Source organism: Salmo salar, chromosome 04, assembly GCF_965601325.2.
Source record: "Salmo salar chromosome 04, fSalSal1, whole genome shotgun sequence".
Taxonomy (NCBI): Eukaryota; Metazoa; Chordata; class Actinopteri; order Salmoniformes; family Salmonidae; genus Salmo; species Salmo salar.
Genome location: NC_138294.1, coordinates 24,622,796 through 24,694,148, shown reverse-complemented (window position 1 = coordinate 24,694,148; position 71,353 = coordinate 24,622,796). Strand labels below are relative to the sequence as shown.

General features: G+C 43.8%; 4 protein-coding genes and 2 long non-coding RNA genes across 10 annotated transcripts; 5 read left to right on the top strand and 1 right to left on the bottom strand.

Annotated features, from left to right (window-relative positions):
* The first annotated feature begins 777 nt into the window (after positions 1 to 777).
* LOC145878538 (uncharacterized) lies at positions 778 to 3,665 on the top strand. Its single transcript, XR_014391969.1, has 3 exons — positions 778 to 929; positions 2,160 to 2,287; positions 3,477 to 3,665. It is a non-coding gene; the product is annotated as an uncharacterized LOC145878538 (long non-coding RNA).
* A 462-nt stretch (positions 3,666 to 4,127) lies between these two features.
* LOC106602488 (uncharacterized) lies at positions 4,128 to 6,026 on the bottom strand. Its single transcript, XR_001328228.2, has 2 exons — positions 5,740 to 6,026; positions 4,128 to 5,475 (listed from the first exon to the last, which is right to left on the bottom strand). It is a non-coding gene; the product is annotated as an uncharacterized LOC106602488 (long non-coding RNA).
* LOC106602446 (uncharacterized) lies at positions 5,805 to 23,153 on the top strand. Of its 3 annotated transcripts, XR_014391967.1 has the most exons (7): positions 5,805 to 6,054; positions 14,130 to 14,260; positions 14,461 to 14,628; positions 17,692 to 17,834; positions 18,133 to 18,244; positions 18,453 to 18,574; positions 20,033 to 23,153. XR_014391967.1 is itself a non-coding variant. In XM_014195101.3 (3 exons), the coding sequence occupies exons 1-3, from the start codon at positions 5,805 to 5,807 to the stop codon at positions 15,550 to 15,552; spliced, it is 1,473 nt and encodes a 490-aa protein (XP_014050576.1). In that variant the 3' UTR covers positions 15,553 to 16,054. The 3 variants fall into 3 exon arrangements, 1 of the variants encoding a protein (XP_014050576.1); XR_014391966.1 differs by lacking the exon at positions 20,033 to 23,153 and having other exon boundaries at positions 18,453 to 19,803; XM_014195101.3 differs by lacking the exons at positions 17,692 to 17,834; positions 18,133 to 18,244; positions 18,453 to 18,574; positions 20,033 to 23,153 and having other exon boundaries at positions 14,461 to 16,054.
* Positions 23,154 to 40,506: 17,353 nt separating this feature from the next.
* Positions 40,507 to 43,457, top strand: LOC123742523 (uncharacterized). Its single transcript, XM_045717569.2, has 3 exons — positions 40,507 to 41,239; positions 41,561 to 41,691; positions 41,881 to 43,457. The coding sequence occupies exons 1-3, from the start codon at positions 40,966 to 40,968 to the stop codon at positions 43,075 to 43,077; spliced, it is 1,602 nt and encodes a 533-aa protein (XP_045573525.1). The 5' UTR covers positions 40,507 to 40,965; the 3' UTR covers positions 43,078 to 43,457.
* A 3,455-nt stretch (positions 43,458 to 46,912) lies between these two features.
* LOC106602470 (uncharacterized) lies at positions 46,913 to 52,927 on the top strand. Of its 2 annotated transcripts, XR_014391968.1 has the most exons (4): positions 46,913 to 49,217; positions 50,695 to 50,825; positions 51,030 to 52,078; positions 52,361 to 52,927. XR_014391968.1 is itself a non-coding variant. In XM_082973869.1 (3 exons), exons 2-3 carry the CDS (start codon positions 50,820 to 50,822, stop codon positions 51,978 to 51,980), a joined length of 957 nt encoding a protein of 318 aa, XP_082829995.1. In that variant the 5' UTR covers positions 47,056 to 49,217; positions 50,695 to 50,819; the 3' UTR covers positions 51,981 to 52,927. The 2 variants fall into 2 exon arrangements, 1 of the variants encoding a protein (XP_082829995.1); XM_082973869.1 differs by having other exon boundaries at positions 47,056 to 49,217; positions 51,030 to 52,927.
* A 1,253-nt stretch (positions 52,928 to 54,180) lies between these two features.
* LOC106602476 (uncharacterized) lies at positions 54,181 to 70,258 on the top strand. Of its 2 annotated transcripts, XM_045717592.2 has the most exons (7): positions 54,181 to 59,274; positions 59,507 to 59,634; positions 59,824 to 59,994; positions 62,545 to 62,706; positions 63,064 to 63,175; positions 67,157 to 67,250; positions 68,813 to 70,258. In XM_045717592.2, the coding sequence occupies exons 1-7, from the start codon at positions 59,265 to 59,267 to the stop codon at positions 68,835 to 68,837; spliced, it is 702 nt and encodes a 233-aa protein (XP_045573548.1). In that variant the 5' UTR covers positions 54,181 to 59,264; the 3' UTR covers positions 68,838 to 70,258. The 2 variants fall into 2 exon arrangements, with proteins under 2 accessions (XP_045573548.1, XP_014050623.2); XM_014195148.3 differs by lacking the exon at positions 68,813 to 70,258 and having other exon boundaries at positions 67,157 to 68,554.
* Positions 70,259 to 71,353: the final 1,095 nt, after the last annotated feature.

Here is a 71,353-nt window from a genome sequence, read left to right as displayed (position 1 = left end):
TCACAGGCTTAAGTAATGAGACAATAATATTCTGGGCATTCCTCGCAAACACCCTTTTTCCAGCATGTGCTATCACAACAGCTGTTCGTCACTTGAATGTCTTTCAGAAAATTCCTTCCTGAATCAGATGATGTGTGAACATATCACAGCATAATTAAACAGCTCAACATCAAATGCCCATCTAACAAGTATTACGTCATTATTGAAGAACCACATTAATGACCGCATCGATTTAGGTTTTAAGTATCAAGTTAAGGTGACACTTTCAGTTAGAAGCATTCGATTTTGGATCACATAACTTTTGGGGGATTTGTGCCCACAAAAACTGTTTTCACCCCATAACATACAGAGACACGAAATGTTACATAGTTACACTGCATTTCTGAGATCTCTAGTCAAAAAATGGTCTGACAGCTAGGTCAAGGATTCTTACAGGGTTAAAGTTTGTCAAATTGAACTGATTAATGCCTAATAAATGATATAATTGCAACACTGCCATAAATATAAGGACAGAAAAGTAATGTTTTATGTCACACGGTTTTGGACAAATCTGTCAAGACACGAACCATGAGAAAGGGTTAAAAGGGTTTTAAATTAGCTTGTAAATGTTATTGAATATACACTATATATACAAAAGTATTTGGACACCGCTTCAAATGAGTGTTTTTGGCTATTTCAGCAACACCCGTTGCTGACAGGTGTATACAATCGAGCACACAGCCATGCAATCTCCATAAAAAAACATTGGCAGTAGAATGGCCTTACTGAAGAGCTAAGTGACTTTCAACGTGGCAATGTCATAGCATGCCACCTTTCCAACAAGTCAATTCATCAAATTTATGCCCTGCTAGAGCTGCCCTGGTCAACTATAAGTGCTGTTATTGTGAAGTAGAAACGTCAAGGAGCAACAACAGCTCTGCTGCGAAGAGGTAGGCCACACAAGCTCACAGAACGTGATCGCCGAGTGCTGAAGCGCGTAGCGTGTAAAAATTGTCTGTTCTCAGTTGCAACACTCACTACAGAGTTCCAAACTCCCTCTGGAAGCAACGTCAGCATAAGAACTTTTCGTGAAATGAGTGGTGTAAAGCTCACCGCCATTGGACTCTGGAGTGATGAATCACGCTTCACCCTCTGGCAGTCCGACAGACGAATCTCGGTTTGGCGAAGACCAGAAGAACGCTACCTGCCCCAATGCATAGTGCCAAATATAAAGTTAGGTGGAGCAGGAATAATGGTCTGGGGGTGTTTTTCATGGTTCGGGCTAGGCCCCTTAGTTCCAGTGAAGGGAACTGTGTCGCACTGCTTTGCTTTGTCGCAGTTGTAAATGAGAACTTGTCCTCAACTGGCCTACTTGGTTAAATAAAGGTAAAATAAATAAAAGGGAAATCTTAACGCTACAGCATACAATGACATTCTAGACGATTCTGTGCTTCCAACTTTGTGGCAACAGTTTGGGGAAGGCCTTTTCCTGTTTTAGCACGACAATGCCCCCGTGCACAAAGCGAGGTCCATACAGAAATGGTTTGTTGAAATTGGTGAGGAAGAAATTGACTGGCCTGCACAGAGCCCTGACCTCAACCCCATCGAACACCTTTGGGATGAATTGGAACGCTGACTGCGAGCCAAGCCTAATCGCCCAACATCAGTGCCCGACCTCACTAATGCTCTTGTGGCTGAATGGAAGCAAGTCCCCGCAACAATGTTCCAACTTCTAGTGGAAAGCCTTCCCAAAAGAGTGGAGGCTGTTATAGCAGCAAAAGGGGGACCAACTCCATATTAATGCCCATGATTTTGGAATAAGATGTTCGAGGAGCAGGTGTCCACATATACTTTTAGTCATGTCGTGTATCTATGTCCCCCCCCCCCCTTATATCTTCATGTAACACAAAATAAAATGGCAGATTATTATAAATGACAAGAGCTGGTACCCTAGTTTGTAGAAAGACCCACATACAGAACATAATAGATATACTTCAATGGGAATAGTGATGCACCTGGCTATCTATTTTTATTCATTCATAAAATGTAATCAATACAACTTATGTTTACATACAAAAACACATTATATTGTATGAACTTCACCAGGTAATTCACTCAAACTCCATATGTAGAGTTCTCTACCATGTTCGTGAAGTATATTTTGTAACCTCTTCCTGCAGATGGTTGGCTGGAGGCTAACAAAAGAGACTGGGAGGCCATCTTGGATTCCCAGACCCAGATGGGTGCAGCCAAGGGCCCGGGGGACAACATCACTGAGCATGCCAGGACCAGAGGCGAAATAGTGGAGGTCAGTGGATGGGACAGCGTCCTCAACTTTGGGCTGGGGAACAACACAGTTAACCACAACCAGAAACAGACTGTCAAACACAAAACAACAACCAAACTTAGTCTCCATGACAACAGACTGGCTGAGACCAGAGTGGGGTGTAGATTTGGTCTGCAGGGATGGGGATGTGTCGGTTCGCGGCAGGAGAGAATAGACACAGAATCGGCCATCAATGCTCCGTCCTGCTCCAATAGTTGTGATTCAGAGAGGCTGACAGCTCCTCAAGTTAACCCCCTAACAGGTGCTGCCTTCAGCCTGCCTTCTATAGGATCTATCAACTGGAACATGGACCCTGCGACAACACTTCCTGGCCTTCGTCCTCCGCACACTCTCCTAATGTTAAACCAGACCTCAGACAATGCCAGTGCCTAAACACTAAATTGCTACACAAGCCCATTGACAAATTATATTAGTAGTAACGCTATCAGTAGATCCGGTGGCAAAGAGAAGCGCTTCCCGTGTTCATTCTGTGGGAAAGCCTTCAGTTTCCCCAAACAGGTGAAGATCCACCAGAGGATGCACACTTCGGAGAAACCGTTTGGCTGCCATCTGTGCCGGGCCAGTTTTTCAGACTCGTCCAACCTGAAGAGGCACCAGAGGGTCCACACAGGAGAGAAGAGGTTCTCCCACCAGCACGAGCTGAAGAGGCACCTGATGGTCCACACAGGAGAGAGGCCTGTGTGTCCGCACTGCGGGAAGAGATTCTCAGAGAGGAGCTACCTTAGGATACACCAGCCGAAAATGCACATGGCCTGCGTATAGAGTATAGTAACATGTCATGTAGTACTAGTAATGTAAGTGTAGTGTAACGTATGGTGACATGTAATGTAGTATCAGCTAGTTTGTAGTTAATTCTGTTATTTTTGGTTGTATTAGGGAACTGGATGAGGTGAACTGAGGAAAGAATGAGTATGATGAGGCAGAGTAGATGATATGGTGATGGTTGGTGTGATGGTGTCTGTAAAAATGATTTACTGATGAAAAGTGACAACCTTGTCCTGTTTGATGCTAGTGTTTTAAAATGAGGCAATGATATTGCCTTAATTCATGTTCATGTTTTTTATTTTTTGGTTACTTTTACCCCTTTTTCTCCACAATTTCATGGCATCCAATTGGTAGTTACAGTCTCATCTCTGCAACTCCCGTACAGACTCGGGAGAGGCGAAGGTCGAGAGCCGTGCGTCCTCTGAAACACAACCCAGCCAAGTCGCACTGCTTCTTGACACAATGCCCACTTACCCCGGAAGTTAGTCGCACCAATGTGTCGGAGGAAACACTGTACACCTGGCGACCACGTCAGCGTGCACTGTGGCGCCCGGTCCGCCACAGAAGTTGCTAGAGCGCGATGGGACAAGGACATCCCTGCCGGCCTAACCCGGACGACGCTGGGCCAATTGTGCGCTGCCCCATGGGTCTCCCGGTTGCAGCCGGCTGTGACAGAGCCTAGACTCGAACCCAGAATATCTTATGGCACAGCTAGCACTGAGGCCTAATTCATGTTTATTAATGTAGTGAAGCAGTGTGTAATGTTGAAACTTTTTCAATGTGTTCTAAAATGCATTTTATCAAAGTGAGGGTACCTAAATTTACACAAAGGATAAAGTATTACCATAGGGAGAAAAGTTATTCTGGTCATGTATCATTTTGTGCAATATAAGTACTGTACTTCACAATATTACCATTTTGTTGAAATTAAAATACAAAATTGACTCTGTACTGACTGACTTGGTGGTTTTTATATCATTGCAGGGACTGAGTTTCCCTTCTCAGTCTAACCAAAACATTATACTTAATTCTTGAATCAACATATATGGACAATTTTTATAATAAATTCCAATGGCTCCATATTGTTAGGTACTTGAATCACAGTGTTAGAGATGGGCTTGACTGTGGTTAACATTTTATAATATGTCATGTTTGTGTTTACAGTAGAGTTCCTTATATAAACCTTTATATGCTCTTCTGTACATTTTGTGTTTGCAGTCCATGAGGACCATGGTTACCCCACCAATACAGACAGGGTCAGGATGGGCATTCACCACAAGAGGTACCTAGCCTATAACACAGCACACAATCCCAACAACACCCAAACAATGGCTAGAGGTCAAGGACGGAGCTCAAAGACTCCTGCTTCTACCTCATCTGGTGTCATTGGGTCACAACGTGGGAGGCCAAGCAGTAGGACAGATGCAGACAAGCCCTACTACTGCACCACATGTGGGAAGTGCTTTGCTAGGGCAGACTATTTCAGGGAGCACCAGACCGTTCACACCAAGGAGAGGCCCTTCAAGTGCAAACTGTTACAAGAGCTTCTCCTTCCTGACTAACCTTACCAGACATAGGAGTGTCCACAACCGGGAGAAATCGTAGCAGTGTGGCTTGAGATGCACACAGGGGATGTCTGGGATAGTTCTCATGTGAAGTGTCTTGAGGTAAGAGGGTAATCAATCACATACCTCTCATTAACCCTTTGGTAACTTGTCATTTGAAACAGGCTTGAGTAAATACCTGTTTTTAGAGAGACAGTAAACCTAGGCTAGAACAAGGACAGTTTAATATTTAGCTTACTGGAGGTGATGTAGAGGGAATAAAGTCATATTGTTTTCTACTCAATTCTTGCTAACACTGTTCTTTCTAAACAAGTCTGCTCTCAGCTTTAAAGATACTTTTCATAGGAGATTTGATGTGTAATGTAATAAGCACGACCCTATTTCAAAGAACAGTGCGCATACCTTTTTCATTTAACCACACCCTTTGGTGACTATTTAACAGTCTGATTGCCTGGAGATAGAAGCTGTTTTTCAGTCTCTCGGTCCCAGCTTTGATGCACCTGTACTGTCTCCACCGCTTAGACGGTAGCGGGTGAACAGACCGTGCCTCGGGTGGCTGAGGTCCTTGATGATCTTCTTGGCCTTCCTGTGACACCATGTGCTGTAGATGTCCTGGAGGGCAGGCAGTGTGCACCTGGTGATGCGAGGGGCTAACCGCACCATCCTCTAGAGAGCCCTGTGGTTGCGGACGGTGCAATTGTCATACCAGGCGGAGATACAGGATGCTTTCAATGGTGCATCTTAGGGGCCAGCCTCATGAGATTGAAGAGGTGCAACACCACACTGTGTGTGGATTGACCATTTCAGGTTGTCAGTGATCTGCATGCCGAAGAACAAAGTATTTTTTTTATGGGTCTATTTTTGTATGATGTAGTTCCCCCCCCCTTTCCTAAAATGTTTATTTTTTTCTATGGTTTACCACCCTGTACAGTAGGTGGCGGTATGCACCTCTAACAATTGTTTACAAACCGCCGTAATACCAAAGAAGAGAACAGTGACCGAGAACTTTATCCACGTCAGCGTTTTGTGTTATTATTTAGACGTTTATTAACACCATTTAACTGCACACCGTCACATACTTACCCCATAATTCGCGTTGGAGACAGGACTTGGTTGATATGTTATCTAGGTAACGCTAGCTGCTAACAATGGCTAATTGTATGGTTTTTCACACTCAAATAGCCTCCATCATGGAGGTTCTAGCGAATGCAGCCGTGGCAGAGATCTGTAAACTCGTAGACGACGACTATGCAGTGTTTCGTTTGGAAATAACTCAAAGCCAGAAAGAAAACAGGGGATTGCGGAGGAAACTACAGCTATTGGAACTGAAGGTGGCACGGGAGCGCGTCCTTCCCAGTAGTGTCAAGATCCTCGACCGATACAGAGGAATTGCAAGAGGTACATTTTGCAGGAAGCTGAAGCTGCGGGGCCTGTCGACCCCTTCCCGTCTGCGCATGTGTGACTTCAGATGTGTTAACCAGAATTGGGTCTTGGTCCATTTTTGGATAGTATGCTATAATCCCACTGATTATTTAGCTATTTTGCAAAGACACTATCATATTCTAACCAGATTATTTATGTGCTGTATTTACTATTATTTACTAATTGAAAACAATATGATGCATGGACATGACCAATCGATCTATAAATAGTACATCAATAAGTTATGCTTAGTGTTTCATCCTCGCCAATTCCAGACAGTGAGTACGTTGACATGCACAGTAATAATTCGATATTAAACTGATTATGGCAGTAGGCCGATTATGCAATAATCATGTAAACGCACTCTGTTTATCTTAATCAGTATACAGGGGTGAAAATCTGATATCAACTTTGGAGGGGACAATTACATGAAATTTTCTCAAGAGCAATTCCTGAGGGGGACACCAAAAGTAGTGCTGTAACACATAGCCTGCGTTGTAATATGGTAAATGTACACTGCTCAAAAAAATAAAAGGAACACTAAAATAACACATCCTAGATCTGAATGAATGAAATAATCTTATTAAATACTTTTTCTTTACATAGTTGAATGTGCTGACAACAAAATCACACAAAAATAATCAATGGAAATCCAATTTATCAACCCATGGAGGTCTGGATTTGGAGTCACACTCAAAATTAAAGTGGAAAATCACACTACAGGCTGATCCAACTTTGATGTAATGTCCTTAAAACAAGTCAAAATGAGGCTCAGTAGTGTGTGTGGCCTTCACGTGCCTGTATGACCTCCCTACAACACCTGGGCATGCTCCTGATGAGGTGGCGGATGGTCTCCTGAGGGATCTCCTCCCAGACCTGGACTAAAGCATCCGCCAACTCCTGGACAGTCTGTGGTACAACGTGGCGTTGGTGGATGGAGCGAGACATGATGTCCCAGATGTGCCCAATTGGATTCTGGTCTGGGGAACGGGCGGGCCAGTCCATAGCATCAATGCCTTCCTCTTGCAGGAACTGCTGACACACTCCAGCCACATGAGGTCTAGCATTGTCTTGCATTAGGAGGAACCCAGGGCCAACCGCACCAGCATATGGTCTCACAAGGGGTCTGAGGATCTCATCTCGGTACCTAATGACAGTCAGGCTACCTCTGGCGAGCTCATGGAGGGCTGTGCGGCCCCCCAAAGAAATGCCACCCCACACCATGACTGACCCACCACCAAACCGGTCATGCTGGAGGATGTTGCAGGCAGCAGAACGTTCTCCACGGCGTCTCCAGACTATCACGTCTGTCACATGTGCTCAGTGTGAACCTGCTTTCATCTGTGAAAAGTACAGGGCGCCAGTGGCGAATTTGCAAATCTTGGTGTTCTCTGGCAAATGCCAAACGTCCTGCACGGTGTTGGGCTGTAAGCACAACCCCCACCTGTGGACGTCGGGCCCTCATACCACCCTCATGGAGTAGGTTTCTGACTGTTAGAGCAGACACATGCACATTTGTGGCCTGCTGGAGGTCATTTTGCAGGGCTCTGGCAGTGCTTCTCCTGCTCCTCCTTGCACAAAGGCGGAGGTAGCGGTCCTGCTGCTGGGTTGTTGCCCTCCTACGGCCTCCTCCACGTCTCCTGATGTACTGGCCTGTCTCCTGGTAGCGCCTCCATGCTCTGGACACTACGCTGACAGACACAGCAAACCTTCTTCCCACTGCTCACATTGATGTGCCATCCTGGATGAGCTGCACTACCTGAGCCAGTTATGTGGGTTGTAGACTCCGTCTCATGCTACCACTAGAGTGAAAGCACCGCCAGCATTCAAAAGTGACCAAAACATCAGCCAGGAAGCATAGGAACTGAGAAGTGGTCTGTGGTCCCCACCTGCAGAACCACTCCTTTATTGGGGGTGTCTTGCTAATTGCCTATAATTTCCACCTGTTGTCTATTCCATTTGCACAACAGCATGTGAAATGTATTGTCAATCAGTGTTGCTTCCTAAGTGGACAGTTTGATTTCACAGAAGTGTGATTGACTTGGAGTTACATTGTGTTGTTTAAGTGTTCCCTTTATTTTTTTGAGCAGTATATATTGAGGAACCAAAGAAATAAGGTGTTTGCCGTACTCCTAACTACCGGTACCCAAAACTACACAACTAATCACAGCAATACCATTGCCTTTAACAAATCTTAGTTCAGTCACCAGTTTAAGTTGAGAGTGGGGGTATCCATGGCATTTTCCAATTATGTTCCTATTTTACAAGTCAAAAAAATTGAGAACCTTTCATAATGTTGCCAAACAAAGACTCAACAAACTTACCTGAGACTCCCTGTCTCTGCCAGTCTGTCCCTGCATATCTGTCCCCAACTCTGCTGTCTGTGTGCCATCTGCTCCTGCTCTGCCTAATGACATCATTGTGAAACATTTCCATTAGCATTTCACTTCTTTCTTATGAACATTTTATCAACTAGTCTTTGAGATATTAGGCTACTAGGGTTCTTACTTTGCGTTTCGGAGTACTGAAAAATACTCTGATGTCCGTCTTTTTTATTTTTTTCTGCCATTTTTCTACCTGGCTGGCTACACACACACACACACAGTGTGTAGGTTATTTACAGTAGGAGATGGGCTTCTATCATCTTATCTTCTATCATTCTATATGGGCTTCGATCTAAAAGGTAGCTAAAAATGTGAAACGGATTGCAGTGACAAGAGTTGACAGCTGTATGAGTTCACCATTTACACAACATATGCTGCAACCTTTTGTCATTTTAATTGTTTTTTTTCATATTGGCTGGCTTCCAACAATAGCTGAATTTGCAAAGCTAATGAGCACCAATTCCGTTTCAGTGGTGTTTGCTATAATCTTTGCTACCGGGGTTAAATAAAGGTGAAAAAATAAATAAAAGTTCCCTTGCGACAATTTAGCTTTTGCAACGACACCATTAAATATATTTAAGACAATGGTAGAACAGAGTGTAGTTCTGTTCAGTTTGGACTTCAGTTTATCGCTAACCTTATCACAGGGACTTTGAAGCACTAACTTACATCTGCATGCTGATCTTGGAATAAATTGACGATAGCAAAGATTCCATCTTTGACGACGCCACATAAATGGAATAGGTACTAGCTACCTTAATAGTTAATATTTGCGCGCTAGCTCTGCAAATTCAGCTAGTGTGTGTGTGAACCCTGCCAACATAAAACAAAACATTGCTATGGCGCGATTGACTGGATGAACCTCACGTCAGTTACGTGCTTTGAGTGCCTTTCAGACAGTAGACACGACCCCTCTGTTACCTTGCCAACTAAGGAACTGGCAGTGGTTCAAACCATTGTGAGGCAAAGGGTGGGGGGTCGCAATCTTTTGAAACTTAAAAACGCGCTATTAAGTGATTACAATCAGCACAATTGCTTTCATTGCGTATTATTAATATTATTTAAATTACATAGTTATGTTTACAGGGATATATTGGGGGGGACAAATCATATTTTTCCCAGGATGGGGGGGTCGTGTGTCCCCCGTCCCCCCCGGGATATCCGCCCCTGTCAGTATAATGTCCAAATCTAATCAATCATACGGCAATTAAAATAACCTGGCTTTCTGAGCAATCTTTTAATATTATTAGAGCATATAAACACCTTAATCTGCGTTTCAGCTGTGTATTTGATCTGCCATATGCTAGCACCAGCCGAGAGAGCAAGTGAAGTGAAGCCTGACCCACAGCATCATTGCATCAATTTGCTTTATTCGGCTGTCCAACTTTTTCATTATGCAATCCAACATTTTTTCCTCTGTGTGCAACAAAAGTAAAACATTCACCTTTTTCTACTAGTTCTGTCAAGTCTATGCATACAATATGATGCATATGTTGGAGATATCAAATGTATTTGTCACATACAAATGGTTAGCAGGTCTTAATGCAAGTGTAGCGAAATGCTTGTGCTTCTAGTTCCACCATGCAGTAATATCTAACAAGTAATATAACCTTACAATTTCACAACAACTACCTTATACACACAAGTGTAAAGGAATGAATACGAATATGTACATACAAATATATAAATGAGTGATGGCCGAACGGCGTAGGCAAGATGCAGTAGATGGTATAGAGTACAGTATATGCATATGAGATGAGCAATGTAGGGTATGAGAACATTATATGAAGTGACATTGTTAAAGTGGCTAGTGATATCTTACATCAAGATGGCAAGATACAGTAGATGGTATAGCGTACAGTATATACATAAGAGATGAGTAATGTAGGGTAAGTAAACATTATATAATATAAAGTGGCTAGTGATAAATTGATTACATCAATTTTTCCATTATTAAAGTGGGTGGAGTTGAGTCAGCATGTTGGCAGCAGCCACTCAATGTTAGTGATGGCAGTTTAACAGTCTGATGGCCTTGAGATAGAAGCTGTTTTTCAGTCTCTCGGTCCCCGCTTTGATGCACCTGTACTGACCTCGCCTTCTGGTTGATAGCGGGGTGAACAGGCAGTGGCTCGGGTGGTTGTTGTCCTTGATGATCTTTTTGGCCTTCCTGTGACATCGGGTGGTGTAGGTGTCCTGGAGGGCAGGTAGTTTGCACCCGGTGATGCGTTTTGCAGACCTCACTACCCTCTGGAGAGCCTTCCGGCTATGGGCGGAGCAGCTGCCGTACCAGGCAGTGATACAGTCCGACAGGATGCTCTCGATTGTGCATCTGTAAAAGTTTGTGAGTGTTTTTGGTGACAAGCCCGAATTTCTTCAGCCTCCTGAGGTTGAAGAGGCGCTGCTGCGCCGCCTTCACCACGCTCTCTGTGTGGGTGGACCATTTCAGTTTGTCCGTGATGTGTACGCCGAGGAACTTAAAACTCTCCACCCCCTCCACTACTGTCCCGTCAATGTAGATGGGGGGCTGCTCCCTCTGCTGTTTCCTGAAGTCCACGATCATCTCCTTTGTTTTGTTGACATTGAGTGTGAGGTTGTTTTCCTGACACCACACTCCGAGGGCCCTCACCTCCTCCCTATAGGCCGTCTCGTCGTTGTTGGTAATCAAGCCTACCACTGTAGTGTCGTCTGCACCACACAGAACACTCTGCAACAGCAATGCTGTGAGGCAAACGCTGCGTTCCAATGGGAATGAATGTACTTCTGTTGTCCCAAAACGCAATGACAATGTCAATATTATGTGTAGGCCGGTGACGACAAAATCTACATTTAATCCATTTCAAATTCAGGTTGTAACAACAAAATGTGGAAAAAGTCAAGGGGTGTGAATACTTTGAAGGCAGTGTAACTTGTCTAGTCTTGTTAACTAGGTAGACAGCTTGTTTTACAGTAACAGTCAAAAGTTTGGACACACACTCATTCCTCATTTTCTTTATTTTTACTATTTTCTACATTGTAGAATAATAGTGAAGACATAAATTATGAAATAACACATGGAATCATGTAGTAACCAAAAAAAGTGTTAAACAAATCTAAATATATTTAATATGTGAGAATTCAAAGTAGCCACCCTTTGCCTTAATGACAGTTTTGCATCGTCTTGGCATTTTCTCAACCAGCTTCACCTGGAATGCTTTTCCAACAGTCTTGAAGGAGTTCCTACATATGCTGAGCACTTGTTGGCTGCTTTTCCTTCCTTCTGCAGTCCAACTCATCCCAAACCATCTCAATTGGGTTGAGGTCGGGTGATTGTGGAGGGCAGGTAATCTGATGTAGCACTACAACACTCTCATTCTTGTTCAAATAGCACTTACACAGCCTGGAGGTGTGCTGGGTCATTGTCCTGTTGAAAAATAAATGATAGTCCCACTAAGCGCAAACCAGATGGGATAGCATATCACTGCAGAATGCTGTGGTAGCCATGCTGGTTAAGTGTGCCTTGAATTCTAAATAAATCACTGACAGTGTCACCAGCAAAGCACCCACACACCACCTCCTCCATGCTTCATGGTGGGAACCATACATGCCGAGATCCGTTCACCTACTCTGCGTCTCAAAGACACAGCGGTTGGAACCAAAAATCAGAAATTTGGACTCATCAGACCAAAGCACAGATTTCCACCGGTCTCATGTCCACTGTCGTGTTTCTTGGCCCTTGCAAGTCTCTTCTTATTATTGGTGTCCTTTAGTAGTGGTTTCTTTGCAGCAATTCGCCCATGAAGGCCTGATCCACAAAGTCTCCTCTGAGCAGTTGACGTTGAGATGTCTGTTACTTGAACTCTGAAGCATTTATTTGGGCTGCAATCTGAGTTGCAGTTAACTTTAATGAATTTATCCTCTGCAGCAGAGGGAACTCTTGGTCTTCCTTTCCTGTGGCGGTCCTTATGAGAACCAGTTTTATGATGGCGCTTGATGGTTTTTGTGATGGCACTTGATGGTTTTTGTGACTGCACTTGAAGAAAGTTCTTGACATTTTCCGGATTGACACACCTTCATGTCTTAAAGATATGATGGACTGTTGTTTCTCTTTGCTTATTTGAGCTGTTGTTGCCATAGTAGGGACTTGGTCTTTTACCAAATAGGGCTATATTCTGTATACCACCCCACCTTACCACAACACAACTGATTGTCTCAAATGCATTAAGAAGGAAAGAAATTCCACATATTAACTTTAAACAAGGCAACCTCTTAATTCAAATGAATTTCAGGTGACTACCTGGTTGAGAGAATGCCAAGAGTGTGCTAAGCTGTCATCAAGGCAAATGGTGGCTACTTTGAAGAATCTCAAATACAAAATATATTTTGATTTGTTTAACACTTTTTTGGTTTCTACATGATTCCATACGTGTTATTTCATAGTTGATGTCTTCACTATTATTCTACAATGTAGAAAATGGTACAAATAAAGAAAAACCCTGGAATGAGTAGGTGCATTAACTTTTGACTGGTACTGTATATGCTGGTTGTTTGCATGCATAACTGATGTATAATTGTAAGGGGCACTTCCTGTTTTATGGATAATATTTACATTTACAGTGGGTGAGCTCCATTCCTGACAGGCTGATCAGATTAAATCGCAGTCTGAGGCAGATAAGTCAGGATTCTACCTTGTAGGCAGTTTCATAACTGACGCTTTTTGCAGGCAGACTAGTCAGTGCATTATGTGTATGATCAAGACTGGGTGGGCTCTATTCCTGGCGGGCTGATCAGATTCATTAGCCGCCTCAGACGCTGATGAGACAGAATGCTGCCTAGTAGGCTGTCTGCAAGGAGTTTCACATATCAAACAGCCTTGAAGGCAGTATTCTGATTTATCAGCCTCTGGGGCTGTTACGGAATCTGATCAGCCTGCCAGGAATAGAGCTCAACCCCTGGATCAGATATACATCTGCCCGTAAAGCACTATGACAGCTAATCTGCCTGCAAGGAGCCTTACCTATGAAACCACCTCCAAGGCAGCATCCTGACTTATCAGCCTCTGAGGCTGAAATTTAATCTGATCAGCCTGTCAGGAATGGAGCTCACCCACTGTAAATATATATATTATCCACAAAACATTATTTCCGCTAATAATTATATACATATCAGTTGTGCAAGCTAACAACCAGAGTTGATAACAAGCTAGCTTGCTAACAAGACTATGTACCTAACTAGCTAGCTCACAAGGCTAGAAAAGTTAGCTGCATTTTTCCTTGCATGCTATTGGCTGTGGTCTTGGGGGTGACATGCAGCCTGGGAGATGGTGCAGCCTGGGAGACCGTGTTGCCTGTCAGGCATTGTTCAGGGCTTAAATGCCCCGCATTGCGATCAACACAGCCACAGGGCTTCTTGATGAAGTGGTTATCGTGCATCTGAACTAATCAGTGGATGATGCGTGGTACTTTTATCTCATGACCTCGACAAAATAACTTATGTCGTGATCTTGAGGTAACTATTTAATTTATTTTTATGTCCTCTCTGGACTTCCGTAAATCTGACTATCCACAATAATCACATTATTGTGTGTATGTAACTGTACTCGGTGTCAAAACTGTCAATAGTGTATAATATAGCTTTGAGCATTGACATTACCTAACTTAACCACCTCTTTACCCCCAATCACTCTCTCAGGTGAAGGACATCTCACTGGAGGCAACAGGATCTCTGTGAAGCCAGCGGAACACAATACATGGAGACACGACCAACCAATCACTGTTGATGAGGGGAGTGGAACCTCAACCCAGCATGTTATCATGATAGAGGTTAGTGTAACAGTATTACATCAAAATTACAGTACATGAAATGTGGCCAGTTTACTTCAGAAAGGCTCCCCTCAGCTATTCACTTGCTTACATGTACATCCTTATTTATCTGCCATAGGGAAGCTTGTGAGACTTCTTTACTAGATTGTTATCCAATGCAACTCATGTACCGATAATAACCTCCTCTCTTCTTGTGTTAGTCTGCAGAGGCTGCAGGTCCTGGGGTCAAGCAGGAGAGGTCTGAAGGAGAGGAGGACCCACGGCAAAGCAGAGACATCCAGCTTGGAGCAGCTGAAACGCCCCCTGTAGCCATGGAGAACCCCACCACCGCCCCAGCGCCCCCCAGGACCCGATGCAGCATCATGGAGGTCAGTGGCACGTCGAACGCCGCCCTCAAGTCAGAGACAGACACAGAAACAGAGACTTTAACGGGGCTATTGCGACTGGACTGCCCTGCTCCTCGCTCAGAGAATTTACTTCACGGGAACCTGAGCCCGAGGACAGTTCTGTCCCATCGGGACTCAGGTGATGCGTTACAGACTGGCAATGAGCCATCCTGTTCATATGCTGCAGAGACAGAGATGATACCTGCTGACATGCCTGTGGGCTTAGATACACAGAATAATCTAATGAGAGGGGACTGGAACCAGTACAGTAGTGGTAGTGTATACTCTGAAGGGCGCCTAGATAAGAAAGGGGAAGGTCTGGTCGTAGATGAGGTGACTGTGAAAGTGGAGGATGATGCTCCTCTGACATGGAATGAAGACAAGACTCATTTAGGAGGACAGTCACAGGGCAACACTAGTGACTTCTTAGACTACAGGGAAAGCTTAGAGACCAATCTAAATGTGTTCAGGGATCGTGATCCAGTGTCCACGTTGATGGGACCTTCTGATTTACACGGCTGCGTCCTTTTTGATCAGGTGCTGAACTCAAACGACAGGGCTAGAGTCCAGGCTCAAGGAGGGGGAGCCACATCGGACAATAGTAAAGATAAACGTTTCCTCTGCATGTTCTGTAACAAAGGCTTCAGCTGCTCCCAGAAGGTGGAGATCCACCAGAGGGTCCACACAGGGGTGAAACCCTACAGCTGTACCCAGTGTGATATGCGCTTTGCTGAGGCTGGCAGCCTGAAGAGGCACCAGAGGGTCCACACAGGGGAGAAACCCTTCAGCTGTATCCAGTGTCCTATGCGCTTTTCCCACTCCTCCAGTCTAAAGAGGCACCATAGGGTCCACAACCCTACAGCTGCCCCCAGTGTGAGAAGAGGTTCTCCCACCAGAACCAGGTGAAAATGCAGCTGAAGGTCCACACGGGAGAAAGGCCGTTCGCCTTTACTCACTGCAGGAAGAGGTTTTCAGAGAGGAGCTACCTCAGGATACACCAGCAGAGTAACCATTCCACTCGATAGCTTCTGACGTTTAGCTCAAACCCTGTATTAAAGACAAAGATACATTTTTATTGTTGTCAGCAGAAGACCCACAGATTTGGAATAAAGAGATTAACAGATTTCAGTGTAGAATATTCCTGGGTAGAATATTTCATTCAGACATTGTGTGATATATAAGCCTAAAATGTGTGTTACATATTGTCTTTGTACTGTGTAGGCTATATGATGTTCACAAATGCCTATTTAATTTCTTCCATTCATCTACTTTCCCAAGATACTTTTAATGGTCAAATCTATGCGGTTTATCAAATTCATGGAGAATTTTAGTTTAGACGTGTATGTGTGGTTTTCATATGGTGTATTTAACACTTGTTTATTTAATAAACACAAAATGTGCCTTTTCATTCTTAGACTTTCATTGAGACTTGTTTTGGCCCTGTACTCCAGCACTTTGGATTTGAAAATGACAGGTTAATATGTAGACTGTCAGCTTTAATTTGAGCGTATGTATTTTCATCCATATAATCTTTTAGAAATTACAGCACTTTTGGTACATTGTCCCCCCTTTTTAAAGGACCAAAAGTATTGGGTCAAATTCACTTAAGTGTATTAAAGTAGTCAAAAAAGTAGTTTTTGGTCTAATATTCCTAGCATGCAATGATTACATCAAGAGTGTGACTCTAAAAAATTATTGGATGCATTTGATGTTTGTTTTGGTTGAGTTTCAGATTATTTTATGCGTCTAACTTTAGCACTCATCATTATTTAAGATTCATTCAGGATTATCTGTAATCATGGTAGCATCCACATTGATGTAGAAGTGCTTAGAAACATTCTATTCTTATTTACAATAAAAGTGACTCCAAAATGACACAATACATCATTTACCATTCATTTCTACTGGGCACAAAATAATTTGAAACACAACCAAAACAAACAACAAATGCATCCAACAAGTTTGTAGAGTCACAAACTGGATGTAGTCATTGCGTGCTAGGAATATGGGACCAAATACAAAAATTACACAAGTGAATTTGTCCCGATACATCTGGTCCCTTAAAATGAGGGAACTATGTACAAACAGTGCTGTAATTTCTAAACGGTTTACCCGATATGGATGAAAATACCCTCAAATGAAATCTGTCGGTCTGCACTTTCATTGTCATTTCATCATTTCAAATCCAAAGTGCTGGAGTACAGAGCCGTAACAGAATTGTCACTGTCCCAATACTTTGATCTCACTGTACATCAAATTTGATCTCACCCTATTCTGCATACACCCAGCAGCACTTTATAACCAATACACACAAAATGGGACCTTTTTATTTATTTATTTTTCTCCCCAATTTCGATCTTGTCTCATCGTTGCAGCTCCCCAACGGGCTCGGGAGGCAAAGGTCGATTCATGCATCCTCCGAAACATGACGCGCCAAACCACGCTTCTTAACACCCGCTCGCTTAACCCAGAAGCCAGCTGCACCAATGTGTCGGAGGAAACACAGTTAAACTGACTACCAGATCAGCCTGAAGGCACCCGGCCCGCCACAAGGAGTCGCTAGAGCACGATGAGCCAAGTAAAGCCCCCCACGGCCAAACCCTTCTCTAACCCGGACGACGCTGGGCCAATTGTCTGCCACCCTATAGGACTCCCAATCACGGCCGGTTGTGATACAGCCCGGGATCGAACCCGCGTCTGTAGTGACGCCTCTAGCACTGCGCCACTCGGGAGGCCAAAATGGGACTTTGAATTTGAAGACTTTTAGATCCACATACTAACAAACACCTACACGTCAAAATAGTTTAGTCAGGTTTATCTGATGGTTACTTATCATAGCCGACTCATATTTACCCACAACATCATATTTATGTCCACCATGATGGGTTTAAAAACAATGTCATTCTGTAACTACAGTATAGGACTCAGACGTAGTGGGGATGGGTAAACACTCCATGTTGAAAGTGTGTTTATTATCTGTGTGTGTGTGTGTATGTACCTGATGGAGTGTATGTCTATTTAATCTGTATCACCTGTCTCTTCCAGGAGGAGGAGGGACCAGAGGTGCTATTGGTGAAGGAGGAGGGGTGTGAGGAGGGTCTGGGGAACCCTGAGGGGACCATGGTCATGGAGGACAACCAGACTACACCTCCTGAAACCACAGAGTGTCACTGAGGTTCCACAGCCAGGTCTTGACTCATTTTGTCTTAAGTGTGGGACCATGCCTGAGAATTATCAAATCATTAAAGTGTCAAGTAATCAAATCAAATTGTATTTGTTACGCGCTTCGTAAATAACAGATGTAGACTAACAGTGAAATGTTTACTTACGGGCCCTTCCCAACAATGCAGAGAGAAAAATAACTAGCATGTTTGCATAATACTCATAATACTCAATCCCTCATTGTCCAATCAGAAGATGCTCCATAGCAGGGTGCTCATATCAGATTTCTTGATCCAACATCCTCTCACTCTGTATCTCTTACAGTCAGTAGACATGGAGGATGGGAAGCCTGATCTGCTGCTAGTCAAAGAGGAGACAATAGAGGATGGACCAGAGAGCATTGACCTGCTGAGTGGACTAAAGATGGGGGAGCAAGGTAAGGTAGAAATACATATAGCCTACATACAGTAATAGATCTTCAATGGGAATAGTGATGCACCTGGTTATGTTTTTTTTGTTTATTTTCTAAATTCATAAAATGATATCAATACAACTTATGTTAAAATATAAAAACACACATTATAATGTATGAACTTGACCAGGTAACTGATTTAAAAATGATTCCCTCTACAATGTCTGTAAAGTCTATTTTGTAACGGTGGTTGGCTGGAGGCTAACAGAGGAGACTGGGCTGTCACCTTGGATTCCCAGACCCAAGAGCCCGGGGACGACCGAGCAGGCCAGGACCTGAGGCGGCATAGTGAAGGTCAGTGGATGGGGCATCATCCACAACTATGGGCCTGGGATCAACACTGTTAACCACAACCAGAAACACAAAACAACAACTGAATTTAGTCTCCATGACAACAGACTGGCTGAGACCAGGACGAGGTGTAGATTTGGTCTGCGGGTACGGGGAGGTGTCTGTATACGGCTGGAGAAAACAGACATAGACTCGGTTAGCGATGCTCCATCCTGCTCCTATAGTTGTGATTCAGAGAGACTGATGGCACCTCAGGTTAACCACCTAACAGGTGCTGCCTTCAGCCTGCCTTCTATAGGATCTATCAACTGGAACATGGACCCTGGGACAACACAGACACTCCCTGGCCTTTATCCTCCTCACACTCTCCTTATGTTAAACCAGACCTCAGACAATGCCAGTGCCTCAACACTAAATGGCTACACAAGCCCATTGACAAATTACAGTAGTAGTAACGCTATCAGCAGATCTGGTGGCAAAGAGAAGAGCTTATTGTGTTCATTCTGTGGGAAGTCTTCAGTTTCCCCAAACAGGTGGAGATCCACCAGGGGATGCACACTGGTACAGCCTGTAGAGTCCACACACGGGACAAATCCTGACGTTGCCCCAGTGTGAGAATAGTTTCTCCCACCATTACCAGCTGAAGATGCACCTGAAGGTCCACACGGGAGAGAGGCTGTTCGCCTGTATGCACAGCGGGAAGAGGTTCTCCGAGAGGAGCTACCTTAGGATACACCAGCAGAAAATGCACATGGCCCATGTATAGAGTATAGTAACATGTCATGTAGTACTAGCTAGTTTGTAGTTAATTCTGTTGGTTTTGGATGTAGGAGGGAACTGGATGAGGTGAACTGAGGAGGGAATGAGTATGATGAGACAGAGTAGATGATATGGTGATGGTTGGTGTGATGGTGTCTGTAAAAATGCTTCACTGATGAAGAGTGACAACTATGTCCCTATAGGTTGATACTGATGTTTTATAGTGAGGAAATGATAGTGCCTTAATTCATGTTTACTTGACATGAAGATGTGTGTAATGTTGAACCTTTTCCAAAGTATTCTCAAATTAATTTGATCAAAGTGAGGGTACCAGATTTACAGAAAAGGTAGCGTTGCCATAGTGAGTAGTTATTCTACTTATATAGTTTTTTTGCAATAAAAGTACTGTACTTCAAAGTTATGTGAGTGTATGACTATTTTGTTGAAATTAAATCCAACATTTTCTCTGCTGATTGACTTGGATATTTTTGTGTCATTGCAGGGACTAAGTTTCCCTTATCTCAGTCGAAACATTATACTTAATTCTTGAATCAACACATATGGACATTTTTTATAATGAACTCTAATGGCTCTATATTGTACTTGAATCACAGTATTAGATGGGCTTGACTGTGGTTTACATTTCATAATGTAAAGTTTCTTATCTAAACCTTTATGCTCTTCTGTACAATGTGTTTGCAGTCTGCATTCCATGAAGACCTGCTGGTATCCAGTGTTACTGGTGGGAGAGACAGGACCTCTGAGTTGGCTGGTCACAAATCCTGGCCCTGGATCAGGACCCTGGATGAGAAGCCTTCGCTCTTCCTTCCCGAGTCAGGACCCAACCACGAGGGACAGAGACCCCACCACCACACTGAACACAACCAGTGGACAGGTGGACTGAACATACTCAGTCCTGGTGGTCATCAGAGAGACAGAGGATCCAGTCAGGGATCCAGTCTGCAGCCCAGACCCTCCTCTTCACAGTCTCAGTGCAGGGATGAAGCAGGGCCTGGGGCTGATAAAGATAGACCCTCCTGTTCCTATGATACAAACACCACAGTATCCATGATGAACAGAGCAGGTCACCCTGGGCTTCAGCTTTCAGAGGGAGTGGTGAGAGACCTTCCTGGTGGTAGTCTATCAGCAAGTATGTCTTCTCTTTAAGGGTCTCGTCTAAAGCGTAGTGACTGGGTTCATAGAAGAGCCTGGACCTGGGTCTAGCCTAACTCAGTTACTTAATGATTACCTCATGATTACCTCAAACAGCACATTAGTTGTGCAGGGCTTAATGATGTTGATGGTAAAATCTGTAGCGTGAAAACAGCTGTGTTAGCAGTGGGTTTATGTGCCCATTACATCGGTGCATGCTAGCTAACACACTTATATACAGCAATCATATACCAAAACACAGCCCAGAAAGCCCCTCAATCCCTAACAGGTACCATATACCCACACATGTTTAAATCAGCAATGTACAGCAAACTTGTACACATTGTAAAATAGAAAACAGTATTCAGAACGTGACCTACCCCTTGCATCACATTTTCATACTGGGGAGACCTGACGTTCGCGATCTCCCCCTATCTGCAAGCGGGGCCAATAACAACATGACTTATTGTCATCGGAATTGAACGAACCAATAAGAATGCTTGAACATTAAATACGCCTTTCTTTAGAGGCAAGTGGAAACATAACCAACCCTGTTACATTCTCCCCTGCTGCATTACACTTACATACTCTAAAGAAACAAAATGAGGTATGCAATACCTTGCAATATATATGTCACCAAATATTCCAGTGCAAAGACTATTCTCTCAAGAGAATTAGAGGAATTTAAAGACCCCGTAGGAAAACATGCCTGTTACATGTTCAGTACACTCAGTGACAATAAGAACCTCAGACAGAAAAATCTTGGGCTACTTGACCTCTGACCCATTACCTCCATGGGGCCTCTTGAAAGTAAAATAAATAAATGGGCTAAAGACCTGGAAATCTACAGGCCAACTTGGATTCTAATCCTACACCCACACCCGACCAGTCCCTGACCTGACAGGCCTAACGGAGTTATCATTATGGTTAACCTGTTCAACTACAACCACCATTGGTGGGTCACTGTCCACAGTCGGTGGATAGTCAAGGTCAAGGGTTCTGTGACTGTTGCTGGAGCTTGTGCTAACAGTGGCATCTTCAGAATGCCTTTCTTCTTCAGAGGGTTCAGACATTTCTTCTCCAAAGGTTATCTCTGACACGCTTGTGGCACCCTCAGAATGTGGTGAGTTCTGAGGGTCCCTCGCCAGTGGCCCATCTTCCAGCACATCTGAGGGCTCTGACTGTGTTTACTCGGAGGTCTGTTCTGATATCCGCACACTAGTCCTCTCACCAATGTCAATTTCTGATATATCATTCATGGATGAGTCCTCCATCTCCTCACTGTCTCCCATATTAGGTGTCTCCAAGGCAGTGTCAGGGAGAGGCAAGAAGTTTACAGGCATTATCAGATTATGGTGGACAGTTTTCTCCTGGCTAGTTGACATGTTCTGTATCTTGAAGATGTGGATGTCACTATTCTTCTCTGTAACAATCAGCCTTCTCCCAACGATCAGCCAGCTTCCTCTTTCCACGTTCACCCTTATTCGCCAGCAGCCCCCGATCACCGACCTCCACTGGAGCTCCTCTGATCTTGCTGTTGTAGAGGCCTGCATGCCTCTTCAGCTGTTTGGTTGCCGACACCTGTACCATCTCCATGGCCTCCCTCAGCTCTCTCGTCAGGGTCTTGATGTACTCGTCATAGTCTACAACCTCTGAGTCTTGCAGCACGGTACCAAACATCATGTTGACAGGCAGACGTGGGGTTCTCCCAAACATCAACTGGAAAGGGGCGTGGCCTGTGATTTCATGGACTGTACAGTTGTAGGCGAAGGTCAACAACTTCAGCTTCTGGGGCCTCCTGTGCTTCGCTCTCGTAGGTAAGGCCCTGATCATGTTTCCCAGCATTCTGTTGAACCTTGCGACTCCCCCGTTCCCCATCGGATAGTAGGGAGTCGTGTGCGACTTCTGGAGTCCTGCAGCACTCACCAACTCAGCAATCAATTTACTTTCAAAGTTGGCCCCTTGGTTGGAGTGGATACGACGAGGAAAACCATACACACAGAAGATGTTGTTCCACAGCTGAAGGGCCACTGCTTTAGCTGATTGGTTTGGACACAAGCATGCATGGGCCATCTTAGTAAAATGGTCAGTGATGACCAGAACACCCAAGGACTTGTTGTTGGGGTCTTCAGCAGACCAGAAGTCCACACAGACCCACTCGAGGGGCTCAGTCGTGATGATGTTCTCCAATGGAGCTCTGGCCTTTGGCTCGGGGGTCTACTAAACTCACAACCCTCTTGCAGGTCTTGACGTACTCTCTCACATCAGACTCCAGACCATGCCAGAAGAACCTCTGTCTCGTCAAGTACAACGTCCGCTGTTGCCACTGTTGGGTTCATCTTGGGGTCATGATAGGGGCTGTACCAAATGTTTGAGAGACTAGTCAGACATTCCACTATAAATCAACTTGGGGAGTGGACATTTACTGCTGGGCCTTTAGATAACACTGAAACTATTGTTTGTATAGTTGTGTCTTGCATGGGCTTGGTCTCATGAGTAGAAGGTAATGATGTAGGCAGTGACATCACTAAGGCTGGACTTCAGGCTTAATAAAATAACTTTGACCCTTTACTCTTTAGCAGAACTTACTTGGAAACATGCATGCTATGTTCCTGTTGTCAACTTCTGTCTGCAATTGCATTAATAAATGAATGATTGATTTACTTAAAGATATTGTCTGAATGCTAATTTCACCAATGAGCCAATGTTTGACAAGGAACAAGGAACGAACCCCAACACCCCTGATGACCGGCTTCATCGTGGACACCCTTCAAGACTGTTGCCCTCATGGAGGTGGGTACTACATACTGATACGTCTTATTCTTTGACAGCAAACTTTTGGTAACGGGATATAGTACACCCATTTTCAGAGTGAGCTTCTCCCAGATCTTCAGAATCCGCAGGGCCTCGAGTGGTTCATGGCCACGTTCCCTCCCAGAAGGTCTCTGGCCCCTGTCCACGTAGAAGACAACTCTGGCTAGTGCGTCATCCTGTGGCTGCTTTGATATCAGGTCGTCACGGGATAGCACTCTCACGTGTGACATCTCAGATGGCACCAGTGACTGAGTGAGTTGAGGCAGCTCTCGAGGTCGAATGGGTGGTTCGACCAGTGGAACACATCTTGCACCTTCTCAGCATGTACTCCCGCAGCTTTTTCCAGCAAGGCCTTGTATGGAACCCTTGTGATGCGGTGGAAAGCGCTCGGCTGCACAAATGGCTGTCTACTGAGTGCATCAGCAATGACATTCTTGGGACCGGGGATGTACTTGATGTCAAACTCGAATGGAGCGAGCTTTGCAACCCATCTCTGTTCACAGGTATCCAATTTGGGCTTGGACAGGATGTACATTAAAGGGTTGTTGTCTGTCCATACAGTAAAAGGCTTGCCCCTTAGCCAATGACTAAACTTCTCACAGACGGCCCAGCGCAAAGCAAAAAACTCTAACCTATGGGCAGGATACTTTGACTGTGCATAAGTAAGTGATTTGCTAGCAAATGCTACGGATCTGGCCGCAGACTCATCCTCTGGCATCTGGGAGAGGACAGCACCTAAGCCATTACTTGATGCATCTACAGACAGCAAGAAAGGTCTACTAAAATCAGGGTGGGCTTGCATGACCTGATCGAGGAGAGCTTGTTTCAACTGACTGAAGGCCTGTTTGCACTCACTTGTCCAGTCTGCTGCAATGTATTCCTCTTTTCTTCTGGCCTTTTCCATGGCGTTGTGCCTTCGTCCCAGTTGTCAGCCCATGCAGCGGCTTAGCGATGGTGGAGCACCCATCAATGAACTGCTGGTAATAGACTATCATTCCGAGAAAGGACCGAATCTTCCCCTGGGAGGGCACGTCTGTGTTATCCTCCATGAGATCCTTCTCGGTCATCTCTGCAATAGCCTTCACTTTTTCTGGGTCTGTGGCCACACCTCCTTCACTGATGACATGCTCCAAGAACCGTACTGACCTCTTCACGAAATTACATTTCTTTGGAGCCAATTTCAGATAATGGGCTTTGAGACGCTCAAAAACTGACTCCAAGTTTTGCATCCCCAAAAATGCTTAACCTGTTGGGGCTAGGGGGCAGTATTTTCACGGCTGGATAAAAAAACGTACCCGATTTAATCTGGTTACTAATCCTACCCAGTAACTAGAATATGCATATACTTATTATATATGGATAGAAAACACCCTAAAGTTTCTAAAACTGTTTGAATGGTGTCTGTCAGAACTCATTTGGCAGGCAAAACCCTGAGACATTTTCTGACAGGAAGTGGATACCTGATGTGTTGAATTACCTTTAAGCCTATGCCATTGAAACACACAGGGGCTGATTAATGTTTTGGCACTTCCTATTGCTTCCACTAGATGTCACCAGCCTTTACAAAGTGTTTTGAATCTTCTACTATGAGATCTGACCGAACAAGAGCCTTGGAACGGTGATGGCCGATTAGACTCTGGCGCGCGAGGTCATGTTGGGTACCCTCGTTCCAAAACGTTTTAAAAGAGAATGCATTCGTCCACCTTGAATATTATTCATGTTCTGGTTAAAAAAGGCCCTAATGATTTATGCTATACAACGTTTGACATGTTTGAACGAACGAAAATATATTTTTTCCCCTCGTTCATGACGAGAAGTCCGGCTGGCTTAGATCATGTGCTAACAACACAGATCTTTTTGGATATAAATGATGAGCTTTTTTGAACAAAACTACATTCGTTATGGACCTGTGATACCTGGAAGTGACATCTGATGAAGAGAATCAAAGGTAATGGATTATTTACATAGTATTTTCGATTTTAGATCTCCCCAACATGGCGGCTAGTCTGTATCGCAACGCGTATTTTTCTGGGCGCAGTGCTCAGATTATTGCAAAGTGTGATTTCCCAGTAAGGTTATTTTTAAATCTGGCAAGTTGATTGCGTTCAAGAGATGTAAATCTATAATTCTTTAAATGACAATATAATATTTTACCAATGTTTTCTAATTTTAATTATTTAATTTGTGGTGCTGACTTGACTGCCGGTTATTGGAGGGAAACGATTTCCTCAACATCAATGCCATAGTAAAACGCTGTTTTTGGATATAAATATGAACTTGATAGAACTAAAAATGCATGCATTGTCTAACATAATGTCCTAGGAGTGTCATCTGATGGAGATTGTAAAAGATTAGTGCATCATTTTAGCTGGTTTTATGGTTTTGGTGACCCTGTCTTTGAATTGACAAAACATTACACACAGCTATTGTCAATGTACTCTCCTAACATAATCTAACTTTATGCTTTCGCCGTAAAACCTTTTTGAAATCGGACAACGTGGTTAGATTAAGGAGATGTTTATCTTTCAAAGGGTGTAAGATAGTTGTATGTTTGAAAAATTTGAATTTTGACATTTATTTGGTTTCAAATTTGCCGCTCTTGAAATGCACCTGCTGTTGATGGAGTGCACCACGGGGGGGACGCTAGCGTCCCACCTAGCCCATAGAGGTTAACATCATCCTCATGAATGTAGCTGGACTATTGCAAAGTCCCTGTGGAAGACGGTTATATTCATATTAACCAAAAGGAGAAGTGAAGGCTGTAAACTTCTTGTCATCTTCATGCACATCCACATTGTAGTAGCCTGAGGTCAAATCCATCGTAGAGAAGAAGGCATTGCCACCCAGGGCCGCCAGAGCATCAGCTTGGTGAGGTAGAGGGTGAGCATCCTTTACGGTGCGAGCATTGAGCCATCGGAAGTCTGTACACAGTCTCAGATCGCCAGACTTCTTCCAGACCAGCACGAGCGGGGAGGCATACTCACTGCTGGATTTCCTGATTATCTCTTGCTCTTCTATCTCATCCAAGGCCTGTCTGAGCTTGTCATAATAGTTAGAGGAGAGCCTACGGTAAGGTAGCCTAAAAGGCTTAGTGTCACTGAGTCTGATGCAATGGACATAACCAGTAGCCTTCCTGCAATCTAGTTTGTGCCGGGAGAAGATGAGCTGAACTAGCTTGGCCTTACACTGTTGCAACAACTGAGTGGACTCAATGTCACCTAGCCCTAACTCGTGCAACACCTCACTTGTCACTCTGTGCGGTTTGACGGCACTGTCAATGGTCAAGCTATCTGCACTACCATTGTCAAAGTCTGGATTGTCATCCATTTTGTGTAGCTGCTGCACCAGGGGGACTGGTGGGACAGTGGGCCCATCTATATAGTCAGTGTCAAAGTCCTCTAATGCCATGCAAGGAAAAACGTCCGCTATCTTGGCATTGCGTCTCATTGTTACTGGCTTTGGTGAGGGATTGATAACTTTGACAGGGACCCAGCCATCGCTCCAATGTCACTATTGTTCTCCACACTAGAATGTTTTTCGGTCTTGAGCGTGCCCTCATAGGCTCAATAACAACAGCACTGCCCGCGGATACATTTTGAGGCGTACATAGCCAGGCCCAGACTAAATGCTCCTGCATAGGCTCCAATGTGACTTCCCGCTTCAGCCTTACCGTGCCACTCTTTCTTGCACTCCTGTTCCTTTCCATCTCTCTACATTAGCCAGCAGATGGAACAGTTTGTCATCTCCATTGTGTTAAGATGATATCTTCTCCCAGAAGTCACTGGTTGTCTTCAGTTCCCTGATGAGGTGTTTTATCACGTTGCTGCCTAGGATGAGCTCATCACGTTGGTCATCCACTACTAGAACAGGGACAGAGACGCTGCTGCCATACACAGACTGGTTCAATTCGCACACACCTACAGTGTTGGTCTTCAAACCCCTGCAGCCAACCAACACCGCTTCGGTCGGACTGAGGGAGCCACTCTTGAGCACACCTGCTTTCTCAAGGTGTGGCACCACCGTTGAGCTCAATGTGCATGCCATAGAAACGCTGTCAATCATAGCGCTCACCTCTATAACATCCCCCAGTAATACACCAGTATAGAAAAGTTCATTGTTGTGGAGCACTCTCTGTGAATTTTGCATAATGACTTAATTTAATTTAATCACAAACACTTGAATATATTGACTCTAAATCTACACCACTACCTGATTAGGGCACCCCACAAGGCCCAGCACTTCCCCCCACCCCGTGCGGGCCAGCTACCATGGCTTGCGAAAGTATTCACCCCCCTTGGCAGAAAGTTTGAGCGTGCATAACTATTCACCCCCCCCAAAGTCAATACTTTGTAGAGCCACCTTTTGCAGCAATTACAACTGCAAGTCTCTTGGGGTATGTCTCTATAAGCTTGGCACATCTAGCCACCGGGATTTTTTCCCATTCTTCAAGGCAAAACTGCTCCAGCTCCTTCAAGTTGGATGGGTTCCGCTGGTGTACAGAAATCTTCAAGTCATATCACAGATTCTCAATTGGATTGAGGTCTGGGCTTTGACTAGGCCATTCTAAGACATTTAAATGTTTCCCCTTAAACCACTTGAGTGTTGCTTTAGCAGTATGCTTAGGGTCATTGTCCTGCTGGAAGGTGAACCTCCGTCCCAGTCTCAAATCTCTTGGAAGACTGAAACAGGTTTCCATCAAGAATTTCCCTGTATTTAGTGCCATCATGCCATCAATTCTGACCAGTTTCCCAGTCCCTGCGGCTGAAATGATGGTATTCTCGGGGTGATGAGAGGTGTTGGGTTTGCACCAGACATAGCGTTTTCCTTGATGGCCAAAAAGCTAAATTGTAATCTCTTCTAACCAGAGTACCTTCTTCCATATGTTTGGGGAGTCTCCCACATGCCTTTTGGCGAACACCAAACGGGTTTGCTTATTTTTTTCTTGAAGCAATGGCTTTTTTCTGGCCACTTACGTAAAGCCCAGCTCTGTGGAGTGTACGGCTTAAAGTGGTCCTATGGACAGATACTCCGATCTCCGCTGTGGAGCTTTGCAGCTCTGGTCTCTTTGCTGCCTCTGATTAATGCACTCCTTGCCTGGTCTGTGAGTTTTGGTGGGTGGCCCTCTTGGCAGGTTTGTTGTGGTGCCATATTCTTTCCATGTTTTAATAATGGATTTAATGGTGCTCCGGTGGGATGTTTTAAAGTTTCTGATATTTTTTTATAACCCAACCCTGATCTGTACTTCTCCACAACTTTGTCCCTGGCCTGTTTGGAAAGCTCCTTGGTCTTGGTGGTGCCCCTTGCAGACTCTGGGGCCTTTCAGAACAGAACATCATGTGACACTTAAAGTCCACCTGTGTGCAATCTATTTAACTAATTATGTGACTTCTGAAGTCAATTGGTTGCACTAGATCTTATTAAGGGGCTTCATAGCAAACAGGGTGAATACACATGCATGCACCAATTTTAATTTTTTTTTTTTTTTTTTTTTTTTTTTTAAGCAAGTCATTTTTTTCACTTCACCAATTTGGACTATTTTGTGTATGTCCATTACATGAAATCCAAATAAAAATACATTTAAATTACAGGTTGTAATGCAGCAAAATAGGAAAAATGCCAAGGGGGGTGAATACTTTTGCAAGGCACTGTAGTTTTCCTGCCGCTGCGCCGTGTTGATGTTTGATGGAGCGATGGGAGTTACCGATGAAGCGCGAGGACATTCTTGACGTGTGTGCCCAGCTGCATAACAGAGGAAGCAGAGGTGGTGTGAATAACAATTATCTATTGTGCTGTGATTTGCATCTCCACACACTTTGCATTGCAAACATGGGTTCTCACTTCTCCTGGGCCTCCTCTGGAAACGGTTATCATAGCCGCCTACAGGTTGCTGTGGCCTCTGCTCCAACACCCGTTCAAGCATGGCAATCACACGATCCAATGCCTCGGATGAGCCATTTGTGAGCTGCAGCAAAGGGTCCGGGCAGTTTGCAACGGCCGACACTGGCCTACTTACTTCCTGCGTCAGTGTGGTGACCAGTGGGGGCAGCCGCAAGGGACGTGGAGCCTTGCACTTCCTCTGGTACTCCTCCAGCCTGCCATGGACCTCCGCATGAATATGGTTTGCACATGAATATCAATGACAGCTCTGGGTTTGGACAGTGCTTGATGAACATGGGGTCAGAACACGTGATGGATTGTCTAGCTCCTTGTTCTGCATCTTCAAACAGTCCTCTGCCACCTCTATGGCCCTGATCAGTCTAATCCAGTAGTCAAATAGAGTCTCCCCTTCCATTGGCAACATAGAATAAACATCAGCTAGGGGCATGTCAGAGTTGATTGTGTCGCTTCAGAATGTCAAAAACCGGTCTTGGGCCCTGGCTTAAGTCAACTGGGTTACTGCGCAGGCTTACTCTTACCACGTCCCGTGCCCGCCCAACACTTCATCTGACCTCTCCTGCCCACCACAGCCCTTCTTCTGCATGTACACTAACATGATCTCCTCCCTGTCATGCACTGTGCATTCCTCTGAATCACCCCCCATGAAACACACTGGTTCCCTGACATTTTTTACCACTACAGTCGTGGCCAAAAGTTTTGAGAATGACACAAATATAAATTTTCACAAAGTCTGCTGCCTCAGTTTGTATGATGGCAATTTGCATATACTCCAGAATGTTATGAAGAGTGATCAGATGAATTGCAATTCAGCCCTGCCACAAAAGGACCAGCTGACATCATGTCAGTGATTCTCTCGTTAACACAGGTGTGAGTGTTGACGAGGACAAGGCTGGAGATCACTCTGTCATGCTGATTGAGTTTGAATAACAGACTGGAAGCTTCAAAAGGAGGGTGGTGCTTGGAATCATTGTTCTTCCTCTGTCAACCGTGGTTACCTGCAAGGAAACATGTGCCGTCATCATTGCTTTGCACAAAAAGGGCTTCACAGGCAAGGATATTGCTGCCAGTAAGATTGCACCTAAATCAACCATTTATCGGATCATCAAGAACTTCAAGGAGAGCGGTTCAAGAGGCGGGTGGACAAACAAAAACCCACAAATTCTGACAAACTCCAAGCATTGATTATGCAAGAATGGGCTGCCATCAGTCAGGATGTGGCCCAGAAGTTAATTGACAGCATGCCAGGGCGAATTGCAGAGGTCTTGAAATAGAAGGGTCAACACTGCAAATATTGACTCTTTGCATCAACTTCATGTAATTGTCAATAAAAGCCTTTGACACTTATGAAATGCTTGTAATTATACTTCAGTATTCCATAGTAACATCTGACAAAAATATCTAAAGACACTGAGGCAGCAGACTTTGTGAAAATTAATATTTGTGTCATTCTGAAAACTTTTGGCCACGACTGTACATTTAGACTAAAGCAGTCCCCAACCTTGGTACCACCAATATTATCATCCTTTTGAAGTCCCACCCCATCTCCCATAGCCTTTGATATTTTCACCTATGGAGTGACCTATCTGCTTAACAATGCCCGCAATAAATCCATAGACACATCCCCATTCCTAGGACTAGGTGAAACTGGCTCGAATGCACTGAGTTGAGGTAGCTCTAAATCATGTGGAAGGCGCACACTTGACTGTGCAGTTGACCTGGTAAGTGGAGAAATAGCTATCCCCCTACCCACTGGCAGTGAAGTGTTAAACATGAGAACTCCCCTACCTCTCCATTTTAAACTTTTTTTGTTGTTGTAAATAAAAATCACAATCAATATGAACACTTTTATAAAATCAGGTTGAACATAATGCACTCAAAATAAGTTCAGTAGTAGTAGCACCCGTCTCTAACAAGACCAAGAATCGACACAGAAAAGTAACAAGAAACGCCCTTATTTAATAGCTCTGTCGCCACCTGGTGGCGAGAAATGACGTCGCACTCATGTTAATTGGCGTCATAAAGTTACTAGCATAACATCACAATTACATCACTAAATAATCATACTATCACCACATACAAGTAATAAACAATATACACTGCTCAAAAAAAATAAAGGGAACACTTAAACAACACAATGTAACTCCAAGTCAATCACACTTCTGTGAAATCAAACTGTCCACTTAGGAAGCAACACTGATTGACAATAAATTTCACATACTGTTGTGCAAATGGAATAGACAACAGGTGGAAATTATAGGCAATTAGCAAGACACCCCCAATAAAGGAGTGGTTCTGCAGGTGGGGACCACAGACCACTTCTCAGTTCCTATGCTTCCTGGCTGATGTTTTGGTCACTTTTTGAATGCTGGCGGTGCTTTCACTCTAGTGGTAGCGTGAGACGGAGTCTACAACCCACACAAGTGGCTCAGGTAGTGGCAGCTCATCCAGGATGGCACATCAATGCGAGCTGTGGCAAGAAGGTTTGCTGTGTCTGTCAGCGTAGTGTCCAGAGCATGGAGGCGCTACCAGGAGACAGGCCAGTATATCAGGAGACGTGGAGGAGGCCGTAGGAGGGCAACAACCCAGCAGCAGGACCGCTACCTCCACCTTTGTGCAAGGAGGAGCAGGAGAAGCACTGCCAGAGCCCTGCAAAATGACCTCCAGCAGGCCACAAATGTGCATGTGTCTGCTCAAACGGTCAGAAACAGACTCCATGAGGGTGGTATGAGGGCCCGACGTCCACAGGTGGGGGTTGTGCTTACAGCCAAACACCGTGCAGGACGTTTGGCATTTGCCAGAGAACACCAAGATTGGCAAATTCGCCACTGGCGCCCTGTGCTCTTCACAGATGAAAGCAGGTTCACACTGAGCACGTGACAGACTTTACAGAGTCTGGAGACGCCGTGGAGAACGTTCTGCTGCCTGCAACATCCTCCAGCATGACCGGTTTGGCGGTGGGTCAGTCATGGTGTGGGATGGCGTTTCTTTGGGGGGCCGCACAGCCCTCCATGTGCTCGCCAGAGGTAGCCTGACTGCCATTAGGTACCGAGATGAGATCCTCAGACCCCTTGTGAGACCATATGCTGGTGCGGTTGGCCCTGGGTTCCTCCTAATGCAAGACAATGCTAGACCTCATGTGGCTGGAGTGTGTCAGCAGTTCCTGCAAGAGGAAGGCATTGATGCTACGGACTGGCCCGCCCGTTCCCCAGACCTGAATCCAATTGAGCACATCTGGGACATCATGTCTCGCTCCATCCACCAATGCCATGTTGCACCACAGACTGTCCAGGAGGTGGCGGATGCTTTAGTCCAGGTCTGGGAGGAGATCCCTCAGGAGACCATCCGCCACCTCATCAGGAGCATGCCGAGGCGTTGTAGGGAGGGCATACAGGCACGTGGAGGCCACACACACTACTGAGCCTCATTTTGACTTGTTTTAAGGACATTACATCAAAGTTGGATCAGCCTGTAGTGTGGTTTTCCACTTTAATTTTGAGTGTGACTCCAAATCCAGACCTCCATGGGTTGATAAATTGGATTTCCACTGATTATTTTTGTGTGATTTTGTTGTCAGCACATTCAACTATGTAAAGAAAAAAGTATTTGATAAGATTATTTCTTTCATTCAGATCTAGGATGTGTTGTTTAAGTGTTCCCTTTATTTTTTTGAGCAGTATATTATATTTCCCCCACTCCCTCATGCTACCAAGAGCTTTCTGAGAATTCCACTTGTGCAGAATGCCCAGACTCCTGAAGTTCATATCAGATCCATGCCAGACCCCTGACATTATTTAGAATTCTGGGATACCATGGGGCGGCGCACAATTGGCCCAGCATCGTCTGGGTTAGGGAGGGTTTGGCCGGCAGGGATATCCTTGTCTCATCGCGCACTAGCGACTCCTGTGGCGGGCCGGGCGTAGTGCACACTGACCAGGTTGCCAGGTGTACGGTGTTTCCTCCGACACATTGGTGCGGCTGGCTTCCGGGTTGGATGTGCATTGTGTCAAGAAGCAGTGCGGCTTGGTTGGGTTGTGTTTCGGAGGACGCATGGCTCTCGACCTTCGCCTCTCCCGAGTCCGTACGGGGGTTGCAGCGATGAGACAAGACTGTAACTACTACCAATTGGATACCATGAAATTGGGGAGAAAAAAGGGGGTAAAAAATAAAAAATGAATTCTGGATACCCGATCAGGTCTCGAGTATTTGGGTACATGTGGACCCTAATATTTACCCTCTGAATTAGTTTTTTCTTATGTTATATTCTTAAAATACACCCTATTTTTTTTGTAACATCTTATAACGGGACATTACAAACACATTCTGCTGAGATGACACTGAGGTCATGCTTTTATTGGGGAAGAAAAAACAACTCTTTACTGTGGCCCTTCCCCCTATAGCCCTCCCATGGCACTGTTGCAACCCCTATTACTAGCCTGTTCAACCTCTCTTTCGTATCGTCTGAGATCCCCAAAGATTGGAAAGCTGCCGCAGTCATCCCCCTCTTCAAAGGGGAAGACACTCTAGACCCAAACTGTTACAGACCTATATCCATCCGGCCTTGCCTTTCTAAAATCTTCGAAAGCCAAGTTAACAAACAGATCACCGACCATTTGGAATCCCACCATACCTTCTCCACTATGCAATCTGGTTTCCGAGCTGGTCATGGGTGCACCTCAGCCACGCTCAAGGTCCTAAACGATATCATAACCGCCATCAATAAAAGACAGTACTGTGCAGACATCTTCATCGACCTGGCCAAGGCTTTCGACTCTGTCAATCACCACATTCTTATCGGCAGACTCTATAGCCTTGGTTTCTCAAATGACTGCCTCACCTGGTTCACCAGCTACTTCTCAGATAGAGTTCAGTGTGTCAAATCGGAGGGCATGTTGTCCGAACCCCTGGCAGTCTCTATGGGGGTGCCACAGGGTTCAATTCTCGGGCCGACTCTTTTCTCTGTATATATCAATGATGTCGCTCTTGCTGCTGGTGATTCTCTGATCCACCTGTACACAGACGACACCATTCTGTATACATTTGGCCCTTCTTCGGACATTGTGTTAACAAACCTCCAAACGAGCTTCAATGCCATACAACACTAATTCTGTGGCCTCCAACTACTTTTAAATGCTAGTAAAACCCGCCTGCCCGACTAGCATCACTACTCTGGACGGTTCTGACTTAGAATATGTGGACAACTACAAATACCTAGGTGTCTGGTTAGACTGTAAACTCTCCTTCCAGACTCACATTAAGCATCTCCAATCCAAAATTACATCTAGAATCGGCTTCCTGTTTCGCAACAAAGCATCCTTCACTCATGCTGCCAAACATACCCTCCAGCAGGCCACAAATGTGCATGTATCTGCTCAAACGGTCAGAAACAGACTCCATGAGGGTGGTATGAGGGCCCGACGTCCACAGGTGGGGGTTGTGCTTACAGCCCAACACCGTGCAGGATGTTTGGCGTTTGCCAGAGAACACCAAGATTGGCAAATTCGCCACTGGCGCCCTGTGCTTTTCACAGATGAAAGCAGGTTCACAATGAGCACGTGACAGACGTGACAGAGTCTGGAGACGCCGTGGAGAACGTTCTGCTGCCTGCAACATCCTCCAGCATGACCGGTTTGGCGGTGGGTCAGTCATGGTGTGGGGTGGCATTTCTTTGGGGGGCCGCACAGCCCTCCATGTGCTCGCCAGAGGTAGCCTGACTGCCATTAGGTACCGAGATGAGATCCTCAGACCCCTTGTGAGACCAAATGCTGGTGCGGTTGGCCCTGGGTTTCTCCTAATGCAAGACAATGCTAGACCTCATGTGGCTGGAGTGTGTCAGCGGTTCCTGCAAGAGGAAGGCATTGATGCTATGGACTGGCCCGCTCGTTCCCCAGACCTGAATCCAATTGAGCACATCTGGGACATCATGTCTCGCTCCATCCACCAACGCCACGTTGCACCACAGACTGTCCAGGAGTTGGCGGATGCTTTAGTCCAGGTCTGGGAGGAGATCCCTCAGGAGACCATCCGCCACCTCATCAGGAGCATGCCCAGGCGTTGTAGGGAGGTCATACAGGCACGTGGAGGCCACACACACTACTGAGCCTCATTTTGACTTGTTTTAAGGACATTACATCAAAGTTGGATCAGCCTGTAGTGTGGTTTTCCACTTTAATTTTGAGTGTGACGCCAAATCCAGACCTCCATGGGTTGATAAATTGGATTTCCATTGATTATTTTTGTGTGATTTTGTTGTCGGCACATTCAAATATGTAAAGAAAAAAGGATTTAATAAGATTATTTCATTCATTCAGATCTAGGATGTGTTATTTTAGTGTTCCCTTTATTTTTTTGAACAGTGTATGTATGTATATATGTATGTATGTATTTATATATGTATGTATTTATATATGTATGTATGTATGTATGTATGTATGTATGTATGTATGTGTATATATATATATATATATATATAAACTCAGCAAATAAAGAAAGGTCCCTTTTTCAGGACTCTGTCTTAAAAAGATCATTTGTAAAAATCCAAATAACTTCACAGATCTTCGTTGTAACGGGTTTAAACACTGTTTCCCATGCTTGTTCAATGAACCATGAACAATTAATGAACATGCACTTGTGGAGCGGTCGTTAAGACACTAACAGCTTACAGACGGTAGGCAATTAAGGTCACAGTTATGAAAACTTAGGACACTATAAAGAGGCCTTTCTACTGACTCTGAAAAACACCAAAAGAAAGATGCCCAGGGTCCCTGCTCATCTGCGTGAACATGCCTTAGGCATGCTGCAAGGAGGCATGAGGACTGCAGATGTGGCCAGGGCAATAAATTGCAATGTCCGTACCGTGAGACGCCTAAGACAGTGCTACAGGGAGACAGGACGGACAGCTGATCGTCCTCACAGTGGCAGACCACGTGTAACAACACCTGCACAAGATTGGTACATCCAAACATCACTGCCGAGTTACAACAGGAAAGCACAATCCCTCTATCAGTGCTCAGACTGTCCTCAATAGGCTGAGAGAGGCTGGACTGGGGGCTTGTAGGCCTGTTGTAAGGCAGGTCCTCACCAGACATCACCGGCAACAACGTCGCCTATGGGCACAAACAAACCGTCGCTGGACCAGACAGAACTGGCAAAAAGTGCTCTTCACTGACGAGTCGCGGTTATGTCTCACCAGGGGTGATGGTCGGATTCGCGTTTATCGTCGAAGGAATGAGCGTTATATCGAGGCCTGTACTCTGGAGCGGGATCGATTTGGAGGTGGAGGGTCAATCATGTTCTGGGGCGGTGTGTCACAGCACCATCGGACTGAGCTTGTTGTCATTGCAGGCAATCTCAACGCTGTGCATTACAGGGAAGACATCCTCTTCCCTCATGTGGTACCCTTCCTGCAGGCTCATCCTGACATGACCCTCCAGCATGACAATGCCACCAGCCATACTGCTCGTTCTGTACGTGATTTCCTGCAAGACAGGAATGTCAGTGTTCTGCCATGGCCAGCAAAGAGCCCGGATCTCAATCCCATTGAGCATGTCTGGGACCTGCTGGATCGGAGGGTGAAGGCTAGGGCCATTGCCCCCAGAAATGTCCAGGAACTTGCAGGTGCCTCGGTGGAAGAGTGGGGTAACATCTCACAGCAAGAACTGGCAAATATGGTGCAGTCCATGAGGAGGAGATGCACTGCAGTACTTAATGCAGCTGGTGGCCACACCATATACTGACTGTTACTTTTGACTTTGACCCCCTTTGTTCAGGGACACATTATTTCTTTAATGTTAGTCACATGTCTGTGGAACTTGTTCAGTTTATGTCTGTTGTTGAATCTTATGTTCATACAAATATTTACACATGTTAAGTTTGCTGAAAATAAATGCAGTTGACAGTGAGAGGACGTTTCTTTTTTTGCTGAGTTTATATATATACTGCTAAAAAAAATAAAGGGAACACCTAAACAACACATCCTAGATCTGAATGAAAGAAATAATCTTATTAAATACTTTTTTCTTTACATAGTTGAATGTGCTGACAACAAAATAACACAAAAATAATCAATGGAAATCCAATTTATCAACCCATGGAGGTCTGGATTTGGAGTCACACTCAAAATTAAAGTGGAAAACCACACTACAGGCTGATCCAACTTTGATGTAATGTCTTTAAAACAAGTCAAAATGAGGCTCAGTAGTGTGTGTGGCCTCCACGTGCCTGTATGACCTCCCTACAATGCCTGGGCATGCTCCTGATGAGGTGGCGGATGGTCTCCTGAGGGATCTCCTCCCAGACCTGGACTAAAGCATCCACCGACTCCTGGACAGTCTGTGGTGCAACGTGGCGTTGGTGGATGGAGCGAGACATGATGTCCCAGATGTGCTCAATTGGATTCAGGTCTGGGGAACGGGCGGGCCAGTCCATAGCATCAATGCCTTCCTCTTGCAGGAACTGCTGACACACTCCAGCCACATGAGGTCTAGCATTGTCTTGCATTAGGAGGAACCCAGGGCCAACCGCACCAGCATATGGTCTCACAAGGGGTCTGAGGATCTCATCTCGGTACCTAATGGCAGTCAGGCTACCTCTGGCGAGCACATGGAGGGCTGTGCGGCCACCCCACACCATGACTGACCCACCACCAAACCGGTCATGCTGGAGAATGTTGCAGGCAGCAGATCGTTCTCCACGGCGTCTCCAGACTCTGTCACGTCTGTCACGTGCTCAGTGTGAACCTGCTTTCATCTGTGAAGAGCACAGGGAGCCAGTGGCAAATTTGTCAATCTTGGTGTTCTCTCTGGCAAATGCCAAACGTCCTGCACGGTGTTGGGCTGTAAGCACAACCCCCACCTGTGGATGTCGGGCCCTCATACCACCCTCATGGAGTCTGTTTCTGACCGTTTGAGCAGACACATGCACATTTGTGGCCTGCTGGAGGTCATTTTGCAGGGCTCTGGCAGTGCTTCTCCTGCTCCTCCTTGCACAAAGGCGGAGGTAGCGGTCCTGCTGCTGGGTTGTTGCCCTCCTACGGCCTCCTCCCCGTCTCCTGATGTACTGGCCTGTCTCCTGGTAGCGCCTCCATGCTCTGGACACTACGCTGACAGACACAGCAAACCTTCTTGCCACAGCTCGCATTGATGTGCCATCCTGGATGAGCTGCACTACCTGAGCCACTTGTGTGGGTTGTAGACTCTGTCTCATGCTACCACTAGAGTGAAAGCACCGGCAGCATTCAAAAGTGACCAAAACATCAGCCAGGAAGCATAGGAACTGAGAAGTGGTCTGTGGTCCCCACCTGCAGAACCACTCCTTTATTGGGGTGTCTTGCTAATTGCCTATAATTTCCACCTGTTGTCTCTTCCATTTGCACAACAGCATGTGAAATGTATTGTCAATCAGTGTTGCTTCCTAAGTGGACAGTTTGATTTCACAGAAGTGTGATTGACTTGGAGTTACATTGTGTTGTTTAAGTGTTCCCTTTATTTTTTTGAGCAGTGTATATATATATATATATATATATATATATATATATATATATATATATATATATATATATATATAAATAAAATGGGAGCATTGCGCCGTGATTGGCTCAGTGTTCTGTCACTCATGGGGACAGTATTTCATTGCCAAGTTGAAGTCCATAGTAAGGGTAGACATCCTAAATTTCAGCCCTTTGGGTCCTGCCATAGAGTTATATTGCCAGTGCCCTTCCAAGAAGGCTCAAGGTCATTGGCCACAGATAAAATTACATCAAATCATGTTATAAGTACAGTAGCTTTGATTAAACTGATCATGTCAACATCTTACTTTCAAAATCTTAGCTAGCAGTCATCATCAAGAATCAAGTCGATAATCTACAGGCAAATCCTTCTTAATCCTTGTCATATGAAGAGAAATAATGCAGAGAAATTATAGATAAAACGTATCGGTGCTCATCGGCCATTGGACATAAAGATTACACAACAAGTTGGAAACATTTGCCCACAAAGGCCTGCCGCACCACCTTCACAAGATGAGTCCAAAAATGTCTTGTATGCTGCTGCATAAATGATGTAATATGCAAGGGAGATATGTATATTGTAGCTAAGAAACTAATACTAAGTGTATGTTGTGTAGTAAGCTGTTAGTAGCCCTTGTGCCTCACCCTAATAATTTGGTCTATTTTCACCAACGCGGTATTGTACACACATCGTTCGTGGCCTGTGTAGTGGTGGCGCTTAGCTTGCACGTGCAAATTCAGCACACACAACATTCTATAATAGAATTGTGTTATTTGACGTGTCAAATGAAAAGCTTATTTAACGCGCCAAATAGTGTTACATGACGTGTATCTTTTTTGTCACGTAAAGACCGCATATGGCATTCGATGTGCCTCACCCTAATAATTTGGTTTATTTTCACCTCTTCATTTCGCCTACTGTTCTAACTTGGTGGTGCACATGTAGCCTATAACCTGTTTTAGAGAAATGTAATCATTGACAATTGTAAGAGCTTCATTGTCTGTTTATATGCCCCCTTTATTTATCCTACGGTTCTGACTTGTTGTACAGGGAGTACACTGTAAGAACGGCCCATGTTCTGAATTCTGTCGCTGTACATTTCAAAAGTGCTGAACAAATTGTTATATTGACTACATCCGTCGTCGCTCGCTCATTAATGTCTTAATCGAAATTATGGATTGCCTCTTACCCGCTTGTCGTCCCCTTATGCCATAATTTGTACATCTCAATTGTCAGTAGAAACCACATTTGTTTAAGCAAGTCAGCTATGTATTTTTAAAAGGCAGTAAATGAGGCTGAATGAACTGTTTCGCTGCCAGACAAGGCTCAGCTGAAAGCCAGGTGTAGCAATGGTAAGGTGTTGGGACTGCTGTTGGGACAGCTTTATGTAGTCCCTGACAATTTGTGGGCACCGTTTGTCACCGTTATAGTGAAAGGAATGTGTTGTGTAGTGGCTTTGCTGGCATGCATCCCACATTTTTGTTTTGCTTTGTTTGCCCCACCAAGTAGCCACTGCCCAAGGGTGAGTGATTTCACTGGGAGCCCCCCAGTGAGCAGGTCTGAAGAGAGAGATCCAGAGAGGATGAGTTTTAGTAAGGTAGGATTTCCTGCTTTTATTGCTATGGTTATTAATTACCTGCACTGATGGAGCATAAATCCCAGAAAATAGATGTGGTAGTGGCATCAGCTGTTGGCCTGCAGTAGAATCTTGTAGGGCTAAAGTATTGGTATATTGTTGCATATGTGTAGGGTTAGATAGTGGTGAGATGTATTTTCCCCCCTTATTTTCTGTGACATATTGTGCAATTCGCTCTCCGTCCTGTAAAAGTCAGCAACACTGCGTCAAGTCTGCCGGAAACTCACAAGAAGATGAAGTAAACGGAAGCAGAGAGGAAGAGGCGAAGCGAGAGGATTTACACCGCCCAAAATCGGTCCTCGTGAGATAAGGTTTAGGAGTGTCGAATTACGTGAGGCTTATTCAATCGAATATAAGTTTCGTAATATTTAGGCTGTTATAAATGTACTGATATAAGTGGACGCACGTGGAATTCAGGCAACTGAGAAAAACGACTTAGTTGTAAATAATCTTTACGGAAATGAAGTGTCCAATAACAATTTCCACGTTAGCGTTTCTATTGTTATTTAGGCGTGTATTAACACCCAACAAAACATATTAATTTAACTGCATAGCATCACATACTTAATTCGCATTGGAGACAGGACTTGGTTGATAGATGTTATCTAGGTAACGCTAGCTAGCTGCTAACAATGGCTAACTGTATGGTTTTTCACACTCAAATAGCCTCCATCATGGAGGTGCTAGCGAATGCAGCCGTGGCAGAGATCTGTAAACTCGTACACGACGACTATGCAGTGTTTCGTTTGGAAATAACTCAAAGCCAGAAAGAAAACAGGGCATTGCGGAGGAAACTATTGGAAATGAAGGTGGCACGGGAGCGCGCAGAAAGGACAATGCGAGAGCGCGTCCTCGCCAGTCGCCCAAGTATCAAGATCCTCGACCGATACAGAGGAATAGCAAGAGGTAGGTCAATTTTTGAATAGTACGCAATAATTGCAATGATTACTTAGCTATCTTGCGCAAAGGCAAAATATGTTCTTGATTTACTTTATTTCCTATTATTTTCTCAATTAAAACTATGTGATGCATCAAACATAATACATCAATTAATAAATAGTATATGAAGAAGTTATGCAAAGTGTTAGCTTACATCCTTGCCAATTCTAGACAGTGTCAATAGTGTACAACATACCAAAAACTGTCAATAGTGTACAATAGTGTTGACAGTAGTTAAACTAATAGTAGCTAAACTAATTGCCTCTTTTCCTCCAATCACTCTCTCAGGTGAAGGACATCTCACTGGAGGCCACAGGAGCTTTGTGAAGCCAGCGGGACACAATACATTGAGAGATGACCAACCAATCACTGTTGATGAGGGGAGTGGAACCTCAACCCAGCATATTATTGTGATAGAGGTTAGTGTAATAGTGTTGCATAAAGCATTAGTTACTTTGTGGCCCCTTTATTTCAGAAAGGCTCCCCCTCAGCTATGCACTTGCTTACATGTACATTCTCATCATAGGGGGACTTGTGAGACTTATGTACGACATTGTTATACAATTCAACTCATGTACCGGTAATAACCATCTCTCTTCTTGTGTCAGTCTGCAGATGCAGAGGCTGCAGGTCCTGGGGTCAAGCAGGAGACGTCTGAAGGAGAGGAAGACACACTGTACAGCAGAGACCTCCAAACTGGAGCAGTTGGAGCGCCTCTTGTAGCCACTGACAAACCCACCACCGCCCCTGCGCAGCCCAAGACCCGACGCAGCATCACGGAGGTCAGTGGAACGCTGAACGCCGTCCTCAAGTCAGAGACAGACACAGATACTTTAACTGTAACACAAAGGCTTTTACACACAGGATCTGACCAAATGTCAGACCAAAGGAGAATGGGGCTGGGGAGACTGGGCTGTCCTCCTGCTCCCGCCTCAGAGTACGTACTTTATGGAAACCCGAGCCCGAGGACGGACTCAGGTGACGCGTCAGAGACTGGTAATGATCCTTCTTGTTCTTATATTTCAGAGATAGACCCTAGCAACATGCCCTTGGGTTTAGAGGCACAGACTGATCTGTCTAGACAGGACTGGAACCAGTGCAGTAGAAGTGTACACTCTGAAGGGTGCCTATATGAGGCAAGGGAGGGTATGGCCGTAGATGAAGTGACTGTGAAAGTGGAGGGCGACATTCCTCCCACATGGAATGCAGATAGTCACCTAGGAGATGGACACACACAGGGCAGAGATTTCTTAGATTACAGGGAAAGCTTGGAGACCAATCCAAATGTCGCTGCCCACTACCCTTTACACACGCTCAAGGATCGCGACCCAGTGTCCACGTCGATGGGGCCTTCCGATTCACATGGCAGCGTCCTTTTCGATCAGGTATTGAACTCAAACGACAGGACTAGAGCCCAGGCTCAGAGAGGGGAAGCTACATCAGGCAATAGTAAAGATAAACGGTTCCCCTGCATGTTCTGTAACAAAGGCTTCAGCTGCCCCCAGAAGGTGGAGATCCACCAGAGGGTCCACACAGGGGAGAAACCCTACAGCTGTGGCCAGTGTCACATGCGCTTCACCCAGGCTGGCAACCTGAAGAGGCACCAGAGGGTGCACACTGGGGAGAAACCCTACAGCTGTACCCAGTGCCACATGTGCTTCACCCAGGCTGGTCACCTGAAGATGCACCTGAAGGTCCACACAGGAGAGAGGCCATTCACTTGTACGCACTGTGGGAAGAGGTTCTCAGAGAGGAGCTACCTCAGGATACACCAGCAGAAAAAACACTCCACTCTGATAACATAGAAAGTAACAATTTCACTCGATAGCTTCTGACGTTTAGATCAAACCCTGGATTTTCTGCAGAAAAGCTCCACAGATGCATTTGGAATGACAAGAGTAACAGATTTCGGTGTTTAATATTCCTGGGTAGAGTGTTGCATATAGACATTGGCATATTTAAGCCTACAAATCTGTTACATATTGTGTTTGTACTGTGTTGGCTATATGATGTTCACAAATGCCTATTTCATTACTTCCATTCAACTACTTACATTTTCCCCAAGACACTTTTAATGAGAAAATGAATTCAGTTTATCAAGTTCATGCCTAATTTTTGTATATGTGTGCTTTTCATAAGGTGTATTTAACAGTTTTGTTTAATAAACACAAAATGGGACTTTTCATTCTAAGACTTTCATTGAGACTCTTCAGTATAAGTCACATCTGATCTGAATACACCTGACAGCGCTTTATAACCATATACTTACTAAATATACCCACACCCTTATAACTACTGTAGACTTCTAAATAGTTTAGTCAGGTTTCTCTAATGATGACTTTTGACTTATCATAGCTAACTTGTATTTTCCCACATCTTATTTATGTCCACCATGATGGGTTTAACAACAATGAAGTCATTCTATAACTACAGTACAGGACTCAAATGTAGTTGCGATTGGTAAACACTCCATGTTGAAAGTGTATTTATTATTTTTGTGTGTGTGTGTGTGTGTGTGTGTGTGTGTGTGTGTGTGTGTGTGTGTGTGTGTGTATGTATGTACGTACTTACGTACTGGAGGGAGTGTATATCTGTGTTTTCTTTTTCATCTCTCTCTTCCAGGAGGCGGAGGCTCCAGAGGTGCTGCTGTTGAAGGAGGAGGGGTGTGAGGAGGGTCTGGGGAACCCTGAGGGGAACATGGTCATGGAGGACAACCAGACTACACCTCCTCCTGCACCCACAGAGGAACCAGCTGAGCAGCACAGGACCACACACAGTCTCACTGAGGTGAGTCCACTGTAAACTACTGTCTGAATGGTATTAGGTCAGGTCCCATATCCACAAAGCCTCTTAGTGCTGATCTGGGATCAGTTTTGTCTTTGAGGATCAGGTCTTATTCATTATGATCTAAATCATCACTTTTACTCAGACTCTTTGTGCTGGGCCTTATCCACAAAGCATCTCAGAAAAGGTCCTAAGAATCCTATAAAAACCTGTTTTTAAGTCTACAAAATCTCCCTGCTCAGAGTAGGTTTTAAGATGATGTTAAGACACTGCCCAGACATACTCTTGTGCCAGGAGTAAAATCGACTCATAAAATGTTCTCAGCTGATAATTACGACAGTTTGAGTTACCGCAAAGGAAAGATAGTGATGATGCTCATTGAAACTGTTGCAAATGATGGGGAATAACCAATCACAATGAGGCATCGCCAACTGTGAACTCCAAAGCACGCTTCAGACAACCACGGTGAATGTGACTGTACATCAAATGTTGCCATGGTAAGCGTTTGATATCATTTTCACCTGACAAGATCACTTTGCCTTCTCTTAATTATCGCCTAATATGTTGGCATGCATAACCTTTTTTTTTAAATAATTACCATTATCAACACACTTGTCACTCCTGTTTAACAATTTTAAATTGCTTTGTCACAGTAGGAATCAAGTCACTTGCCGATAATGTTCTATACAATGTTGGCTACAACATTTTAAAGGTCTATTATTTTAATTAAACACAACCAAAGTTAACATAAGCCTGAGATGCCTTCAATTGCCCAATTTATGGGCATGCCCAATTTAAGTATATATTTTTAACAACGTGATATTGCGCTCCAAAGGGATGACTTGAAATAACATAATGTAGGCAATAAAAAAAGAACAACACTGCTACATTAATGTGGATGCTACCATGATGAGTGAGAAAGTTCGAGGCATAAATACCCCCCCCCCCCCCCAATAAAATAAATAACTGCTAACCTCCCTTGTTATTGGTAATGCTAAGAGGTTGCATGTCTTGGGGGTATGATCTTTGTGCCTTTGTAAATTTCTGACTCATCATCATCATTCAGGACTATCTGTAATCGTGGTAGCATCCACATTAATGTAGCAGTGTTCATAAACATATACTATTCTTACTTGAAATAAGTCCCTCAAAAATGACACAATACATGATTTACCATTCATTTCTATTGGGCACAACTTAATCTGTCTGTTGCCTCATATGAAACATTTGATCTCAAATCCAAAATGCTGGAGTAGGCTATGGAGACAAATTAAGTTTTAGCTTCACTGTCCAAATAAATACATAGGGGAGTGTATGTCATCATGTCACTGTGATAAGAGCCAATTTATGCTTGATCTGAAAATGTGGTCGGATGTGACGTATGGATGGTGTGACGCAATTGCGGAGCCTCCGGAGGCATGCAGAAGTCAACTTGAGCTCCGTACCACATCGACGTGCGCCTCTCAAATTGTGTAACAGTGTGGAGGGTTCCGTATAGCTCCGCATTGACATGATTGGTTGACGGTAGGTGAGGGCGGGAGGTCTAGTATAAACACACACTCACTTCCTTGACAACAGCTCTGTGCTGCTTGACGAAGTGCAAGAAGTATGAATGCCCTGACTTCTGCAGAGGCCACATCACTGTAAATGCTGCGCGGTCAATGCAGATGTCGGTTAGACCATACAGCACCTTTTAGTCTACAGTCCTTGACCTCAAGCTGTTTGCAGTAAATAGCCTATAAGCCATGTGATGACTGAGGTGAAATATTATGAACTAAAGTGCACATGTACTTGTTGTTCCAGACTGACTTGTCTATACAAACTGGGTCAGAGTATACTTCTGTTTAGGAGTGCAATTAACCACATACCCCTCATTAACCCTTTGTTAACTTGTCATTTGAAACAGACTTGAGTATATACCTGTTTTTAGAGAGACAGTAAACCTAGGCTAGAACAAGGACAGTTTAATATTTACCTTACTGAGGTGATGTAGATGGAATAAAGACATTACTTTCTACTCTATTCTTGTTAACACACTGTTCTTTCTGAACAAGTCTGCTCTGCGCTTGAAAGATATTGATCATGAATAGGGGATTTGATGTCTGTAATAAGCAGTACCGTATTTAAAAGACAGCGCGCATTTTATAACATTTTCATTTATTGACACCGTTTGAGCAATGATGCCAATCAATAACATTGTATAGAGTTCCCAATAAATTACGAGAGGGGCTTTGTCATCAACCCTAAAAGTTCTATAAAGGCGCAATAATGGCAGCCATGTTGGTCAGGGAGAAATCCAAACCACTCTAATTGGAATGATTGGCAGTAGGGGCATAATCCTGATTTTACTTATACAGGAAAATAAAAGTAAGGCATATGTGATATCAAAAATTGTATAATAGAATTCTTGTCAACCTAAAATATTGTCCTAATTATAAGTACAGTTTATATGAGTTTTATTCAAATGTTCTGTATAAATAGCCTCTAAAATATATGTAAACTGACCATAAATGTCTCAAGTTGGCTTTTCTTGGAAAGTGGTGAGTGCTATTATACGATAGTATATCAGTACTTGTTGCATTTACAACTTGTCTAAGTTCTATCATCAACTGATTTCAGCCAGTTGGCAGTTAATTTGAAAAATTCATAAAATTATTCCTCTAAAACAGACTGGCTAGTTAGCTAACAAACATGCAGTGCAGATACATTCTTAAAATGTATTATTTGAACCAATATTTTATCACAGCACTGGCAAAGCATGGTTGACCAACTCCCTGGCAGAAATGGCTGACCTTTATCCCATCGCAGGCAAAGTCAAAATTGGCTATATCGTAAAAATGAATGAAAACAAAAATTGGGTTTTAATTAAAGGTTAAACATAAGGTTAGCAGTGTGGTTAAGTTTAAAATCACATTTTAATAAAAGACATTGTAGAAATGGGCGGGGCTTATGACTTTGTGGCTGTGGTAACGATCCCATAAGAAGGTTTATGTCCTTTCTAGTACCGGTATTCTAATTCCTAATTCTATGTAACATCCTTTCTCGTCAGTGTAAACGGAAGTGAAGTGAACAGTGCCGAAGATCATTTTCCACGTTAGCGTTTTTATTGTTGTTATTTAGACGCGTATTTACTGGCAGAGCATCACATACGTACCCCCATGCAGTCTTTAATTCGTGTTGGAGAGACAGGACTTGGTTCATAGATGTTAACTAGGTAACACGAGCGAGCTGCTAACAATGGCTAACTGTATGGTTTTTCACACTCAAATAGCCTCCATCATGGAGGTGCTAGCGAATGCAGCTGTGGCAGATATCTGTAAACTCGTAGACGACGACTATGCAGTGTTTCGTTTGGAAATAACTCAAAGCCAGAAAGAAAACAGGACATTGCGGAGGAAACTACAGCTACAGGAACTGAAAGTGTCACGGGAGCGCGCAGAGAGGACAATGCGAGAGCGCGTCCTCGCCAGTCGTCCCAGTAGTGTCAAGATCCTCGACCGATACAGAGGAATGGCAAGAGGTACGTTTCGCAGAAGGCCGATGCTGCGCGATCTTAGGCGTTCATATGTAAGGTAGCTCCACTGGTGGAAAAAGTACCCAGTTGTCATACTTGAGCAAAAGTAAAGATACCTTATTAGAAAATGACTCAAGTAAAAGTCACCCAGTAAAATACTACTTGAGTAAGTCTTAAAGTATTTGGTTTTAAATATACTTAAGTATCAAAAGTAAATCTAATTGCCAAAATATACTAAAGTATGAAAAGTAAAAGTATAAATAATTTCAATTTTCTTATATTAAGCAAACCAGACTGCACGTTTTCTTATTTTAATGTAGGGATAGCCCTGTGGCACACTCCAACATAATTTACAAACGAAGCATGTGTGTTTACTGAGTCCTCCAGATCAGAGGCAGTAAGATGACCAGAGACGTTCTCTTGATAAGTGCTTGAATTGGATCATTTTCCTGTCCTGCTAAGCATTGAAAATGTGACGAGTACTTTTGGGTGTCATGGAAAATGTATGGAGTAAAAAGTACATACTTTTCTTTAGGAATGTAGTGAAGTAAAAGTACAAGTTGTCAAAAATAAAAATAGTAAAGTAAAGATACTCAAAAAAACGACTTAAGTACTTTACACCACTGAGTAGCTCAGTGCCTGTCACCGCGGTTTCCCTCTGCACATGTGTTAAGATGCAGATTGTAACACCAGATGTGATTTAAGCAACAACAAAAATAATGGTATGCAGGCATTATACTGGGAGTTACAGGTTTGCCTATACAAAGCATAGCTAGAGATTTTCCAGCTAACCTGGTATTGGCAATACTATCTTCATTCTCAACTGGTGGAAACAGGAGTCTCCTAAAATGTTTGTGTCCAGTGACAGAGGCTCCGTTTGAATGTAGAAAATGCTCCATTATTAAAAATAAATTAATGTTTTGCTCCATTTTGTAATCTAACAATGTGTGCGCCGCCATCTTGTCTATTTCAATTTGCTCTCATTGATGAGACAGGTGTCTGTCATCATGACATGCAGCACTTTGGGGTGGATCCACACCTGTCTCGATCAAGGAGAGAAGATTTGAAATACACAAGTTGTTGGGGTACACATTCTTGGATTAGTTCATGGAGTACTTCATGGAGTCTTTATTTGACACATTTTCTAAATTCAAACGGACCCCCTGCCACTGGACACTGACATTTTATGACACTATTTCCACAAATCGAGAACGAAGATAGTATTGCCAATACCAGCTTAGTTGGAACATCTCTGCAGACATGTTGTTTAGCCAGACCTGTAACTCCCAGTACAATGGCTACCAAAATGTTTGGGTTAAATCACATTATCTGGTGTTACAATCTGTAACTAATAATTCCCCTGATTACTTAGCCATCTTGGGCAAAGACACCATATTCTATCTAGATAATTGATTTACTGCATTTCCTATGATTTACTCAATTAAAACAATGTGATACATGGAACATAATCGGCATGGCCGATTTAATTAGGGCCGATTTCAAGTTTTCATAACAATCGGTAATCAGCCTTTTTTGATGCCGATTATGGCCGATTACATTGCAATCCACGAGGAAACTGTGTGGCAGGCTGACCACCTGTTACGCGAGTGCAGCGTCAAAAGGACCTTGTGGCTGCAAGGAGCCAAGGTAAGTTGCTAGCTAGCATTAAACTTCTAAAAAACAATCAATCTTCACATAATCACTAGTTAACTACACATGGTTGATGATATTACTAGGTTAACTAGCTTGTCCTGCGTTGCATATAATCAATGCGGTGCCTGTTAATTTATCATCGAATTACAGCCTACTTAAACATCGCCAAACAGCTGATGATTTAACAAAAGCGCATTCGAAAAAAGCACAATCGTTGCACAAATGTACCTAACCATAAACATCAATGCCTTTCTTAAAATCAATACAGAGAAGTATATTTTTTTAAACCTGCATATTTAGTAAAAATAAATGCATTTTAGCAAGCAATATTAACTAGGGAAATTGTGTCACTTCTCTTGCATTCAGTGCAAGCAGTCAGGGTATATGCAACAGTTTGGGCCGCCTGGCTCGTTGCGAACTGTGTTTCTTCCTAATAAAGACCGTAATTAATTTGCCAGAATTTTACATAATTATGACATAACATTGAAGGTTGTGCAATGTAACAGCAATATTTAGACTTAAGGTTGCCACCCGTTCGATAAAATACGGAACGGTTCCGTATTTCACTGAAAGAATAAACATTTTGTTTTCGAAATGATAGTTTCCGGATTTGACCATATTAATGACCAAAGGCTCGTATTTCTGTGTTTATTATAATTAAGTCTATGATTTGATATTTGATAGAGCAGTCTGACTGAGCGGTGGTAGGCAGCAGCAGGCTCGTAAGCATTCATTCAAACACAACTTTTCTGCGTTTGCCAGCAGCTCTTAGCATTGCTTGAAGCACAGCGCTGTTTATGACTTCAAGCCTATCAACTCCCGAGATTAGGCTGGCAATACTATAGTGCCTATAAGAACATCCAATAGTCAAATGTACGGTATATGAAATACAAATAGTACAGAGAGAAATAGTGGACGCGTCATAATTCCTATAACTACAACCTAAAACTTGTTAACTGGGAATATAAGAAGAACTGGGAATATTGAACCACCAGCTTTCATATGTTCTCATGTTCTGAGCAAGGAACTTAAACGTTAGCTTTTTGACATGGCATATATTGCACTTTTACTTCTCCAACACTGTGTTTTTGCATTATTTAAACCAAATTGAACATGTTTCATTATTTATTTGAAACTAAATAGATTTTATGTATTATATTAAGTTAAAAAAGTGTTCATTGTTCATTCAGTATTGTTGTAAATGTCATTATTACAAATATATATAGATGTATATAAATCGGCCGATTAATCTGTAATTGCTTTTTTTGGTCCTCCAATAATCGGTATCGCCGTTGAAAAATCATAATCGGTCGACCTCTACAATCAATAAATAGTATATCAATAAGTTATGAGAAGTGTTACCTTACATCCTTCCCAATTCTAGACAGTGTCAAAACCGTCAATAGTGTACAATATAGTGTTGAGCATTGACGGTACCTAACCATCTCTTTTTCCCCAATCACTCTCTCAGGTGAAGGACATCTCACTGGAGGCCACAGGAGCTTTGTGAAGCCAGCGGGACACAATACATTGAGAGATGACCAACCAATCACTGTTGATGAGGGGAGTGGAACCTCAACCCAGCACGTTACCGTGATGGAGGTTAGTGTAATAGTGTTGCATAAAATATGAGTTACTTTGTAAATCAAATGTGGGCCATTTATTTCAGAATGGCTCGCCTCAGCTATTCACTTGCTTACATTTACATCCTAATGTATCTGCCATATGGCTTGTAAGACTTCCCTATGACATTGTTATTAAATTCTAATCATGTACTGGTAATAACATCCTATCTTATTGTGTCAGTCTGCAGATACAGAGGCTGCAGGTCCTAGAGTAAAGCAGGAGAGGTCTGAAAGAAAGGAGGACCTACAGCATAGCATAAACATCCAGACTGGAACGGCTGGAGCGCCCCCTATAGCATCGGAGGACTCCACCACCGCCCCAGCGCAGCCCAGAGCCGGCTCAGAGTATTTACCGGTATTTCACCAGATCCAGAGGACGGTTCATTCCTGTGTAGATGGTGACGCACTAGTCACTGGCGTTGATGAACCATCATGTTCTTACAGTACAGAGATGGACCCTGGCAACATGCCCTTGGGTTTAGAGACACAGACTGATCTGTCTAAAGGGGAATGGAACCGGTACAGTAGTAGTATATACTCTGAAGGGTGCCTAGATAAAAAAGGGGAGTGTCTGGTTGTAGATGAGGTAATTGTGAAAGTGGAGGGCGACGCTTCTCCCATATGGGAGGCAGATCGTCTCCTAGGAGACGGACACTCACAGGGCAGAGATTTCTTAGATTACAGGGAAAGCTTAGAAACAAATCCAAATGTTGCGACCCACTCCCCTTTACACATTCTCAGGGATCGCGACCCAGTGTCCACGTCGATGGGGCCTTCTGATTCACACGCCCACGTCCTTTTCAATCAGGTATTGAACTCAAACGACATGGCTAGAGCCCAGGCTCAGGGAGGGGGAGCCACATCAGGCAATAATAAAGAGAAACGGTTCCTCTGCATGTTCTGCAACAAAGGCTTCAGCTGCCCCCAGAAGGTGGAGATCCACCAGAGGGTCCACACAGGGGAGAAACCCTACAGCTGTGCCCAATGTCACATGCGCTTCGCTGAGGCTGGCAGCCTGAAGAGGCACCAGAGGGTCCACACAGGGGAGAAACCCTACAGCTGCCCCCAGTGTGAGAAGAGGTTCTCCCACCAGCACCATCTGAAGAGGCACTTGAAGGTCCACACGGAATAGAGGCCGTTTGCCTGTAAGCACTCTCGGAAGAGGTTCTCAGAGAGGAGCTTCCTCAGGATACACCAGCAGAAAAACGATTCCACTCGATAACATAGAAAGTAAGCATTCCATTCAATGGCTTCTGACATTTAGATCAAACCCTGCCCTAAAGATAGATCAATTTCCACAACATCAAAGAGCGTTGAAGTGCAAGGCCAAGACATTTTGGGATATATGCGCCTAAAAAGTCTTAAAATAATTTAGCCTACGCAGTATAGACGCTATGTTCACAAATGCCTATTTCATTACTTCCATTCAACTACTATTTCTTCTTCAATAATCACTTTTATAAAAAAAAAATTAACACTTTTTCTCCCCAATTTCGTGGAATCCAATTACAGTCTTGTCCCATTGCTGCAACTTCCGCACGGACATGGGAGAGGCGAAGGTCGAGAGCTGTGCGTCCTCCGAAACACAATCCAGCCGAGCCGCACTGCTTCTTGACACAATGCTGCTTAACCCGGAAGCCAGCCACACCAATGTGTCGGAGGAAACATCGTACACCTGGCGACTGTGTCAGCATGCATTGTGCCCAGCCCGCCACAGGACTCGCTAGAGCGCGATGGGACAAGAACATCCCTGCCGGCCAAACCCTCCCCTAACCCGGACGACGCTGAGCTAATTGTGCGCCGCCCCATGGGTCTCCCAGTCGCGGCCGGCTGCGACAGAGCCTGGACTCAAACCAGGATCGCTTGTGGCACAGCTAGCACTGCGATGCAGTGCCTTGGACGACTGCGCCACTCGGGAGGCCATCAATGAACACTTTTAATGAGAACATTTATGCAGTTCATCAAGTTCATGCAGATTTGTTGTCGAGACATGTATGTGTGGTTTTCATATGGTGTATTTAAAACGTGTTTGTTTAATAAACAGAAAATTTGACTTTTCAGACTTTCCCTGCAGGCCCATGTTGACTCCAATGCTTCCCACAGTTGTGTCAAGTTGGCTGGATGGTCTTTGGGTGGTGGACCATTCTTGATACACACAGGAAACTGTTAAACGTGACAAACCCAGTAGTGTTGCAGTTCTTGACACAAACCGGTGCGTCTTTCACCTACTACCATACCCAGTTCAAAGGAACTTATCTTTTGTGTTGCCCATTCACCCTCTGAATGGCACACATGCACAATCCATGTCTCAAGGCTTAAAAATCCTTCTTCAACCAGTCTCCTCCCCTTTATCTACACTGATTTAAAGTGGATTTAACAAGTGACATTAATAAGGGATCATAGCTTTCACCTGGATTCACCTGGTCAGTCTGCCAATTAGTACACTTAGTGTATATGATCTTCTGTACAATTTGTGTTTACAGTCTGCAGGCCATGAGGACCTGCTGATATCCAGTCTTGTTGGCGGGAGAGAGTGGACCTCTGAGGTGGCTGGTCATAAGCCATGGCCCCGGATCAGAACCCTGAATCAGGAGCCGTTGTGCTTCCGGAGTCGGAATCAGGACCAAACCACAAGGGACAGAGACTCCACCACCACACAGCACATAATCCCACCAACACCCAAACAATGGCTCGAGGTCAAGGGGGTCAGACTAACCACCTGAGGGTGGTGGCTCCTCCTTCTACCTCCTCTGGTGTGTTTGGGTCACAATGTGGGAGGCCAAAGCCGTACGCTTGCTCCACGTGTGGTAAGCGCTTCACTAAGGCAAAATGTGAAGTAGCACCAGACAGGACAGGCCCTGCAGACTGTTACAAAAGCTTCTCCTTCCTGAGTAGCTATATAAGATATAGAAATGTCCACAATGGGGAGACATCCTAGCGGTATAGTTATCATGTGAAGTGTCTTGAGGTAAGAGGCTAATCAACCACATTAACTCTAAGTTTTCATTTGAAACAGGCTTGTAAAATAAGTACCGGTTTTTAGGGAGACAGTAAATCTAGGCTAGAACAAGGACTGTTGCATATTTACTTACTGAGGTGATGTAATAGTCATTCATTCTATTATTTTCTACTCTATTCTTACTAACACTATTCTTTCTAAACAAGTCTGCTCTCAGCTTGAAAGATACTGATCATTGGAGGTTTGATGTGTAACTTAATAAACAGTACGGTATTTCAAAGAACCACACCCTTTGAGCTGACGCCAACCAATAAGATATTTTCTCTTCAGTGTAAACGGAAGTGGGCAAAATTCTGCTTGACAGGAGAGCCACCAGACAGCTGAGATGCAGGTAAGCACTGGACTTCAGCAAGAAGGGTGAGAGTCATGACGCGGAAGAATGGCGCCAATCTCAAACCTACGTCTTCCGAATATAAATCTAGTGTTGGTTTTTCGTATTAAACAACTACTGAGGCTGATTTCCTTACGTCTTAAGTTGAAGAGAGTGAGGAACAAGTATTTTTTTTAAAATGGAGGAGCGGCTTCAGAGCCACAAGTTGCGGCTGCTGCTGTGTTTGTGGAGCATGAGGAAAAAAAGCTGAGTTGGGGACGAGAAATCTGCAACCTGTCCACGATCAATTCTTTGTTGATTGGAGTACGAATCAAGGGAAAAGTCGACCATGGGGTTTTGTCTGACCCGTATGATATCTCGGAGTGGGTGGAGAGTAAGCGAGGGAAAGTGTATTCAGTCAAGGTTGTGAGGAGTGACTTCCTTATCATAGGGTGTACCCCCATCTGCCGGAGGGATTGAGCTTTGCGCTTGGTTCGACTGGGGTCACGAGAAGTAACGCGCTTTAGCCAACGGAACAGAGCTGCTCTCAAGGGAGTGTCTTTGGCCATAAAGACAATTAACATTACAATTGTAGGCTATAACAAATGTGCATTGTCATGCAGTAACAGAATGCTACAGTAATTGAGAATGCAAATCATTAATGATTACTTACACTGAACAAAATATAAATGTAACAATTTCACTAAGTTACGGTTCATATAAGGAAATCAGTCAATTGAAATAAATTAATTAGGCCCAGATCTTTGCTCATGACTTGGAATACAGATATGCATCTGTTGGTCACAGATACCTTTAAAAAAAATGGTAAGGCCTCCCGAGTGGCACAGCGGTTTAACAAGCTGTAGACCTTAATCATTGCGCCCACACTGCTTGCGACCTCAACAAGCGTTTGCTTAGCCAGGCGCTAAAATGTGTTCTATTTGTGACGCATAATGTGCTGCAAGTCCCGCCTCTCCTCAATGGTTTTTAGGAGCATATACCCACGTGGGTGATTGAAAGATGAACTGAGGTCCACACTCCAGTCCAGTTGTTGGTGGTAATGCACCTTAAAATTGGTTGCCAACTAACTGCCATATGAAGTCCGAAGAAGAAGCCTGAAGGAAGAGAGATGACTTGAAACAAACTCTGTTTACCCTTTTATCTGTGGATTAATTGTCGGAGTAGAGGACCTTGTGCATTTTTAGGTAAAATAACAACCCAATGTTTATATCCCAGGACAAATGATCTAGCAACAGCAATCTAGCTAGTTAAATTGCCATACATGTTTAATGCTTTTGACCTATCCCCAAATTAATACAGTTGGTTCAGAGTTCATTTTGATATTTCAACCAGCGTGTCCTGATCGTGTCTGGTGTGGGTGGACAAAATCAACATGCGCTCGAGCAGTCTGGTTAGCAGTCTGGTTAGCACTGAAGTGCTTGAGGCGTCACTACAGATCCAGGTTAGATCCCGGGCTGTGTCGCAGCCGGCCGCGACCGGGGGGCACATTTGGCCCAGCGTCGTCAGGGTTAGGGGAGGGTTTGGCCCACCGGGATGTCCTTGTCCCATCTCGCGCTAGCGACTCCTGCGCATAGAGTTTATCAGGCTGTTGATTGTGTTCTGTGGAATGTTGTCCCTCTTCAATGACCATGCGAAGTTTCTGGATATTGGCGGGAACTGGAACACACTGTCGTACATGTCGATCCAGAGCATCCCAAACTTGTTCAATGGGTGAAATTTCTGGTGAATATGCAGGCCATGGAAGAATGTGGACATTTTCAGCATCGAGAAATTGTGTACAGATCCTTGCAACTTGGGGCCGTGCATTATCATGCTGAAACATGAGGTGATGGCGGCGGATGAATGGCACGACAATGGGCCTCAGGATCTCGTCACGGTATCTCTGTGCATTCAAATTGCCATCGATAAAAAGCAATTGTGTTCGTTGTCTGTAGCTTATGCCTGCCCATACCATAACCCCACCGCCACAATGGGTCACTTTGTTCACAACGTTGACATCAGCAAACCACTCGCCTACACGACGCCATACGTCTGCCATCTGTCCGGTAGAGTTGAAATCGGGATTCATCTGTGAAGAGCACACTTCTCCAGTGTGCCAGTGGCCATTGAAGGTTAGCATTTTCCCACTGAAGTCGGTTACAGCGCCGAACTGCACTCTGGTCAAGACCCTGATGAGAACGATGAGCTTCCCTGAGACGGTTTCTGACAGTTTGTGCAGTAATTATTCTGTTGTGCAAACACACAGTTTCATCAGCTGTCTGGGTAGCTGGTGGACACCTTAACCATTACACCAAGAGGTTATAAGTCTAGAGCAGAACATGTTACATGTGAGTCTCAGCATTTAATAATTTTTCAGACATTTTTGTAAAAAAAAAAAAAAAGACCTGGCCCCAGGCCCCTTCTGGATCAGCCCTTCTCTCACAAACACCGCTCTAGCTCAGCCCTTGTTAATCACACAGACAAATGGTTGGTACCAGCAGATGCAAAAGAAATAGAATCCAACTGTAAAACCGAGAAGTATGTAGCTCAAACGCACAGTGGGCGTGTCCGAATACCCATACTTGTGTCCTAAATAGTACTGTTTGAGTATATGAAAAAAAAAAAAATGTTGTATTGTGACATTTAGAAAATTGACTGTACTTTTAATGTCATACTCATTTTGGCTTTGACAACAGCTGATAATCAGATATGGGGATGTGCTACCGAAGTTAACCAATAACGCAAAACAACCCAATCGCGCATGACGCATTCTCATTATGCGAAAATAGGACATTTTTATAGTATGTGAATTTTCTAAAATCGGGTGTGGTTTAAATGTCAGGCTGTTATACTAATTTCAGCTTTCCATCTATACTTAACAAAAATATAAATGCAACATGCAACAATTTGAGACTTTGAGTTCAAATCACATTTTGTCACATGCCCCGAATACAACAGGTGTAGACCTTACAGTGAAATGCTTACTTACAAGCCCTTAACCAGCAATGCAGTTTTAGTTCATATAAGGAAATCAGTGAATTGAAATACCTGAATTAGTCCCTAATCTATGGATTTCACATGACTGGGCAGGGGCGCAGCCATGGGAATGAGTTTAACCCCAACAAAAGAGCTTTATTACAGACAGAAATACCCCCCACCCCAGATGTGGAGGTCCTGGGCTGGTGTGGTTACACGTGGTCTGAAGTTGTGAGGCCAGTTGGATGTCCTGCCAAATTCTCTAAAACGATGGTGGCAGCTTATGGTCGAGAAATGAACATTGACTTCTCTGGCAACAGCTCTGGTGGACATTACTGCAGTCAGCATGCCAATTACATGCTCCCTCAACTTGAGACATCTGTGGCATTGTGCAAACTGCACATTTTAGAGTGGCCTTTTATTGGCCCCAGCACAAGGTGCACCTGTGTAATGATCATGCTGTTCAATCAGATTCTTGAAATGCCATACTGGCCGGTGGATGGATTATCATGACAAAGGATAAAATGCTCACTAACAGGGATGTAAACAAATTTGTGCACAAAATTTGAGAGAAATCATTTGTATACGTATGTAACATTTCTGGGATCTTTTATTTCAGTTCATGAAACATGGGACCAGCACTTTATGTTTTGTTTATATTTTTTGTTCAGTGTAGTTGAATTTCATGCACACTTTTCCACAATACATTGGAAATTATGCCTTCTCCCTACAGTTTTCAGCGATTAACTTTGCCCACGACTGGCTCATGCGACTCTGTGTTTGAATGTAAATAATCATTGCTTGCGATACGGCTATGGAAACAATTGGCCCTCATCTTTATTCAAAACATATGGGCCTTCTTTCATCGTGAAAGAATCCTTCAAATAAAAAATATACGCTTACTGTAATTAGCAGTTTTGCACAGATCCATACAACTGTGACTTTATGACCAACATTATCCTATTTATACTTTAGTAAATCTCGACACTAGAATTAATGTTTCTAACTCATATCGATGCCACACAGGCTGTTTAAAACCAGATCATTTGGTTCTAAGGGGCAGATGACATTTATTTTAACCACATACTCTTTAAGCTACGAGGCCAACCAATAAGATCCTTTCTCTTCAGTAAAGGAGAGGCCAAGGGCTTAATAAGAAGTGATTTTTATTTATTTTTAAATGGCAGGAGTTGTGGAACAGGGAGGAGAAGGGAAGACACCTGTATAAGATCCAGGAAAAGGTGGGGGAGGTCCTCAGGTCAAGAGAAGGAAGGAAAGTCTAATCACAAGGCTGAGACTCATAAGACTCAACAGCACTTTGAAATCAGTAGGGAAACATCCAACTGGAAAGTGTAATCACTGCCAGGAGATGGAGACAGTGGAACGCGTTCCATTTCAGTGGCAGCGATATGGGAGGCAAAGATACAATTTGCTATTAGGAATAATGGTATTGAGGAGTTAAATATATTTAAAAAAAAATTAAACCTTACGCTGATATTGTATTAATTTATGTATTCCGTTTCCTTGGGGAGAAGGCAGGGTTTGATTGGGTAGAGTTCAACTTCAGACACGTTCCCTGTCGCTGGTTCACATTCCAGTCCAGTTGGTGGAGGTAATGCATGACTAAAGTTGATTGCCAACCGCCATTTAAAACCACAGAAGTGTAAACGGAAGTGAACAGTGACCAAGAACAACTTCAACGTTAGCGGTTTTATTAGTTATATATATTAATTAACACACGACCTCAAAACATGACTTAACTACACAGCATTACATACTTATCCCAGGTAGTCTTTAATTCGTGTCGGAGACAGGACTTGGGTGATACATCTGTTATCTAGGTAACGCTAACTAGCTGCTAACTATGGTTTTTCACACTCAAATAGCCTTCATTATGGAGGTGCTAGCGAATGCAGCCGTGGCAGAGATCTGTAAACTCGTAGACGACGACTATGCAGTGTTTCGTTTGGAAATAACTCAAAGCCAGAAATAAAACAGGGCATTGCAGAGGAAACTACAGAAACTCGAATTGAAGGTGGAGCGTGCAGAGAGGAGAGCGCGTCCTTACCAGTCGTCCCAGTAGTGTCAAGATCCTCGACCGATATACAGGAATGGCAAGAGGTACATTTTGCAGAGGTTGAGGGGCCTTTCGCCCCGTTCACATATGCAGATTTTTGACTTTAGATGTCTTAATCACATGTAGTATGCTATAGTTCTCCTGATTACTTGGCAAACTTGCTGAAAGACACTCACATTCTAACCAGATAATAGATTTCCTATTATTTACTCTTTGAAAACATGAGCATTGACAGCAGAGTACCTAACCACCTATTTCCCCCAATCACTCTCTCAGGTGAAGGACATCTCACTGGAGGCCACAGAAGCTTTGTGAAGCCAGTGGGACACAATACATGGCGCGATGACCAACCAATCACTGTTGAGGGGAGTGGAACCTCAACCCAGCACGTTATTGTGATAGAGGTTAGTGTAATAGTATTACATCAAAATTACAGTACATCAAATGTGGCCAGTTCATTTCAGAAAGGCTCCCTTCCGCTATTCACCTGCTTACATGTACATCCTCATTTATCTGCTTGTGAGACTTTCCAACGACATAGTTTTCCAATTCTACTCATGTACCGGTAATAACCTCCTCTCTTCTTGTGTCAGTCTGCAGAGGCTGCAGGTCCTGGGGTGAAGCAGGAGACGTCTGAAAGAGAGGAGGACCGACGGCACAGCAGAGACATCCAGACTGGAGAAGCTCCTGGAGTGGTGCTCCCTGTAGCCACTGGGGACCTCGCCAACGTGCCCCAGGCCAGGTCCCGATGCAGCATCACGGAGGTCAGTTTAATGCCGAACGTGGTCCTCAAGTCAGAGACGGACACCAAGACTTTAACTGTAAAACACAGGCTCTTACACAAAGGATCTGACCACAGATCAGACCCAGAGAGGCTGGGGTTGGGGACACTGGGCTGTCCTCCTGCTCCTGGTTCAGAGTATTTACCTGTATTTCAACAGAGCCAGAAGACAGTTTATTCCCGTGGAGATGTTGTGGTGATGCGTTAGACACTGGTGGTGATGATCTGTCTTGTTCTTACACTACAGAGATGGATCCTGGCAACATGCCCTTGGGTTTAGAGACCCATACTGATCTGTCTAGAGAGGAATGGAACCGGTACAGTAGTAGTGTGTACTCTGAAGGGTGCCTAGATAAGAAAGGTGAGGTTATAGTCGTAGATAGTGACTGTGAAAGTTGAAGGTGATTCTCCTCTGACATGGAATCAGACGAGACTCACTTAGGGGAAGGACACTAACAAGGCAAACATTTCTTAGACTACAGGGAAAACTTAGAGACAAATCAGGATGTTGCATCCCACTTCCTTTTACACACGCTCAGAGGTCGCAACACAGTGTCCACATCAATAGGGCCTTCCGACTCACATGACTGCGATCAGTTATTGAACTCAAAGGGCCAAGGCTCAGGGAGAGGGAGCAACATCAGGCAGTAGTAAAGAGAAACGGTTCCTCTGCATGTTCTGTAACAAAGGCTTCTGCTGACCCCAGAAGGTGAAGATCCATCAGAGGGTTCACACAGGGGAGAAATCCTACATCTGCCCGTAGTGTGAGAAGAGGTTCTCCTACCAGAACCAGCTGAAGATGCACCTGAAGGTCCACATTGGAGGAAGACTGTTTGCCTGTATCTGAGAGGAGCTATCTCAGGATACACCAGCAGAAAAAACATTCCACTCTATAACATAGAAAGTAACCATTCCACTCGATAGCTTCTGATGTTAAATCAAACCCTGCATTAAGGACACAGATAACTTTTCATTGTTGTCAGCATAAAAGATCCACAGATGCATTTGGAATAACGAGAGTAACAGATTTCAGTGTTGAATATTCCTGGTAGAATATTGCATCCAGGCATTGTAGGCTATGTGATGTTCACAAATGCCTATTTCATTACTTCCATTCAACTACTTAATTTTTTCCCCCAAGACACTTTTAATGAGAAATTATGCAGTTTATCAAGTTAATGCAGATTTTTAGTTGAGACATTACATTTTATATTTACATTTGAGTCATTTTGCATTCGCTTTTATCCAGAGCGACTTACAATTAGTCTTACAAAAGCTGGGTGCGACAACCACACAACATAGTTGTAGCACGTTGGGGGGGATGGATTCATTTAAGATACTCTTTGAAGAGGTAGGATCTCAGATGTCTTCGGAAGATGGGCAGAGACTTTGCTGTCCTAGCTTCAGCATTAAGCTGGTTCCACCATTGGGGTACCTTAACAGAGAAGAGCTTTGACTGGGTTGAGCAGATGTGGCCAAGAGACCAGAGGTGGTAGAACGGAGTGCTCGGGTTGGGGGTGTGTAGGGTTTGAGTTTTGCTGAGGTATGGAGGGGCATTTCCCATTGCTGCTCCATAGGCAACCAATATGGTATTGTAGTGGATGCGAGCTTCTACTGGATGCCAGTGGAGCGTGTCGAGGAACGTGGTGACATGGAAGAACTTGGGAAGGTTGAACACCAGACGGGCTGCGGCGTTCTGGATAAGTTGCAGGGGTTTGATGGCACAAGCAGGGAGCCCATCCAACAGAGAGTTGCAGTAGTCTAGACTGGAGATGACAAGAGCCTGGATTAGGACCTGCGCCACTTTCTGTCCGAGGAAGGGTCGTACTCTAGGGATGTTGTGGAGCATGAACCTGCAGGAGCGAGTCACTGCTTTGATTTTTGCGGAGAATGACAGGGTGTTGTCAAGGGTCACACCAAGGTTCTTTGCACTCTGTGAGAGGGACACCATGGAGTTGTCAACTGTGATGGAGAGGTCTTGGAGCAGGCAGGCCTTCCCCGGGAAGATGGGCAGCTCTGTTCTGTCGAGATTGAGCTTGAGGTGTTGGGCTGACATCCAAGCTGAGATATCTGCCAGGCATGCAGAGATGCATACCTGTGTGTGGTTTTCATATGGTGTATTTAAGTTGTTTATGTTTAATAAACACAAAATGGGACTTTTCATTCTAGACTTTCATTGACTCTCTTTAGTATACATCACACCTAATCTCATCTTATTCTGCACATGACAGCGGGTTATAACCAGTATATACCTACACATATCCACACACTAACAAACACCTGCTGTACACGTCAAAATAGTTTAGTCCGGTTTGTCTGATGACTTTTGACTTATCATAGCTGACTCCTATTTATCCACAATATCATATGTATGTCCACCATGATGGATGTAACAACAATGAAGTCATTCTGTAACTACAGTATAGGACTCAAACGTAGTGGGGACGGGTAAACACTCCATGTTGAAAGTGGGTTTATTATCTCTGTGTATGTACCTGAGGGTGTATATATCTGTATCACCTGTCTCTTACAGGAGGAAGAGAGTCCAGAGGTGCTGCTGGTGAAGGAGGGGTGTGAGGAGGGTCTGGGGAACCCTGAGGGGACCATGGTCATGGAGGACAACCAGACTACACCTCCTCCTGAACCCACAGAGGAACCAGCTGAGCAGCACAGGACCACACACAGTCTCACTGAGGTGAGTCCACTGTGAACTACTGTCTGTATGGTGTTAGGTCAGGGCATGTATCCACAGAGTGGGAGTGCTGATCTGGATCAGTTTTGTCTTTGTAGATCATAATGAATGACTATATAGGCAGATGGGGACCTGATCCTAGATCAGCACTCTTACTCTGATGCTTTGTGAATACGGCCCAGGTCTTGACCATGCCTTTGAATTATAAAACTATTAAAGAGTGTCAAGTGATCAAATTAACTAACATGTTTGCATAATACTCATAGCAGTCCCTCATTGCCCAATCAGAAGATGCTTCATAGCTGGGTGCTCATATCAGATATCTTGATCCAACATCCTCTCACTCTGTATCTCTTATAGTCAGTAGACATGGAGGATGGGATGCCTGATCTGCTGCTAGTCAAAGAGGAGACAATAGAAGATGGACCAGAGAGCATTGATCTGCTGAGTGGACTAAAGATGGGGGAGCAAGGTAAGGGAGAAATACATACAGTGCCTTTAGTAAGTATTCATACCCCTTGACTTATCCACATTTGTTGTGTTAGTCTGAATTCAAAATGTATTAAATAAATAACAAATCCTCACCCATTTACACACAATACCTCATAATGACAAAGTGAAAACATGTTTTTAGACATAAAAAAATGAAATTCAGAAATATCTAAGTCGCATAAATATTCACACTCCTGTGTCAATACATCCTAGAATCACCTTTGGCAGAAATTACAGCCGTGAGTCTGTCTGGGTAAGTCCTGCTGAAAAGTGAATTTGTCTCCCAATGTCGGTTGGAAAGCAGACTGAACCAGGTTTTCCTCTAGGATTTTGACTATGGATTTATTCTCTAGGATCTATTCCATTTATTTTCATTACCAAAAAAACTCCCTAGTCCTTGCGGATGACAAGCATACCAATAACATGATGCAGCCACCACCATGCTTGAAAATATGAAGAGTGGTACTGGATCCGCCACAAACATAACACTTTGTATTCAGGACATAGTTAATTTCTTTGCCATATTTTTTGCAGTTTTAATTTAGTACCTTGTTGCAAACAGGATGCATGTTTTTCTTATGTTTATTTTTTGGGTGGGAGGTACTTTTTTAAAACACATTTTTCGTGATATCCAATTGTCCCATCGCTGCAACTCCTGTATGGACTCGGGAGAGGCAAAGGTCGCGAGCCATGTGTCCTCCGAAACACGACCCCGCCAAGCCGCACTGCTTCTTGACACACTGCTCACTTAACCCGGAAGCCAGCCACACCAATATGTCAGAGGAAACACTGTACAGCTGGCGACCGAAGTCAGAGTGCCTACGCCCGGCCACAAGGAGTCGCTGGAGCGCGATAGGACAAGGACATCCCAGCCGGCCAAACCCTCCCCTAACCCGGACGACGCTGGGCCAATTGTGCGCCGCAGCCCGGGATCGAACCCGGATCTGTAGTGACGCCTCTAGCACTGTGATGCAGTGCATTAGACTGCTGCACCACTCGGGAGGCCCTACAGGATGCATGTTTTGGAATATTTGTATTCTGTACAGGCTTCCTTCTCACTCTGTCATTTAGGTTGGTATTGTGGAGTAACAACAATGTTGTTGATTCATACTTAGTTTAGTTTAACGGCTGTGACAGGAGAAAACTGTTTTAAAGTCACTGTTGGCATCATGGTGGAAATCTCCTGAGTGGTTTCCTTCCTCTCCGCAACCAAGTTAGGAAGGACACCTGTATCTTTGTAGTGACTGGGTGTATTGATACAACATCCGATGTGTAATTAATAACTTCACGATGCTCAAAGGGATATTCAATGTCTGCTTTTTTGTTTATCCATCTACCAATAGGTGCCCTTCTTTGCGAGGCATTGGAAAACCTCCCTGGTCTTTGTGGTTGAATCTGTGTTTGAAATTCACTGCTCGACTGAGGGACCTTTTAATTATCTGTATGTGTGGGATACAGAGATGAGTCATGTTAAACACGTATTTCACACAGTGAGTCCAAGCAACTTATGATGTGACTTGTTAAGCACATTTTTACTCCTGAACTTACTTAGGTTTGCCATAAAAAAAGGGTTGTGTACTTATTAATTCAAGATATTTCAGCTTTAAATATTTTATGAATTTGTAAAAATGTCTAAACTTAATTCCACTTTGACATTATGGGGTATTGTGTGTAGGTCTTAAAATGTGGAAAAAGTCAAGAGGTGTGAATACCCTCTGAAGGTACTGTATAGCCTACATACTGTAGAGTAATAGATATTCAATGGGAATAGTGATGCACCTGGCTATTGTTTGTTCCTCATTCATGAAATCAATAAAATGTATGTTTACATAGAAAAACACACATTATAACGTATGAACTTGACTCAAAAAAACAATGACTCATCAATGACCCAAGTCCAGCTCAGATTATCCCTACCATTCTGTCACTGAGTTGTCGGAGTGCTGCTGCAAAAGTACATTGTCAGCCATAATGTAAGTAACTTAATGTATGTCCCTCTAACTGCCCTGAATGCCTCTGTTGATCCTACAGCTGTTGTTTGCAGTAATCGTGTGCCTATGAACGAGAGTTCTACTCTTAGCACTGAGCCCTAGTAGGCGGTACACTGTGCGCATCCCACCCTGCACTTTCAACTCAAACAGAAATAACATTGTCATGTTTACTTCTGATCAGCTTCCCATTAAAGCAATAAAAACTATTAAGCATCCCAGAAAAGTGCTGAAAATAGCCCACATTAAGAAACAAGGTTCATGAAATCAATAACTTGCTAGTAACAGATTACATTCATATTCTGACTCTGAAACGCACTTAGATAAAACCTTTGATAATAGTGGCGGCAATACATGGTTATAACATCTACAGAAAAGACAGAAATGCCAACGGAAGCGGTGTTGTGGTCTATATTCAGAACCACATTCCTGTAGAGCTTAGAGAGGATCTCATATTGAATACTGTTGAAGTAATGTGGCTACAGGTTCATCTGCCTCACCTAAAGGCCATTCTTGTGAGAAGCTAACAGTCAATATCAGGATAATGTGTGTGAAATGCTTTATAATGTATGTGATATCAACAGGGAGGTATATTTTCTCTGAATTTCTATATTGACTAGCTTTCATCAGGCTGCCCACTCAAGAAAAAGCTTCAAACTGTAACCAGTGCCTGCCATTAGTCAATCTACCAGGGTAGTTACAAACAGCACAGGAATGAAATCCTCAACATATATTGATCACATCTTTACTAATGCTGCCGAAATTAGCTTGAAAGCAGTATACAAATCCATCGGACGTAGTGATCACAATATAGTAGCCATATCTAGGAAAACCAAAGTTCCAAAGGTTGGGCCTAATATAGTGTATAAGAGGTCATACAATAAGTTTTGTAGTGATTTGTATGTTGTTGATATAAATAATATTTACTGGTCTATAGTGTGTAATGAGGAGCAACCAGACACTGTACTTGACACATTTATGAAATTGCTTATTCCATTTACTAATAAGCATGCATCCATTAAGAAAATTACTTCACTGTTGAATTCCCTTGGATTGATGAGGAATTAAACATTTTTATGGTTTTGAGGGATGAGGCGAAAGGAATGGCAAATAAGTTTGGCTGCACAACCGATTGGCAAACATACTGCAAATGTGACTAAACTGAATAAAAATAAGAAACTATACTATGAAACAAAGATGAATGATAGTAAAATGCTTTGGAGCACCTCCTTAAATAAAATGTTGGGCAAAAAGGGTAACTCAGATCAATCATTAATTGAATCAGATGGCTCATTCATTACAAAACCCACTGATATTGCCAACTACTTGAATGATTTTTTCATTGGCCATAAATGTACACGGAGAGCTAACATTAATGATATGCATGTCAATCTCTCATGGCTCAAAGTGGAGGAGAGATTAACTTCATCACTACTTGTTTTTGTAAGAAAAGTTGCCAACCTGAAAGCACCGAGCTGTCTGTTTTAAACTACTAGCACACAGCTAGGACACCCATGCATACCCCACAAGACATGCCACCAGAGGTCTCTTCACAGTTCCAAAGTCCAGAACAGACTAGGGGAGGTGCACAGTACTACATAGAGCCATGACAACATGGAACTCTATTCCACGTCAGGTAACTGATGCAAGCAGTAGAAAAAAACAGATAAATACACCTTATGGAACAGTGGGGACAAGTGAAGAGACACACACACACGCTAGCACATGCACTCTACACACACATACATTGTAATATTGTTGTATGGTGGTATTATACATTTTGCATTGTAGGTATGTAGCGGTGTAATAATGTTATATGATGTACTGTTTTAGCTTTTGTTTTGTGTGTGATGTAAGTGCCTTAATGTGTTTGGACCCCAGGAAGAGCAGCAGCTAATGGGGATCCCTAATAAATACATATGTTGAGTTCTCTACCATGTTTGTGAAGTCTACTTTGTAACCTCTTCCTGCAGGTGGTTGGCTGGAGGCTAACACAGGAGACTGGGCAGCCATCTTGGATTCCCAGACACAGACAGGTGCAGCCCAGGGGACAACATCACTGAGCAGGTCAGGAACAGAGATGACATTGTGGAGGTCAGTGGATGGGACAGCGTCCTCAACTCTGGGCTGGGGAACAACACTGTTAACCACAACCATAAACAGACAGTCGAACACAGAACAACAACCGAACAAAGTCTCCATGACAACAGACTGGCTGAGACCAGGGCGAGGCTTAGATTTGGTCTGTGGGGACGGTGAGGTGTCCGTATGACAAACTGACAACAGACAGACTCGGCTAGCGATGCGCCATCCTGCTCCTATAGTTGTGATTCAGAGAGACTGATGGCACCTCAGGTTAACCCCCTAACAGGTGCTGCCTTCAGCCTGCCTTCTATAGGATCTATCAACTGGAACATGGACCCTGTGACAACACAGACACTCCCTGGCCTTCATCCTCCTCACACTCTCCTAATGTTAAACCAGATCTCAGACAATGCCAGTGCCTCAACACTAAATAGCTACACCAGCCCATTGACAAATGACAGTAGTAGTGACGCTATCAGTAGATCCGGTGGCAAAGAGAAGCGCTTCCCGTGTTCATTCTGTGGGAAAACTTTCAGTTTCCCCAAACAGGTGGAGATCCACCAGAGGGTTCACACAGGGGAGAAGCCATTTGGCTGCCACCTGTGCAAGTCCAGTTTTTCACACTCGTCCAACCTGAAGAGGCACCAGAGAGTCCACACAAGAGTGAAATTCTAGAGCTCCCCCAGTGTGAGAAGTGGTTCTCGCACTAGCTGAAGATCCACACGAAAGAGCCCGTTCGCCTGTACTCACTGCGAGAAGAAGTTCTCAGAGAGGAGCTACCTCAGGATACACCAGCAGAAAATGCACACGGCCCATGTGTAGTGTCATGTAATGTAGTATTCGTTATTTTGATGTTAATTCTGTTTGTTTTGGATGTAGTGGGAAACTGGATGAGGTGAACTGAGGAAAGAATGAGTATGATGAGACAGAGTAGATGATATGGTGATGGTTGGTGTGATGGTGTCTGTAAAAATGCTTCACTGATGAAGTGACAACCTTGTCCAGTTGTTTGATGCCAGTCTTTTATATTGAGAAAATGAGTGCCTTAATTTGTTTACTTGACATGTAGTAGTGAAGCAGTGTAATGCAATGCTGAACCTTTTCCAAAGTATTCAAAAATGTATTTTGTCAAAGGTAGGGTACCAGATTTTCAGAAAAGGTAGTTACCATAGTGAGAAAAGTTATTCTTATTGTCACATGTTGCTTTGTACAATTAAAGTTCTGTACTTCACTATGTGAGTGTATGACCATTTAGTTGAAATTAAATACAACATTTACTATTCTGACTGACTAGGCTATGTTTGTATCATTGCAGGGACTGAGTTTTCCTTATCTCAGTCTAACCAAAACATTATACTTAATTCTTGAGTCAACACATGTAATTTTTTAAATAATAAACTCCAATGGCTCCATATTGTTAGGTACTTGAATCACAGTGTTAGAGGCTTGACTGGTTAACATTTTATAATGTCATGTTTCTGTGTGTACAGCAAAGAGCTTCTTATATAAACCTTTATAGTTTTCTGTTCAATTTGTGTTTACAGTCTGCAGTCCATGAGGACCTGCTGATAACTGGTGTTCCTGGCGGGAGAGACCGGACCCTTGAGGCGGCTGGTCACAAACCCTGGCCCCGGATCAGGAGCCGTCACACTTCCTTCGCGAGTCGGAACCAGGACCCAAACGCAATCGACAGAGACCCCACCACCACACAGAATACAACCAGTGAACAGGTGGACTGAACAACCTCAGTCCTGGTGGTCATCAGATAGACAGAGGCTCCAGTCAGGGATCCAGTCTGCAGCCCAGACCCTTCTCTTCACAGTCTCAGTGCAGGGATGAAGCAGGGCCTGGGGCTGATAGAGATAGACCCTCCTGTTCCTATGATACAAACACCACAGTATCCATGATGAACAGAGCAGGTCACCCTGGGCTTCAGCCTTCACAGAGAGTGGTGGGAGACCACCCTGATGGGAGTCTAACAGGAAGTCTTTCTCCTTCAAGATCTCCTCTAATGCCTGGCGACTGGGTTCATAGAAGGTCTGGGTCTAGCCTTCCTCAGCTGCCTCATGGTTATCCCACCAATACAGACAGGGTCAGGATGGGCTTTCACCATGATAGGTACCTAGCCTATAACACTGAAGACAATCCCAACAACACCCAAACAATGGCTAGAGGTCAAGCAGGGAGCTCAATGACTAAGGGAGCTCAAAGGGTGGTGGCTCCTGCTTCTACCTCCTCTGGTGTCATTGGGTCACAACGTGGGAGGCCGAGCATTAGGACGGACGCCGACAAGCCATACGCCTGCCCCACGTGTGGGAAGTGCTTCGCTGAGGCGAACTATGTGAAGAAGCACCAAACTGTTCATACCAAGGAGAGGCCTTTCAAGTGCAAACTATGTTACAAGAGCTTCTCCTTCCAGAGTAACCTTATCAAACATAGGAGTGTCCACAATGGGGAGAAATCATATCAGGGTGGCCTGAGATGTACACAGGGGATATCTGAGAACCATTCTTTAGCTGACATATTATGCGAAGTGTCTTGGGGTAAGATTTTTTTTGATTGCTAAGTCCCTCATTTAAACAGGATCGGTGTCCCCCCTGCGTGACGGGTGAGCTAATGTGATTAGCATGAGGTTGTAAGTAACAAGAACCTGTCCTAGGACATCTGATATGGGCAGAAAGCTTGTTTTCTTGTTAGTCTAGCTGCACTGTCCAATTTACAGTAGCTATTACTGTAAAAGAATACCATGCTATTGTTTGAGGAGAGTGCACAGTTATGAACTTGAAAATGTATTAACAAACCATTTGGGCAGACTTGATACAGCATTTGGCAGAAATGCAATGGTTCATTGGATCAGTCTAAAACTTTGCACATACACTGCCATCTAGTGACCAACATTTAAATTGCGCCTAAACTGGAATAGTACATTATGGCCTTTCCGTTGCATTTCAAAGATGATGAAAAATAAAATGGATGTATTTTTCTTTGTATTATCTTTTACCAGATCTAATGTGTTATTCTCCTACATTAATTTCACATTGACACAAACTTAAGTGTTTCCTTTCAAATGGTATCAAGAATATGCATATACTTGCTTCAGGCAGTTAGATTTTGGTATGTCATTTTAAGCGAAAATTGGAGGAGAAAAAAAAGGGTCGGATCCAAATTTTTTACTCCTGAACTTATTTAGGCTTGCCATGGGTTGAATACTTATTGACAGTACATTTCTGCTTATCATTTTTAATATGTAAACATTTCTAAAACCATAATTCCACTTTGACATTATGGGGTATTGTGTGTAGGTCAGTGGCACAAAATCTCAAATAAATACATTTCAAATTCAGGCTGTAACACAACAAAATGTGGAAAAAGTAAAGCGGTGTGAATACTTTCTCTTTAGGCACTGTACAACCCTGCCATTAGTTGAAGACAGCCAATACAACAGTTTCAGAAAAGTAGTCACTTCCTGATATTTTAAATAAGTAGTTGCTTTCTGAGATATGTATTCAAATAGTTTTAAAAAGTTGTCATTTTTTGGGATCTGTATTCAAATAAGTGTAGTCATCTCCAAAGTAACTTTTTTCCTCTGACAAATAGTTACTTTCGGGAAACAAAGTTACTTTCTACAAAGCATAGTTAAAACTATTAGTTATCCCAGATCTGTATGCTACTTGTCTTGCACAACTAAATTTGTCACTTTACACATTTATTTTGCGATCCACCCCTGTAAACGTAATTTGCCTGATGACGCACAAGTGGAGAAGGTGAGTTGCATTTAAAACAAGCGCATTTTCGTTCACGTTCCCTCTACTCAATTACCTTTTTCAAAAGGAGGCGAGGGAGGCCAGAGGACGCAGAAGTTGAGCAATGCCAAATGAGAAAAGGCTATGATAAGTATCTTTCAAGCTCAGTACAGACATTACCTAAAAAGAATGGCTGGCTTTATCCCAACGGTGGAAAGGACAGAAACCTACAGGTTCGAAGAAAGCCAATTTTTATTTTGAATGGTAAACAAGCAAAATAAAAAGTCTAAATATCAAAATGACAACATTCTAATTTATTAACAGATTTGATCACCTTTATTT

What these genes read in the sequence shown, in the direction of transcription:
- LOC106602446 (XM_014195101.3), top strand. Translation starts at nt 5,805, where the DNA reads ATGGCTAATTGTATGGTTTTTCACACTCAAATAGCCTCCATCATGGAG. An exon ending in ATACAGAGGAATTGCAAGAG is followed by an intron (nt 6,055 to 14,129) that starts GTACATTTTGCA and finishes TCACTCTCTCAG; the next exon opens with GTGAAGGACATCTCACTGGA. An exon ending in AGCATGTTATCATGATAGAG is followed by an intron (nt 14,261 to 14,460) that starts GTTAGTGTAACA and finishes TTCTTGTGTTAG; the next exon opens with TCTGCAGAGGCTGCAGGTCC.
- LOC123742523 (XM_045717569.2), top strand. Translation starts at nt 40,966, where the DNA reads ATGGCTAACTGTATGGTTTTTCACACTCAAATAGCCTCCATCATGGAG. An exon ending in ATACAGAGGAATAGCAAGAG is followed by an intron (nt 41,240 to 41,560) that starts GTAGGTCAATTT and finishes TCACTCTCTCAG; the next exon opens with GTGAAGGACATCTCACTGGA. An exon ending in AGCATATTATTGTGATAGAG is followed by an intron (nt 41,692 to 41,880) that starts GTTAGTGTAATA and finishes TTCTTGTGTCAG; the next exon opens with TCTGCAGATGCAGAGGCTGC.
- LOC106602476 (XM_014195148.3), top strand. An exon ending in AGCACGTTATTGTGATAGAG is followed by an intron (nt 59,635 to 59,823) that starts GTTAGTGTAATA and finishes TTCTTGTGTCAG; the next exon opens with TCTGCAGAGGCTGCAGGTCC. An exon ending in CCCGATGCAGCATCACGGAG is followed by an intron (nt 59,995 to 62,544) that starts GTCAGTTTAATG and finishes TGTCTCTTACAG; the next exon opens with GAGGAAGAGAGTCCAGAGGT.